We start from the raw sequence: 72,089 nt of genomic DNA, 5'->3' as shown, positions 1-72,089 counted from the left end.
GAAAGTATCTTCCCAGGCCCTATCAGAGTGTCCGATACATGTTAAGTTCTTATAAAGTCTTACACTAACCTCATTCTCAGTATTGAAATATAAGAACATATAACACTTTGGGGAAGGATGGTTTTTGTTCCTATTTAATGGTCTCTTCTGAGACAAGCTTTATCTCACCTATTTATCTAAAATAGTACTTTTTGTCCTTCACTATCCCCTCCCTAAATTACTCTGGTTCATTTTTTTGTCATAGCATCTTTATCATGATTTTAACACAAATTGTGTTATAGACCTAGTCATTTATTTATTTTCTTACTATTCCCAATAAAATATAAGGTGCATAGATTGGGAGTTTGTTTTGTTCACCTCTGCCTAATGTTAGGCAGTTAGGAGGTGTTAAATAAATATTTGTTGGATTAATGAAAAATTAATTCGTTGGGTTTCTTACATTGGCTTCTTTCAGAAGCAGACGCTATGCTAAGGATTGGGTTGCAGTAATTTCTTAAGGACATTGTTCCCATGAGGAGCAGGATAGGAAGGAGACAAGCGAGGATGGGATTTCAGCTGAAGTCCACACACCAGTGGTTCCCACAAAGAGCTCTGGAATGTAAATTTCAACTCCCAGCTTATTGACCTGGAAGCAAAGGAACTGGGCTCTTATCCTTCCCACCAGCCAGTCTAGTGGCTACTGGTAGCCCCAGGGGTGGGGTACGAAAACTCCTCTCCTGGTTTGTAGTCACAGATTTTACCTGTCTTGAATCACTTCCCTCTTTTAGATGGTGACAATTTATAAATTTGAACAAATAATTGTATAGCAAAATAAGGCTAGGGAGCCCTGTACTTTTCTATTGGATAAAATATATTTTTAAAGTGGCTTAATTTTCATGAAATGTCATTAGGTTTGTAAAGCATATCAATATGTAGTATTTATTATATCATTTGATCCTCAAAGCAACCCTTTAAGCTACAGGTAAAGGATAATCTCTCTCTCTCTCTCTCTCTCTCTCTCTCTCTCTCTCCTCATTTTGGGAAAATGAGGTACAGATAGGTTAAATTTTAGGAGTTGAGTCAAGCTTCAGAAAGGGGCTTGATTGCAGAAATTATTTATGTTCTTACTGCTGCATCAAGCTGTCACGTAAAGATATTATTCTGCCTGTATTTTCTTAAGCACTAAGAATCTAAAAATAAAAATTTTCAGGCCAAGGCAGTGGGGAAGAAGGAATCAAAACAGATTAAGGCGGGAAATGTTAATGACAGAAAGAGCTTAGAGGCTGTTGAGTCCAGCTGCCTTTTCCACCCGGGCCAGAGAACAGTGTGACGCTGCACCACCCCCACTCCACTTCCCTTCTGCTGAACCCCTTGTACTTGCCGTTAAAGTCTTTATTCAGCTGGAGCCCACTCTAGACTCTGCATTGTAAGATTTTTAAGGTTTCCTTGATGGAAAACAATTTAAAAATTACATTTGAAGAATGGTAGAGGGCTTTAATGGCCAATGATGAGTGAAGAGAAGTATGTGTTTGGAAAAAAACAGAACCAGAAAACAACTGATGACCTATATACCAGCTGGAATGACTTTGCCTTCAGGTTATAAAAGCACTTTGTGTCTGTTTGGATAGTGTGGAAATAAAACACTTCTATGCAATCAAAATCTGAGCTTCTAGAAAAAAGTTTTTTAACACCTAATTGTATTGCTACTTCATAATGTAAATATTGGTGTCTTTCTGAACTCCTCTTCCATATTTCAATATTAGAGGCCAGTGTAAAAATTTAACCTATTCCTTATGAATAAACCAAGCATGAAGACTTTGATATTTAACTTAGTTGTACATTTAAATGGCTTTGTACTAAATTTCACAAAATATAAGAAAATTAATTTGATTAGATAGTCAGAAAAGGAAAATGGTTATATTATTCCTTCAACAAAGGATATTATAAATAGTAATACTATATTGTTTATAAAGTAATTTGTAGCTTTTATTTAAAATGTTTTTCCTGCGCTGTTGCTATTTCTCTTCTGCACTAGATCCTAAACTTAGACTGGGCTCATTGATATAAGCCTGTATTAACTCCTTTAGCTTCTACTGTGGCAGGTGATATGTGTTACAAAATCCTCAACACACATTTGCTGACTGATTTGGTGAAGGGACAGATCTAATCCCTGTATGCCGGAAAACACAGTCCCCTTCATCATCTGGGGGTCATGAGAACAGAGTAGTTACATTGGGTTCACAAAGATTTAAATATCATGTATACTGCCAGAGGCCACAAGGATTTTCTCTGGAAACAAAGCAAAGCATACAGCAAGGGGAGCACACGTGCATAAAGGCAGGCACACGAGCCCACCTTGACTGATATTATCCCATTTGCTTTCTGGAAGAGGACACCTCCATCTCTCTAATCCCCATCTTCCTCTGACCTGACCCCATCAAGCCTACCCAATAGTAGTGTTTATGCCACTCTTTGTCTTTCCTTCATCTGGACCCCTTTAGCTTTTTAACCCTGGTTACTGCTCTATGCTCTTTTTCGGAGTTTAAATGTGTAACTGCTTCTACATTAAAGCTGTCTAGCACAGACCCATTTCCAGCCATTTATTTTTACTATGAGATTTCACCCTTGCAAGCATTATTCTTCCCACTGCTGAAACTACCTGTGACTGGAGTGTCACCCCTCTTTGTTCTAGCTTTTCAGCATGGTTTCAGCTCTTGGTAATGATTGCCTAAGATGATACTATGACAGCTACAGTTTAGCATATAGCTTCTTCACCTGGTGCGGATCGCGACCTCAGTCTGCCTTTAGCAGGCACTTGACATACTTTACATAATATTGTGAGAACAGAAATAACTTGGCACTGACTCTTAAGATAAAAAAGAATCATGCAGGTCAGAAACCCTGCATTTTTATTTGCATTTGTTACAATGTATTAAATTGTGAATATTCTGCCTCTCTCTACCTCTCTGGCACTCCCTGCATATTACTTAGGATCCAGCACAAGTCAGTAGCTGGCCACCAGAAGTGAGACTCCATAGGGAGAGCCCTAAAGGAGTAAAGTTGGGGATGGTTCGATGCATAAAATAATCATTCCAGTTCTCTCTTCGGCTAAATCTACCGTGAACCTCATTGCTTCCTGATCAGAGTGATTAAATTTTTCTCTCTCCAAAAGCTTTCTGGAAGAGGCAAGCACTGGAATAATGAGATATTTTCAGGCTTTCAAAGTTTTCTTGTATTCGTTTGATTTGTGTTTGTGTGTGCATGCATATGTATGTTTTTGAAAAGCTACCATTGTCTATAAGTCTCTTAAACCAACGTAATAATTTTTCATGATTTGACCCTTTTTTACTTCCTAAGTTTTTATCTTCCAATTTTTGCCCATCAGTTTTTGTTCTAGTGAATATAAAATTCCTATTGTTATCTGAATACATTGTGTTGTCTTCCTACTTAATACCCTGAAAACATATTTCACTTTCTTCTTCTGGAGAGTTCCTACAAGTCTGGCAAAGCTAAGGATAACCATCCTCTTCTTTAATTAGTGTTTCTCCAGCCTCGCAACTAGGCTAAATGTCTCTTTTCTATGCCCCCCTTGTCCTAGGAATATCAGTATGATGATGCTTATCACACCGTGTATAAATTATTTATATTTCACATGAATGTTTACCCCACAAGCAATGTCTCGATGAAAGGGCTTATATCTTATTTATCTTTGAATCTGCAGTGTTCTGAATAGTGCCTGGCATACAATACATGTCTGCTACATGGAATTTGAGCCTTTGAAATAGATATTATTATTACTCACATTTTTACTCACGGGAATTAGGTTTAGAACAATTGCTGAGATTTACTCACGCAGTAAGCAATGGAGCCAAAATATTTATCTAGACCTCTCCCCAAAGCTATTAGAGTTCTAACAGACCACAATGCCTCTAGAACGCAGGTTTGTTGTACCAGTCTGAAGCCTCCTACGTCTCTCAAGTCATGCAGAGACACAAAAAAATTATTTTTCCTATGCCACCTGCTTAGTCACCAGAAGAAGGAAGTCCTTTCCAATCACGTTTTATTCCATGCACAAAGACTAGTAAAATTTACCTAGATTGGTCAGATTCAAGGCCACTTTTTGGATTATGTTTTATAGATGGTGTTAATAAGTCTCTAGAAATCTAAACATATGGCAGCATCTTTTTGGACTTGGGAGTTGTGGTCCCTCAAATATTTGTCCCATTAAAGGGTAAACCCACAGACCAGAATTTGGCTCTAGGGATCAGAAAGCAGATCTCATACTTCTTTGATTGTAAATATCGCAATCAAACTTGTCTCTCTTTAAAATAAAATAGTCTTTCATATGCTTTAGCTTAGTTTCTTGAAATTTCACTTCAGAGTTTATGGCCAAAGCAAAGTATAAAATGCTTTTTTGTTATGTTTTGCTTATATGTACATATCCTTTGGGAATGCTGCAGAAAAGAATGACAGGCTGTAGATAAAGATTGGATTTTCACAAGTTTCTTGGACGAAATATTACTGTAATATTACCCCTCCATAGAGCCCCACTATTTTTATTATCCAGACAGTATTGTTCTTCTAGGGGATCCAGAGAGATCCACTTATCTATTGTGGAGGAGGGATGTACCAGTGGTTAATGATGACCTTGTCATGGAGCCTGCCTATTCCCTGAGTCACAGAGAAGGGGAGAGTAAAGCTTCCCCCATTTCTTATCAGGACTCCCAGGTCCAGCCAAAGAACAAGAGCAGCATGTGAGCATAGGTCTGACCTTGTAGAATCTACAGCTTAAGTGAAACAGAGCAACTTTGGCCAAAATTGGCTTTCTCTAAAAATACGCAGGAGTTCTTTTTTACTTTTGTGGACATTCAGGAAAATTTCTCATTGTTTAACCCACATTCAGATAGCTACTGACATAGCAAAGTGAAAAATGGAGCTGTTTTCCATCAAACGTGCAGCGTATGTTGCCCATGCCTTACTCTTAATTAGTTTTGGTCAATATGAATCAAGAGTTGGCAAGCCATTTTAAGCACTAAGTCGTTGCCTTGCCTGAGCATCCGTTTATCTGGAGACAACTCGGTTTGTTTCAAAAGCAACTAACACTAGGAAAAGACTCCAAGCAGGATTTAATGTATTAGCCTCAGGCACACAGTGAAAAGAATTCTGAGATCATCACAGACCCTTGGCTCAGCACTAACTCCTTGAAGACCTTCTTTGCAAGGAATTTGGCTGGGAATCTATTCTTGACACTTGCCTGAAGTCTAGTAAAAAAGTGAAAAATAAATCAACATTTCTATAAAAACTATTCATTTCCTCTTATATAGTTCAAACTAAAATCTCTCAAGAAAAAGAAAGAAAAGGAAAGAAAGAAAGAAAGAAAGAAAGAAAGGAAAAAAGAAAGGAAGAAAGAAAGGAAGAAGGAAAGAAAAAGAAAGGAAGAAAGAAAGGAAGAAAGAAAGTATAAAAGAAAGAAAGCAAAGAAAGTTGAAAAAAGAAAACCATTACAATAAAAGCATCAATGGTTACATACAGGAAACCATTTATCCAGCCTTTATTCTGTATAAACCTTATAGTCCTCCTTTTCTTACGTAGATAAGTTAGGTATGCTTCTTCTATATTCAACTAGTGGGATAAGATTTATGTCATTGGATTAAGGACATTTCAGATTTTGTTTAGACAATTTTTTAGACAGCTACCATTGCATGATTTCAAGTACATTTAAGAAAACCTTTTTATTTAGAGGTAACGTTAAAGTTATGAAAAGTTACAGGAATAGAATAACAAATAGTACCAGGTTCAACTATTATTAACATTTCCCCCATTTGCTTCCTCATTTGTTCTACCTCTCCCTTTCTCTCTGTATATGTATCCACATACACAGACACACGTATATTTTTGAGACTCATTAGAGAGGATATGCCCCTTTCCACTATTTATTAAATAAATAAATTCCTATTTTAACAAATAGGAATATCCCCGTTCATATTTATAATCATAATTAAAATTATAAAATACCCTAAATTTAAAATTGAAATAGCACTTTTAGCTAATCTACTACTCATACTCCCATTTTGCCAATTGACTCAATAATGCCCTGAATGGCAATCCCTCCCCGCTCCTCCCCACCTTCTGGTATAAGATCTAGTCTAGGCTCGAATACTATGTTTAGATGTCAGAGGTAGTCTCTTTAGTTCCCATTTATCTGGAACATTTCCAGTAGGTCTTTCCTTGTCTTTTGATATTGACATTTTGAGGAATACTTTTTAAAATATGAAAACATTCATTTTGGATTTGTTTGAGGTGTATTCATATTTGGTTCAGGTTATGCATTTCCAGACACAATACTATGTGATATTGTGTCCATCTTAGAAGGTATCCACATGCCTGCCCCTCACTGGTGATTTTAATTTGAATCATACTGTCAAATTGTTGTTAGTTTATCCACTAATAGTTAATTTATTTTTTTCCCTTGCAATTAGTAAATAGTCTGGTATTGACACTTTAAGGCAATACAAATATCCTGCTCCTCATTGAAACGCATAAACAATTGATTCTTGCTTGAATCAGTCCACTGTGATGGTTGTAAAATGCTGGGTTTTTTCCCCCTCCAAAACTCTCACCACATTCACCACTTGCCACTCTATTGTAAGCAAGAACCCTTTGTTCTCCCCCATTTATTTACCTATTTATTATCAGTATGGACATATGGAATTTTTTTCCCAATGGTTAATAATTCATCATAATACTTAATTATTTTAGTATTCGAATTGCTCTACAAGCTGGCTCTTGAATCCTTGTGACATGCTTATTAGTTTGGGGGGCACTTTCTTACTTTCTGGCATAGCAACATATTACAGGATCTTTTCGTACCTACTCTTTCCCAGCACTGGAATCAACTAGTTATTTATCTTAACAGTATTGGTTCCATTTAGTGGGCAATGGTGCTGGAGACTAAGGTCTGGGTTCTAGTTGTGTTCATTTAGATTTTTTCCCCAGGCTCTTTCAAGCATACACAGTAGACACATGCATATACACATACCTCAGCATTCATATATACGAGCATATATATACATACACACAAGTACATGTTTTAGAAATCGCAAGTTTATATCAATATCTCCAATTGCGTTATATCTCAACAGAGTTTTTTCTTGCCTTCCTCTTTTCCATATTTTTATGTCTCTCCTTCCATGTGAAAATTTCAAGCCCTAGCACTTGTCAATGCTATAAAACATCTAAAATATATTCATAATTGATTTGTCCATATTTCCTCTTCAAAAAACAAATCTACTAAAAGAGTTCTCTCCTACGTAGCCAAAGACTGAGAATGTACAAAGTCTGTGTTCATAAGTCACTTGGATTATTGCTTTATTTTTCTTCCCTGTCAATTTAATTATAACTTTAATTTGAAATACAATTAGCTATATTTGCTTCAGGTTGCTTTCCATTTTAGTTTCACTTCCCCTCTTCACATTCTCGTTGATTTAACTTTTCAACTACGTGGAGTATCTACATGCTTCCATTATGAAAGCTGTACAAAATGATGTACTCCGAGAAGTGTCACTCCTTCCTAAATCCCTTCCACCCCATTCACCTAAATCTCATCCAGGTAACTGTATATCAGATCAGAGAAGCAGAACCATTGTATTTTTAGGGATTGGAGCTTGTGTGATTGTAAGAGCTGGTTAAGCAGTCCATAACAGCCTATTTCTGAATGATGCTCCAGGTTGACATCCACAGGGTGGGCTGTAAGAAAGGCAAAATGGATATAAAGTGGGAAAAGCAAGGAAAAGGTAAAATCTGTGAGGCTGAGGTGGAATCCACATGGGTGGAATAGAACCTGCGTGAGTCTCCCACTGCCTCCAAGTCTCCAGCTTCAATGATGGGGATGTTCTGAGTTAGTGCCCTTCAGAACAGAGCTGAGCTCTGACTGGGCCAGAAGGTGGAGATGTTACAGCAGAAGATCTTCAGGAAGTGGAGGAGTTTGTTGGGCTAGTTATTGCTCCCAAGTCAATCTGGAGCAGCAGATAAGCGACAACATGCACGATGTGCAACAGGAGGTCCGAAACATAAAAAGAATATGGCTACTCCTTTACTTCTGCCTTCCCAGTCTGGTGGGGAAAATCTCTTACAATCCATGTGATTTCAGATTTAATTGTGTAAGGGAATTCTAAGAAATATAGTTCCAGCTTAGCTACACTGACACAATATAAATCACCATAATCCATCCCTTGTCAAGTTAGAATCCACATTTACCTCTTTGAACCATACTTACCTTCCAAAAAAAAAAAAGTGCTTCTGCCTACGTTAATGCTATTATCTCTTGTAACAGCAAAATTATTTTAGTCCTCTCTACAGAATAGGGTTTCTCCATGTTTGAGTTATTTCCATTTCTTTTTCAGATGAGACATTCTCCTTTGATATCCTGGGACTTTAATACTGAGATATAAGGTGAACTGCTTTTAATGTGTAGAATGTTAGATGGTAGGGGAAACGAAAGAAAAGAAATTAATGTATGCCCAAACACATTATATCAAAGTATGGAATAAATACTCATAATTATTACAGTCCTTTTCTGCTGCTGGTCAGGTGGTGGTAGCTGGTATTTATATCTATCTTTTCCCAGAACCCATTGCATGTTCTCTCTGTGCTCAGCAAGCTATTTTGTGGGTCACGGTTTTTGACAGCTGGCGTTAGCCAAATCTTCTTTCCTAAAAAATCTGGAGTGTTAGCAGTCCTATTGGTATTGGGTTGTTCTATTTTTCCACTAACTTTAATCACAGGATACAGAAATAGTAAATGACTGCAGGGTCATGTGCATTCCAGATATATACCTTCTTATCCCCGTGGGGTAAAATCAATCCAGCTTCCATTTAATATTCAGGCTCAACTCCTCTAGCCAGAATGAGCAACCCCCTTCTTTGCCTGTTCTTTAACTAGCATATGGACCCCAAAGTAGCCCTGTGGCAGTCTCAGATTCCAGTCTAACGGCACAATTGTTGGGTCCCCTGACAAAGCGTTTTTCCTTGGGAACCAAAACTTCAAGACTAACAGTTACCCAATGGGAAGCCAAACTTGCAACAGTGGATAAAGAGTGAGAAAAGACACACCAATTTCCACCCTTTGATTTTTCAGACCTTAAACCTTAGTTATGGAAAAAACAGCACAACATTTTGGTCACTGATTTAGAGATTCCCGGAGGACACAGTAAGGCACAGAACTGACCTCTCAAGTAGAAAAATGTGTTACCAAGAGGTGTTGTCACCTAGCCAGTGGGTGTTGCTGAAAGGCGTTGCCAGTACTATAAAGAGTCTTCAAGAGGCCATAATTCTATTTTTTGAGTAAGTACAATGTTAACATGTTTCAAAAATCAACAGAACACAAAAAATCCTACTCAAAGACACATCCCTTCCTCCCACTTCCTTTCTACCTCATCGCCCTCACTCCATCTATTGAAGTAACCCATTTTATTATTTACTGATATATTTTTTGCATTTCGTTTTGAAAAGATAAGTAGATACATATTGTTCTCCCTATATAAGAGGCAAAACATGAATTGTTTCCTTTGTACTTTGCTTTTGGCAGTTAATATCGCCTAGAAATCACTTCATATCAATGCATAGAGATTTTCCCCTTCTTTATTTTTCTTCCATTTTTTTTTAGCAGTAGCATAGTGTGACATTGTGTGTAGGTACAATGGTTTACTTAACCAATTTCTTACACTTAGACATTCAGGTAGTTTCCAATATTTTGCAGTTATGAAAACAAAAAGTGTTACAATGAATAACCTTAACACATATGAATTTTAATGTTGTTGGAGGTGTATTTTCAGGGTCAGTTCCTAGAAGCAGGGGTGCTGGGTTGAAGGGTAAATGCACATGTAACTTTCTTAGATATTGTCAAATTTCTTTCTATTGGGGTTGAATCATTTTGCATTTTCTAAATTCTCACTAGCATTGCATGTATAAGAGTGGCTGTTCCTCCACAGACTTGCCAAAATGTGTATTGTTAAGCTTTTGAATTTTTTCCAGATAGGTGAGAAATTGTAATTCTGTGTGATTTATTCTGCATTTTTCTCACTATGAGTGAAGGTGAACATCTTTCTATGTTAATCTTTTATGCTTAAACTTTACGTTAAGTAATCTGTGTGTGTGAATTGTTTATGTATTTTATTGATTTTTTTCTATAACATTGTTGGGATCTTCCCCTGGATTGTTAAAAGTTCTTTGTATCATAGGGATACTAGCTGTTTACCTATGATATATGACTTTCCTTATGTTATTTTATTTTTATGGTAAAAAAAGATAACATTTTTTAGATATCTGATCTAAAATATATCTGATATACTTGATATCTGATATATTTAGATATCTGATCTGCTTGGAGTTTAGTGTAAGGGATTGTTATCTTTTTCAAAATAGTCAAGCTGTTGAGCTAACATTATTTATTAAAAACAAACACACAAACCAAAAGCTTTACTCCGTTGATTCTTAATTCCACCTTTCTCATCTACCAGATTTCTTGAATAGTTTTGTCTCTTCCGGGGTTTCCAATCTGTTTCATTAGTTGCTCTCTCTTTTCATCTGCCTGTACACCCTCTTTTAATTATAACAGGTTTATAATTTCTTTTTGTTTTTTGTAGAACTCATTCCCATCTCTCCCTATAGCTTTTCTTTTCCACTGTTTTCTTGGCTATTATTGTAATGGCAGCTGTTCCACCTCCATAAAAAAAAGCTCCATGCTATATTAATTGGAATAGTTTCACATTTATACATTAACTTAGGGAGAGCTACGATCTTAACGATATTGAGATGTCCCAACCAAAACACAAAGGATGTCTTTCTATTTACTTAAATCTACTTTTACATCTTTCAGGAGTGTTTTAAAGTTTTCTTTATAAAAATTCATTTTTGTTAAGCTTATTCTGGAGGAGTTACCTTTTTTGTTGCTATTTCAAATAAATCTTTTAATTGAACAAATGATGGTTATCTAACTACCAGTGGGACATAAAGAAATTAGCTATATTCTTTTTTTTTTTTTTTACCCCAATTAGGTCTTTTTGTAAATAGAACAATATTGGTATGACACTAGGCTCAGTATGGAAAAAATAAAGGAATAGTTCTACTGCTTAGAAAATAAGTTTCCTCAAAAATCATAATGCATTAGATGTCTGGTAATATAGAGCATGATTGATACCATCTACATCTATAATGGGACTGAGCACTTTCTAAAACTCATTGTCCTCAGATGTAAAGTGGACAAAACAATATATTTCCAGGACATTTTAAGAGTTAGAGTTAGGGCTTCCCTGGTGGCGCAGTGGCTGAGAGTCCGCCTGCCGATGCAGGCGACGCGGGTTCGTCCCCCGGTCCGGGAAGATCCCACATGCCGCGGAGCGGCTGGACCCGTGAGCCATGGCCGCTGAGCCTGCGCGTCCGGAGCCTGTGCTCCGCAGCGGGAGAGGCCACAGCAGTGAGAGGCCCGCGTACCGCAAAAAAAAAAAAAAAAAAAAAAAAAAAAAAAAAAAAAAAAAAAAACGAGTTAGAGTTACTCTAAGCAAAGGACTAAACTGTGGGAGGCACTTAGGTAAATGTCTGTGATTCTGATTATTCAGGTGTGTATGTTTGATAGGAGAGAGAAAATTGCTTTCCAACAAATACCTATTTTACCTACGCATCAGGCAAAACCATACCTTCTTTAGAAAAGGGGTTATCTGTAGAGATATTGGAAGATGCATATCTGGTGTTTTTTTCTCCTGGCACCTCTTCCTTATGGGAGAGATAATGCAGCAAAGACAAAAAAGCTGACATAGAGTGAGGTAGCTCATATACCTCTTCTCTTGGGAGAGATTTCCTCACGTAAAAACCGTAATCTTGAGGTGACCAAGACAGCCCTAAAATTCCCCTCAGCTTCACTACATTTTAGACAGATTTCTTTTTGACTGTAGACCCCTGACATCTCTTTGCTTAGAGCAATTACTTTAGGCAACTTGCAATTGTAAATTTTTTTCTCTGCCCTTTTGAGATGTAAATATCTCAACCTCCTACCAGCTTTAATACACAAGAGTGTCTTTCTCAAGGACCAGGGAGCCATCCTTTTGAAATGTAATCAAGAAAGATAGCACCCCTATCTACCAGTCTTTGTGGGAAGATAGAAACCTAACTTTGATGAGTGCCTATTAGCAAACACAGAGGGCCTAATAACATTGACCAACCCCACCCCTAATGACTTCCATTAATTTTCCAACAGTTTACCTTGGTTTAGAAACTCTCCTGCCTTTTGTTTCCAAGGAGTTGGGTTTAATCTCTCCCCCCAACCATTGTAATAGTACTGAATAAAGCCTTTCTTCTCTATTTAATTCTGTCTAGCACAATTTTTCTTTGACAGAGATCTTTAAAAATAATCTTACAATGCAATTTACTATTTAACTCTATTGATTCTTGGATGAGGTATATAATCTCCTCTGAGAACAATAAGGCATCTATGAATAGCCCATGGGGTAGCTTAAATATGTGGGCATGAAGAAAGTATCCATTTTAAATTGATATGTAATAACTGATTTGGTGTCCATACCCATAAACACAACAGTCACTGACTATTTGGACATAAATATTCTTTTATTTTCTCTAATAAAAGAGAAGAGCTTGACAGAAATATTAATTTATACTTAGTAGGACTCTATCTTTCATTCATAACTTCATTTCTCAAGAATTTATTATAATTTGCTACTCAATTGTCATCCTAAATTTAAACAATTTGTTGAGTTGTACTAACACATCTTTGTGCCTAAGAAATAGCTCTTAGCTTGGCTTCTATATAAATTCCCCTTTCGGTTTTATCTTGGAAATTCTTCTTTGGTTTGTTTACTTAATCTGGCCAATTTTCATATTTACTACCAATGATTTTACTTTTCTTGTCAATGCCTAGTTTTTCATATGTTAATATCTTTCATTTATTTGCCAAATATTAAAGATATAAGGGTGTTAAAGACACAATTTCTGTCTTGAAATGTCAAAAAGTCTAGTGCGGAGAGAGGTAAGTAAACAGACAATAATAATGCATTATAGTAGGTTTAATAGAGTTGTTTTATACTGACTATAGAGAAGCATGCGATGGACAAATAATTCCAATCCAGACTTGATATTGATAATGAGAGAAGGAGTGGATGCATGTGGGTTTGTGGGAGAAAACGTGTCTCAAATAGGTTTCATATGACAAGAATGTGAACAATGAGGATGTTGGCAGAAGGTATTAGAGAGAGAGCTGGAAACATAAGCAAAAAGTATCATGTTAGAGAGTTTGAATTTTATTTTGAACGTGAAAGAGCTGTTGAGGCCTTTTGTAGTTGGAAACTACTAACATGTTCCTATTTGGGATCTAGAAGAAAAATCTGGTGTTAGTATGGAGAATGGTTTGGAGGTACGCTCAGCTTACCTCTTCAATAATCATAAAATAATTTTATTATTGAGCAAATTTATAACTGTGGCTACATAACACTAACATAACCAAACTAGAAAATGAATGTATTTGACCAAACTAATATTTATATTATTATCATCTTGTTATTTTTATATTATTACACTATTATTTTTAGGGACTATCCTCAAAATTATAATGATCTTTTAGCCAGCTCATTTTTATAGATGAAGTCATTCAGAGGTAAATATTTTAATGACATGCCCAAAGTTACACCGTATTTTATAATAAAAATGCTCCATATTTGTGTTGCTAGCGTAAATTTATCCTTCAAATTGAAAGTCAGGACTATTTCACTCACAAATCTTTTTCCAAGTGGGATTTTATTTTTTTAATGAAAATTCAGAAATATATTTTCATTCATATTATAACACAGAGAAAGTGAATGTTGATCAATAAGCTTGGGTCAAGGGGGGATGTGGATATGAGAACATAGCCCTCTGTATATTTTCAGCAACCTGGGGGAAAGTTTTGGAATTTTCAGGGTTTAGAACAAGCATTAGACTATTTCCTTTCTAATCTTAAGGACCAATACCCCAAACTAATAGCTGTCTTACACTGTATAGTACTTTTTAGTTTTACCCCTTTGAAGTAGTGAAACGTTGACCCTGACAACAATCCTGTTATATAGTTGAGGCAGTATTTTTGCTGCCTTATAAAATTAGTCTTTAACACTGGCAAAAAAAAAGATTTTTATTGAACTGTGGATCTGAATCCAAAATGTATATATTATTTTTCAGTCTAGTGCTTTAAACTATTGTCACATTGTATTTCTTGCCTCTTCCTTAAAAAATATTAGTTCCATTTGAGTGTACACACAGTTTAGATTCAGTAACATTTCTGGTTGTCTTCTGCTGCATTGAAAGTTCATCTATCTCTTCTAGGAGCTTATATAGAAATAAGCTCATAATCCACTTATGGATCACCCTGTTCCGACTCTCATCTGTGGTCTGTGAAGCTGATCCACAGGGTTTGCTTAATGGTGCCCTTGTCCTCTGGCTTCCTGTTGTCTCTCATCCATGGGAGACACCAGCAGATCAGAGAACAGGAGAAGAAGGAAGTCTGAATTTATATTCTCCCGGAACACTTTTTACTGAGGAACTATGAATGAGCCTCAACCCTCCGTGTAACTTCTCTAGGTTCTGGAAACTACTCTGCCCTTTGAGCGCTAGGTGGAGTTCGGCTCCCGGATGCTTCTAATCTAAGGGTATTACAGTTTTCCTTACTCATTTTCCTAAACTCTGTCCTTTGTTTAAGTCTTTTCAACGGATCCATTTTAATATGTCTTTTTTTTTTTTTTTTTTTTTTTTGAGGTACACGGGCCTCTCACTGTTGTGGCCTCTCCCGTTGCGAAGCACAGGCTCCAGACACGCAGGCTGCATGTGGGATCCTCCCGGACCGGGACACGAACCCGCGTCCCCTGCATTGGCAGGCGGACTCTCAACCACTGCACCACCAGGGAAGCCCTAACATGTCTTTTTTAAATTGTCATTTTATTGGAGGAACATGTAAAAAAACTGTTTTACTAATGTCAAGAATGTGTTAATAGCAGGCAGCATGAGTGGTGCCGAAAAGGACAGCCTCTGGGACCAGCAGCCTCATTTCTAGCTTGGCTCTACACTTCCTGCTGTGTGCGACATTGAGCACATTTTTTTTTTTTTTTTTTTTTTTTTTTATGCGTTACGCGGGCCTCTCACTGTTGTGGCCTCTCCCGTTGCGGAGGACAGGCTCCGGACGCGCAGGCTCAGCGGCCATGGCTCACGGGCCCAGCCGCTCCGCGGCATGTGGGATCCTCCCAGACCGGGGCACGAACCCGTGTCCCCTGCATCGGCAGGCGGACTCTCAACCACTGCGCCACCAGGGAAGCCCTGAGCACATTTTTAAAATACGTTTGTTCTTCAGGTTTTTTTTTTTATTCATAAGTGAAATATACATACTTATGTGTATATGTGTGTATGTATGTATGTATATACACATACAGATGCTTTAGAACATCACTGAACAATAGAAATATAATACACTGAGGACCATAAATGTGAGCCATGTGTACTTTACTACTGTTAGTAATCCCTTTAAAAAGAACAAAAGGAACAGGTAAAATTAAAGATATGATTACTTAACCCAATATATTAAAAATAGTATTTCAACATGTTTTCAGTATAAAAATAATGAGGTATTTTATATTTTTATGTACAAAATATACCAAAAAGTATAGTGTATATTTTACATTTACTGCACGTCTCAATTTGGACAAGCCACATTTGAAAAGCTCAAGGGCCAGACATTGGTGGTGGCTCCCTTATTGCACAGCACAGCATTAGGTGTTCTCTAACCTACACTTATTTAAACAACTTACTTGATGAACTACCATTCTCTATTCTTTTCTGTTAACTAAAATGTGCTTATAGGATGCTGAATGCCCGGCACATGCAGGCAATGTTCTTAGACATTCGTGAACATCTGCTTCCACCAACTGAATTAAATGTTTATGAAGAATTAATTGTATTTTTCCCAGACCAGTTCATATCAGTAAATTTTTTCATTATAATAATTATTTATTTGTTTATAAACCAATAAAACATTAATGTGAAAAGAAATAGAGTTGTTTCTATGAAAATTAGGTTAAATACTTTGAAAAGGATTCATAAAGGAGAGACACCAGAAGGATTTTTTTGAATTAGTTGTAGTCGAAACAACTGAAAGACTGAGGAAAAATTATCAAAAGCTAGAGGGGTTTTGTATGCAGGCTACATTGCAAGTGTTGGTAAGTTCCTGCTGTACTTAAAGAAAATGAACCTGGATCTCATAGAATGATCTTATGGTTGTAGTTAATGAAAAAAATAAAATGCAGAACTCCAATATAAGGATATATAATAAGAGAAAACATCTTAATATTGTATTCACTAATTGTTAAACTATGTTTTACTATGTATAAAGCATAAAATTAAAAAAATACTTAGATTTTTGTCTGCATCTCTTTAATCAGCCTTCGTTTCAACGACTATTTTTGATTAACTGGCCGTGGTCCTTCTACTGCAGGCCCCAAGAGGGCAGGTGTCATGTTTGTTTTGTTTGCCACTAGATTCTCAGGGCTAGAATGGCTCAAAGTAGATGCTCAACAAATATTTGTTGACAGATTGGCTGACTCATTCTTTCCATATGGCACCTCCTACCAGGCAAGCCTGTTGGTTTTTCAGTTTATGGTTTGCTGTCATATTTTTTTAAAACATGAAATTGTTTTATTTACAACAGACATAATTTTATGGTCCTTTTTTCCTAAGCGAAATGTTATTCTAGTCATCTAGCAGAAGAAAACTCATACAAAATTTAACTCAGTAAATTTACACTTGATGTTCCTCAGCAATGCTTTGCTGAGGAAAATGGGAGAGAGTAAATAAAATTAAGACTCTCTTATCCTGAGAAGGTCAAAAAAACTTTGTTTTCATATGTTTCTGGGGAGCTGTGAATAAATATCCAACGAGCCTCATCTGGATTCACAATCTGTTCATCAAAACACCTAAATTTATCTTCTTTCCAAGTATCCCTATTAACAGACATTGACTGTGGTTATACGCATACACAGTTAGAATTCCCTGAAATTTGGAAAATTCCCTGAAATTAGGCATACAAATGGTATGTCGATAGTTGTAGAGTGTACTTCCCCTACCCCAAGCTGAAGGTGAAGATTTAGTCACAGTGTAGCTAAACAGGCAGAAAATATTTAAGTTAGAACTGGGATCCTTCCTGAGGGACTTGCCAATATAATTATCTTTTTCATAGTTTCCAAAACATATCATTTTAATGGAAACTTTTAAAGTATTACATATATAAAAATGAATACACTGGAAGTGTATAGCTTGATAAATATTAACAAAGTGACACACTGTAAATAGCACTCAGATCAAGATAAATATTACCAGTAGCCTGGAAACCCTTCTTGTATTTTCTTCCAGTCATCACCCTCCCTAATAGTATTTAATATGCTGACTTGACCACTGTAGATTACTTTTACCAATATATAAACTTTATATAAACAAATCATTCAATATGTTCTGTGTTTTGCTTAGCTTCTTTGATTCAGTAAATGTTTTTTAGATTCATTCGTGTGTGTTGTTGTAGTTTGTTTATTTTCATTGACTTATGGTATTCCATTGTATAATTATACTACAAATTTTATTCCATTCTTCTATTGATGGGTATGGAGATTGTTCTCAGGTTTTGGCTCTTATGAATAGTGCTGGTCTGAACATTACAGTACATGTCTTTTGGTGAACATAGGAACATATATCTGCCAAGTATAAACCCAGGAGTGGAAATTCTGGATCATAAGGTGTGCTGATGTTAGGTTGTAATAGATACAACCATACAACATCTTCTGGATTGAGCTACTTTACAAAAAACAGAAAGCAAAGGAGATTTTGGTCTTAGAAACATCAACTGGTGGGTTATATTAGAAGATATTATATATATATGTATTTCTTAATCTCTAAGTAGATTTTTTTTTTGCGGTACGTGGGCCTCTCACTGTTGTGGCCTCTCCCGTTGTGGAGCACAGGCGCTGAACACGCAGGCTCAGCGGCCATGGCTCACAGGCCCAGCCGCTCCGCGGCATGTGGGATCTTCCCAGACCGGGGCACGAACCCGTGTCCCCTGCATCGGCAGGCAGACTCTCAACCACTGCGCCACCAGGGAAGCCCTAACTAGAATTTTTAGAATACATTTTCTCTTGAAATGGAAAAAAAAATCTGTTAGCTAATATACAGTTAACATCCATATGCGGGTTTTTTGTTTGTTTGTTTTTCTGTAGTTTTAATGTTATATACTTACCAGTAAAAATTCTGGTTAGTATTAGGAAAATATTATACTCATAAATGATTTATTTTTAACTGTATCAGGACTTACCATGCCTGTGGAAGTAAAATTAGAAATCACATTTTCATTTGCATATATGAAGTCAAAGGAACCATTTTGTAAAATTCATATTATACTGTTTAGAAATGAACTTTCTCATTTCAGAAAACCCTGCGAAATATTTTTTCAGCTTTGTTCTTTGCATACACAGTAATTTACTCTCAATAATGTTCAAAAATATATTGTATAGCTTGTTGTATAAATAGAAAAGGAGGGTACACTTCCAAACTCACTTTACCGGGTCAACATCACCCTAATACCAAACACAGACAAAGATACTACAAGAAAAGAAAATTTCCCTGATGAACATAGATGCAAAAATCCACAATGAAAATATTACCAAACTGAATTCAACAATATATTAAAAAGATTATACACCATGATCAAAGGAGATTTATTCCAGAAATGCAAGGATGGTTCAACATCCTCAAATCAAGCAATGTGATATACCACATTAACAAAATAAAAGATAAAAATCATATGGTCACTTTAACCTTTTTCTCACTCTTTTTGTTTTGCTGTGTCAACAACTATCATGTCCCCAAACCATATATCTAACTCACTCTTCTTTCCTCAGAAATGCATTTAGACCTCATTTTTCCAACTGCCTACATGTGTAATGGTCTGCATATCCCATTCTTGCTTCAAATTCAATTTAATGCCATATTTTTTGCTGCAAACTGGAATTTCATTTTTGTATTTCCTACTTTGGTTAATGGTACCCATGTTGCCTATGTTCAAAATTATAAATTGTCTTAAATATTTATTAATGCACTCTCCTTTATTTATTTACCTTTAATCAAACATCAAAATCATCGCAAACTATTTCCTTCCTTCTCCTTTTCCCCTTTTTATGGCTAATATATTGTACACACACAATGTTTTCTACGTACGGTTGTAATTATGTTTTTATTGCTCTAAGAGACTCCAATCTTCAATTTCTCAAATCCATCCTCTGTATGCCAGGCATTGTATGCATGCTTTCCTAAAAAGCATGTAGGACTGTGCACTTAACAAATATTAGTAATTGGAACATGCTGTTTTAGTCCTCAAGAAACTCACACTTACGGAAGAGACAAAGTTTTAAATAATTTCTGGAAAATCACAAGCTGATATAAGTACCATGGGGAGTTAAAAGGAGTTTTCATTCTCTCAACCAACTATTTATTGAGGAACTCTTTTGGGTATTGTACACTGAGGATAGAGAACTGAACTGGACAAAAAGACTTCTGATCTCGTGAATTGTATTTTCAATGACAGGGAATGGAGAGGTCAAGGAAGGCTTCATGAGGAGATGACACTGGGGTAAGTTTTAAAATCACTATTTCTGATGGTGAGGCTGAAGTATTTGTATTTTGATAAAAGATTCACAGATGACTGTGATGTGTATGGTTAGAAATCATTAACATTATTCCCTGCTGTTTAGATAAACTTCCAGTACAACAAAGAGTTTCACATCCATGCAGCGCATATGCTGATCCCAGTGAATGTAATGAGAGTCCCCATTCTAAAGTCGTTATCAAAACATTTCTAAATTCTCCTCAAATCACCTTCATTTGTTATTTCAATGAATCACTCAAGTCATCAACAAATATTTATTCCTTCCTATGACCTAGAACAGAAAATAAAGAAAGGCTTCTCTTAGAAAGTGGTATTTTAGGTTTTCAAGGATAAGTAGATATTACTTGGGTGAGAGGAAGTGGGAGTGGGGTGACTAGCACATCAGGGAGTGTGGCTTTAGGGAGATGGCTGCTTAAGGAATTGAAGCAAGGGCAGGAGTGGAGTGTAAACAACAGTCTGTATGCTCAACAGACTTAAGCTTTTTAAGTTCAGACTCCAGAGGTAAAATTATTTTCATTTATGTGGCCCCAGAACATGCCAGAATGCCTGATATAGAGTAGGATCTTAATGAATATTTGTGAAATAGACTAATATACATAATAACAAATTGAAATCTACCCCCTAAATGATAGTGGCTTGGGTTTATGATTTAATATATCAAATCATAGAGTTTCTCAAAAATATTTTGCCAAATTTTTTTTTCAGAGCCGCTAATAAGAAGTACATGCACTTGATAATGTTTAAACTTTATAAAAGCTGTAGCTGTAGCAAATGAACAACTATCTCCAGGAATCAATGGAAATAGATGGAACAGCTCTCTAGGTCTCTTTCTCAGCTATTCCCTCAAGCTACCTGGGTCTCTAAGGCACTCAGTTCTTCAGGGATTGATTATTGTGATGGCTATTTCATTTGAAAATATTTACACTGAGGCCCTCAACGCTAAATACAGACACGAACAGTAGGAATGTCAAGAACATGTTAGAGCCATCAAAGGAATATTTTGTGTTTCAGAAGTGACTGCCTTCCTGACCCTTACAATAAGGTCAACCATGCAAAGCCCACTACGTTTGCTCGTTCCTTGGGTTCTAGGGATTGAGTACCAAGTAGTAGAAGGGGAAAGGTATCTCTCAAACAGGTATGTTTTCAACTTTTTACTCAGCACTTAACATTAACTAACCTCTAGCAATTTACTTTATCTTTGTGGGCCTGAATCGGAATGCATGTAACCTTGTGGGAAATAAATCATATACCTATGTGAAATAATAGAAAATGTATATATGGGTCTCTGCCCTGGGTTCTTGGCACAAAGCTCCTAAAACCCTTGTAATTTCCTAAGTTATAAGAACACTACAGGCATCTCTTGTTTTAATATTTGTCTTTGACCCCATTCCTGACACAGGGTTAAATTCCTAAGTGCTAAGGGCATCGTGAGCCATGTTTTGTTCTACTGGGGCAACTCTGGGTGGGCTTCTGGATGGTTTCTGGATGGGGGCTAGTCACCAGAAAGACCAAGCCTGATTAGAAGCTTGGAAGTTTCAGCCCCACTCATCCTCTAGAGAGGGGAGGTAAGCTGAAAATGGATTTAATAACTGATCATGCCTACATGAGGAAGCCTCTATAAATTCCCAGTAGTAGGGGTTTAGGGAGCTTCCAGGTTGACAAACATACCCATCCTGGGAGGGTGATGGGGACAGAAGCTTCTGCACTCAGGAACCTCCCCCAGACCTTGCCCTACATATCTCTTCATCTGGCTGTTCACTGGTATCCTTTAGCATAGCCTTTAAAAAACTGTCAGAGATAAATAAGTGTTTTCCTGAGCTCTATGAGCTGCTCTAGCAAGTTAATTGAGCCCAAGGAGGGGGGTCATGGGGACCACCAGTCTACAGGGTGTTGGTCAGAAGCACAGGTGACAACCTGGGCTTGTGACGGGCATCTGAAGTGGGAAAGGGCAGTTTTGTGGACTAAGCCCTTCGCCTGTGGGATGTGAAGGTATCTCCAGGTAGATAAGTGTCAGAATTGAGTTAAATTGCAGGACACTGGGCTAGTGTCATTGAGAATTGCCTGTTGTGGGGAAAAACCTACACACATTTGGTGACTAGAAGTGTCAGAAATAAAGCATTCTGTGTGAATAATAAAGGAGACTCAGAAGGAAGAAACTCATGGGATGGAAGAACTGGGTTTTTCCCTACACAGAAGGAAAAAAACCTGCATTTTTCTAATTCAACCTTACATAAGCACTGTTCTTTGTACATATTACACACTCGGAAAGTCATTTCCATTCCCTCACTCTAATTTTCCTATTGTGTGCTTATTTTTGGACTTATAACATTGTAATTCTAGGGAGTAGTGGAAAACTAATATTCTTAAAATTCATATCATGCTTATTTGATTTCACAATATCAAATAAACAATATCTTTACTTGGGATCTTTAAAGGATCATAAGAAAAATAACCTCACATTTGTTGAGAAGCTTCATTTTTTTGTCTCCCAGCTGTCACTTAAGATCTCTGTGTTTGTTCATTTTGACCATAGATTGAAGGTTATAGTGAAAATTCACCCTGTTTGTACTTATTTTTCTCTCAGGAAAAATAAGGGACTCTAAAAATAATATTCACACAAGGTGATCAGGCAACAGACTAGAATTTTCTTTTCTGAAAATTATAGTGTAAGTTATATCCCATTATATTGCTATTTTGATAGAAATAGCTCTCAACGGTGCCTGGTATTCCCCACTTTGTCCTACATGTTTTAACTATCCATCTCTCATGACATTTCCTGTGGATCTCCTTGTAGAAACTGCTTTGCTTCCCTTTTATTAGCTCCTATAGGACCCTTTGGTATCTGACTGTCCTGAAAATATAGCTCTATTTCTTCAAAGTAGCAATTAAATAATTAACATGTTTTCTAGAGCCTGCCTCTTGCTAAATATATCCATTTCCTCAATTTATGAATAATGACTTGGTTTGACCATGCCTTTCCCACATTGTAGTTTGTTTGTTTAATTACATTGGAGTTCTTGAAACCTGAACTGTTAATGATTCTGCCAAATACATTGCTTGAAATTTATTAATCTTGTTTTTCAGATGGCTCCCATCTTTCTTCTTGAAGGACATGTGCCTGGTTGCTAAGGCAAACATGTTCTAGAAGCCACTGTTTGATATCAACTCTAAAGTATTTCATTACCAGTGCAGTTGTGTCACAGTTATGCTTTTTTCCTACTTTTTTTTTGTATTTAGGAATATTTTCTTTAGGCAGAAGTAATCCTCATCTTTGCTTCTCTTTTATAGCTTTTAATGTATCTACTTAGTTATCAATAATTCATTCAAGATTTTATAAAAGGAAGATCTTTCTTCCTTCTTTAACAGATACAAAGTTGCGTTTATCTCTTAACCATTTCAAATGTACAGAACAAATGTTAATTCAAGTGAAATCTCACTACTTTTTAAGTTAAAGTGATTCAATTGGTAACTTTATCAGTATGAATATCTATTCTATAGATAGTAAAAGCCATTCTATCATTGCTATAATTATATTAATAATTTGTTGCAAGTTATTTATAGAATTACTATATTAGGTCAATCAAATAAATGTTAGATGTTTATATATTTTCAAGAGTGGGAAGTAAAATAATACCTCTGCTGAACTGTGATAAAATTGCAGCTGTCACTAGTATGCATTATTTTCCAGTGAATTAATGGAAAAAGTATTTTTTTTTACTATATAGATTATACCTTATCATTGAAACCTTCCCCCTTTTCCAAAAAGAAATATAACACATACACACAAAAGTGCATGAAACATAAATATAGAACTCAATGATCTATTACAAAATAGAAACCCAAGTAAACACCACCAGGTCCAGAGAGAGAACATTACCAGCATATCAAAAGCCATGCTCATTCTTCTCACAATCACTATCCACTTCTTTTCTTAAGGTGACTACTATCCTGGCTGAAAACAATATGGTACAGTTTTTGCTTGTCTTTGTTCTTTATATAAATGTAACAACTTTCTAAGTGCCCTTATACATCTTACTTTTTACCTCAGGGCTGTTTCATAGATCCTATAGCAGCATTTATTGTCATGTACCAGCAATTTATTGTAATTGCCTTGTAGAACTTTATTATATAAATACAGCATAATGTATTTACCTTGTCTGTGGTTGATGGTCATTTTGATTGTTTCCAATATTGGCAATTGCAGACAAAGCTGCCGTGAACATTCCTGTGCATATCCTTGGGTACAAAACAGAACAGCATTTATAAGTAGTGATGATATTATCGGTCCAGAACTATAAATTTGATAGATAATTCCAAAGACTTTTCTAGAGTGATTATCCAATTTAAACTCTGACCAACGGGGTTTGAGAGTTCCTGTCACCCTACATCATTGCCAACAATGTTAGCCATGTAAGCCAATCTGTGGATTGCTCTTTGAACTCTTATTTAATCAATAAAACCTGATTTTAATATAATCCAATTTATTGATATTTTCCTTTAAGATGATTACTTTTTGAATATATTCTATTTAAGAAATCATACAGGCATTTTTATATTTTATAAATCAAAAATTCCCAAAAGAGAAGTCAAATAGAAAGAGAGATGCCCTGTTCATATACATGTACACATGTACAAACTAAGGAGCAGCAGAAATCAGAATCTGTATTTTGGATTTAGCTTTAATTCTCATTTGTTCAAAGTAATTTGACATTGGCCTACTTACCGCCTAGTAAAAGTCTTTGAAATTTACCTATTTTAAACAATTACATTTCAGTTTACTGAAAACAGACTGGGTAGCTGTAGGGAATTTTTCAATCTGAGAAGTTAATAATGATTCTATGCTGAAAATGTTCTATGGATTGAAACTCATGAGAAGAAATAAAAGTAGGATTCAGTCCTAAGAAACAGGAGTACAAAACTTAGGTGACAGTACTGGACTGGATGACAATTTCAGTAGGCGATAGTATAGTTGAAAAATTAATTAAGGAAATTATTAAAATAATCTCTGATAAACCTACATATGAGGTTAAAAAGATACATTTCCATCTCTACTATCAATGAGGTCTTGAAGTGCTAATAGGGAAGTTCATTTTCTCCTTGGCTATGTGTTTCATACGAAAAAAAGTGAAATGTGACTCTATTCGCTTTATTAAAACCAGATACAGTACTTTCCACAGTCATATTTAGTCTCGTTACTCCTGGATAAAAGCCCTAAAAGCCATGTAATGTTCCTTTTTTATTGAGAGTTTCAACATTATTTCTTAAATATGCCTTTCTGTCATATATCTGTGAGGATTCCAATCACTATCTTAATTATTGTTGTGGTATAATAGGATATAATGTCTAATCAATCTCCACCTTTACTTCTACCTAAACAATCCTCCATTCATATACAAAAGGGAAGAAATAATTGACCCAATTTGCATAATGCTTTAATGTAGTCATGCTGAGAAACATGATTCACAGATAATCAACTTTGTTAAAGATAATGCTGTACCAAATTTATAATAGAGTGCTGTTATATTGTTTGAGGGAAGGGGAGGGAGGGAAGAAAAGCAGATGTTTCCAGGGAATTTAGAGTGGTTTAAGCAACAAAACAATAAGAGGTAGTAATTATTAAAGCAGTGTTCAAAAACAATTTCAAATGAAATACTTCTTCAAACTAAATGTAACATAGAGGTCCTTTATGGAATATCAGTAAAGTATCCTGGACCTGCCTGTCTACCCTCTGAAACTTATCCATTTTCGACTGCCCCTGAACTCTCTCTAAGAGTCCCTAGTGCTATGTGGAATGCACTTTGATAACCACTAAATTACAGTATAAAAATGATGTTCTTGCGTCAGAAGACTAGAAGTAGTTATAGCCTTTGCTTAGCAAAAAGATGCTCTGAGACTATCAGAGAGAAACAGAGCAGGCGGATAAGGTGTGCGAAAGTGGCAAGAGCCTGGTCTCTTTAGCAGGCTCTTATATGATCCTGGACAAGTGTGTGAAGCTCTCTGGACCCCAGTCTTTAACATACACAGTTAAGAATATAACATCTACCTCAAGGGGTGTTATGAGAGAAATTGAGTTAAATATGTTAAAAATGCTGTGTTTAAAAAAAAAATTTAAGCCAATTATTCTAAAGTATTAGAAAACTATTTGTTTAATATGCTATTCCTGATCCTATAGCCTCTATTAACAACTACTAGGCCAGAGGTCAGAAAACTTTCTGTAAAGGACCAGATAGTAAATATTTTAGATTTTGACAGCCCTCTCTTCTGTAAGTCACAGCTACTCAACTCATGTTGTAGCTCAAAAACAGCCATATGCAACATATAAGTAAATGAGTGTGGCTATGTTTCAATAAAACTTTACAAAAAACAGGCAGCTGGCTAAATCTGCCCAGTGAACCATAGTTTGCAAACTCCTGCACTAGAAATTTTCAACTCCAAGTGTGGTTCACAGCCCACCGGCAGCAGCATTCCCTGGGAGCAAGCTACATGATGGTAAGGCCCAAAGCAAAATAAAAGTGTGGGGCCCTTTGCTAATAAATTACTAAGAAACTTAAAATGCTGACAGCAGAGCATTAAATTAAGTGTGAAGCCTTTGTGTAACTGCACAGGTCACAAATCTGAGAATCCAGCCCAGCCCAGGAGCTGGTTAAAAATGCAGAACAGTGGTTGAGAGTCCGCCTGGTGGCACAGTGGTTGAGAGTCCGCCTGCCGGCCGATGCAGGGGGCACAGGTTCGTGCCCCGGTCCGAGAAGGTCCCACATGCCGCAGAGCGGCTGGGCCCGTGAGCCATGGCCGCTGAGCCTGCGCGTCCGGAGCCTGTGCTCCGCAATGGGAGAGGCCACAACAGTGAGACACCCGCGTACAGCAAAAAAAAAAAAAAAAAAGCAGAACCTCAGCCCCTACCCCTGACCTACTGAATGATAATCTGATAATCAATAAGATCCCGAGATGATTCATTTGTATATGGGTTTTGAGAAGCACTGATAGACTAAAATGATCTTAAGATAGTATCTCTGGCTAGAAACTCTCTAACAAGGCCTAAGTAATTACTTCTGTCTATGAGAAACCTACTTTGAAATTCATACAAAACTGTTTATAAAACAATTGAAACTAAACAGACATTTCTCCAAAGAAGATATACAGACTGCCAACAAAAACATGAAAGAATGCTCAACATCACTAATCATTAGAGAAATGCAAATCAAAACTACAATGGGATATCATCTCACACCAGTCAGAATGGCCATCATCAAAAAATCTAGAAACAATAAATGCTGGAGAGGGTGTGGAGAAAAGGGAACCCTCTTGCACTGTCAGTGGTAATGTAAATTGATACAGCCACTATGGAGAACAGTATGGAGATTCCTTAAAAAACTAAAAATAGAACTACCATATGACCCAGGAATCCCACTACTGGGCATATACCCTGAGAAAACCATAATTCAAAAAGAGTCATGTACCAAAATGTTCCTTGCAGCTCTATTTACAATAGCCCAGAGATGGAAACAACCTAAGTGTCCATCATCGGATGAATGGATAAAGAAGATGTGGCACATATATACAATGGAATATTACTCAGCCATAAAAAGAAACGAAATTGAGCTATTTGTAATGAGGTGGATAGACCTAGAGTCTGTCATACAGAGTGAAGGAAGTCAGAAAGAGAGAGACAAATACCGTATGCTAACACATATATATGGAATTTAAGAAAAAAAAAATGTCATGAAGAACCTAGGGGTAAAACAGGAAAAAAGACACAGACCTACTAGAGAATGGACTTGAGGATATGGGGAGGGGGAAGCGTAAGCTGTGACAAAGCGGGAGAGAGGCATGGACATATATACACTACCAAACTTAAGGTCGATAGCTAGTGGGAAGCAGCCGCATAGCACAGGGAGATCAGCTCGGTGCTTTGTGACCGCCTGGAGGGGTGGGATAGGGAGGGTGGGAGGGAGGGAGACGCAAGAGGGAAGAGATGTGGGAACATATGTGTATATATGACTGATTCATTTTGTTGTAAAGCAGAAACTAACACACCATTGTAAAGCAATTATACTCCAATAAAAAATAAATAAAAAAATAATTGAAAAATTAACATAGTCAAACAATATTCTCCTGTATTCTTTAATCTCCCAATTAAACGGATTTGCAATTTATCCTCAGTATTTCTTCTGCTTCTCTCACTGCATCTAATTGGTTGCTGAGCACTGATCATTCCCACTCAGAGAATTTTCTCTCTTCTTCTGCAGCACCTCTCAGAAGAGTGTAGTGGTTAAGAATGTTGATTCTGGAGCTGGACTGCCTGAGTTTGTATGCCTCACGGGCCCAGCCGCTCCGCGGCATGTGGGATCCTCCCGGACCGGGGCACGAACCCGCGTCCCCTGCATCGGCAGGCGGACTCCCAACCACTGCGCCACCAGGGAAGCCCACTCCTAGTGTTTTGATCAGTCTGAGTGGATTCTGTTGATCGTGGGGAGATATAGAGTAGTTGACAGAAAGCTTGCTGATTAATCCCATGACTAGTATACCACAATTATCACTCCCCAAAATCCAATCATGTAAACTTATTTTGACACTGCCATACTATAATATAAAAAGTTTTTGAAAAGGCATGTAAATTCTTCTTTGGAAAGTCATAGAAATTCAGCATCCCAGAGGTACCATTGCATATGCTTTGAATATGGAAATATCTAGTTCCGAATCCAGCTTTTGCAGATGTTTTCCCTATAACCTGAAAATACTTCCCTTGCCCTTCTCCATATAGCAGATTGCAATTCATTCTGCAAAAAGCCAGTTCAAATACCATCTGTTCTGGAAATCCTTTCACTAGTCTTGCAGGCATAATTAGTTATATTTTTCACTGTAAGTGGAGAAGATCATGTTATAACCCGGGGGTTAGTGGACACATGAAGCAGAAATCCAACATAGCAGCAGGGCTTTGTCTAGGTGTGATGTCTTCCACATGGAAAAAGCCAAACAGAGACTCCTCCCAGCGTTGGTAGGAACAAAAAGTAGAAACCCACCACTCTTGGGCTGATGATCCCAAGAGTAACACTGTAATAGGATAAGCTCGTATAGTAGCTGTTCTTCCCTGAGTGGAAATGTTCAACAAGCAAGTACCTTCCAAAATGCGTTAACAGATGAAGCCACCTGGCATTCTTTGCAGTGGTTTTGTGAGTGAGTAGATAGTGCCCTCTCAGAATAATATGGAGAAATGCCACTCTGTGAAATAGACATTTAGCAAGAAAGAGGAAGGTGAAAGAATTAAATAATTTTTCTATCACAGTAAAACATATGGAAGGGGTTCAAAGGTTTCTGTCCTCCATGATCACCATTAAGGCCATCATTCCACTCTTGTGAATGGGGATTCAGATCAAGGGCAGACTTCTGGGTCATGGCCCTGGATGATGTAATCTTCACGGGAAAAAGCAAAATGGTGACTTTTTTCTCACATGGAGAACACATGTCATAATCTGTGGTTGTTTCTGTTTTGCTCCAGCTCTTTAGTTAATTTTGCCTTATTTTCTCTTGGATCTTATTCTGTTGTGTCGTAACAGGAAGGAGATTCTTTCTTTTTCTAATTGGAAAGAGGTTTCTATTTGTTTGGAAGAATTGTTTCCCATTCCTCCAAGGCCTTTCTCCACATGTTAAAGCCAAAATAAATCCAGGATGGAGACCCAGGAAATAATGAGCATGGAAGAGAGATCTTAAGGGTTTTTTTCTAGTAAGTAAGAAAGGACTTATCACAGATAACATGAGTAATAGGGAATTTTTCCAGCTGGGAGATGACAGATTTGAGTTCAAAATAAGCAGGACTCATTTGCCTGGAATGACCCTTCTAGCTGTTACCTTATAAGCCTAAAGCAGCAATTAATATTTGATGGAAAATTAGAGTTCATATATTTTAACACTGAACTTAGATCACTATGGCTAACAGAGTGTTTGGAAAATAAAATAGACAAGACAGACAGAAAGGATATACTTATGAAACTATACAGACCACATCTCTGAATTTTCAGTACAACCAGTTAATAAGAAAATTATAAAACAACATAACTACTAGAGATTTTTAAACATTATTCCTGATAAATGGACCAATGAGGAAATCAAAATAAAAATACACATGCCTTAGAAAGAAGAGATGGCCTGAAAACTGTATGAGAACATATTTTAAACTTGTCTGAAAATATAATAATTGCAAGTCCATAGCTTTACAGACGTATACTTGTGTTTGCACATCCATATCCACATGGACACACACATATGACAATGAATGAATGAGAAAAACATCCAAATCAAAAAGTACACACAAACAAATAAATATGGAACCAAAAGTAAATGTGAACAAAAAGATGCCTCCACAAAAGCCATTGTGTGCCAATGATTTTACAAGTGATTTCTTTAAAATTCCCCCATGATATACCTATCCCCTTCTAGGGGAATATTTTAAGGATAAGGGATATCTCCAAGGGATATAGACAATTATGCACAAGGCATCCACTGAGGTGTAATTTATTATAGATAATTTGGAAATCTTATTGTGTATTACAAGCCACATAAGGGCTAGGGATCAGCCTTAACTCTTTCTCTCATACCTGACATATAATCTACCGGGAAATCATACTGATTTTACCTTCAAAGTACATCCCAAATGATCAAACCATCTACATCTTACCACCTAAACCACTACCACTCTGCTTTGAGCCACACTCCTCTCTTGCCTGAACCCTGCAATAGCCTCTAACTGTTCTCCCTGCTTACACTTTTGATTCCTCCACCTCAGAGAGTGTCTATAAAGCAACCAGAGAAATCCTGTTAAAATATATACCTAGGGCTTCCCTGGTGGCGCAGTGGTTGAGAGTCTGCCTGCCGATGCAGGGGACACGGGTTCGTGCCCCGGTCTGGGAGGATCCCACATGCCGCGGAGCGGCTGGGCCCGTGAGCCACGGCCGCTGAGCCTGCGTGTCCGGAGCCTGTGCTCCACAACGGGAGAGGCCACAATAGTGAGAGGCCTGCGTACCGCAAAAAAAAAAAAAAAAAAAAAAAAAAAAAAAAATATATATATATATATATATATATAATCATAACATTTTTATGATCAAAATAATTCAATTACTCCCCTATAAACACAAAGTAAAATTCAGAAACCACCGTGGCTAATAAGATCTGGGCCCCTGATGCCTCCTCCTTGATCTGATCCCTAATGATCGTTTCCTTATTCACTGGATTCCTCAAGCCGTCCTGTCTCCTTGGTGCCTCTTGAGGTGCCCAGCACTTGCATCAGGACTTTACTTTGCATTTGCTGTTCCATCTGCCTGGAACTCTCTTCCCTCAAATAACCAGATGGTTTTACCCCTCGCTTCATTCCACCCTTGCCCGAAACATTATCACCTCATCAAAAAGCATCCCTGACCAAACTTACTAAAATATAGAATTATCCATCATTCTCTTTCATTTTACCCCACTTTATTTCTTCTCAGTGATTATATTAGGTTATATATTTATTGATCTTTTATCTATTTCCTGCCACTAGAAAACAAGTACCATGAGAGCAGGGATAGCAGGGATTTTTTTGTTTTTGCCCTGTGTCCAATGTCTGGAAAAGTACATGGAATATAAGAGAAGCTCAATAAATATTTTTTAATTAAAGAATGGATGAAATTAATAATATCACAGGAAATGTGAAGTAAATTGTGGATTTACCCATATGATTGCATTTTATTTAGTCATTAATATAGATTTCAAGAGCATGGAATGCTTAATATTTGTATTTAAACATGAAATTCAATCTACAAATGTGCACACAGAATATTCTGACAACAATCTACAAATTTTACATGCATAGAAAAAGTATAAAGAAATAAACCAAATCCCTTTTAAGACCTTCTCAGAGGGGTAAACGTAACCATATTTGTTATATTATCAATTATATTTTCTTTCATCTTTAAATTTTCAGTGTTTTTTTTTTTTTTTTTCTTTGCGGTACGCGGGCCTCTCACTGCCGCGGCCTCTCCCGTTGCGGAGCACAGGCTCCGGACGCGCAGGCCCAGCGGCCATGGCTCACGGGCCCAGAGGCCCCGCAGCATGTGGGATCCTTCCAGACCGTGGCACGAACCCGTGTCCCCTGCATCGGCAGGCAGACTCTCAACCACTGCGGCACCAGGGAAGCCCTTCAGTGTATTTTTTTAATTAGAAAAAAAAAAAATTAAGAATTGAGCACCTCCTGTATGCATCCCACGGGGCTGGGACTGGTGGTTATGAAGTTAATAGATGTTCTAATTTTAACTGGGATAAGACATGAATAAACCAATAACTGTAATCTCGGTAAAAATTATGACAGAGATCACATGAGCAATATGCGTGTTCCTCAATTTTGTAAAGCCTTATATTTCTCACTTGTAAAATAGGGATAATATACATCTTCACAATTCTGTGGTGATATTACGTGAGTTAATGTGAAAGTCTTAACACAACAACTTGCTAATAGTAAACAATTAGTCATTTTTATTGTTATTTTTATCAGTATAGTACAGAGCTAGGAGTGACTATTTTTTGAGAAACATCAGGGAAGTCACCATGAAGCAGTAGGTACTGGATTGAGCTAAAAAGGTAATGGTATTTGACTGTAGAGCCAACAGTATGGCTAAAATATGCTATGGTACCAAAAACTTCCCCAAACCTCAGTGGCTCAAGACAATGAAACAGGGCTTCCCTGGTGGCGCAGTGGTTGAGAGTCTGCCTGCCGATGCAGGGAACACGGGTTCGTGCCCTGGTCCGGGAAGATCCCACATGCCGCGGAGCGGCTGGGCCCGTGAGCCATGGCCGCTGAGCCTGCGCGTCCGGACCCTGTGCTCCGCAGCGGGAGAGGCCGCAACAGTGAGAGGCCCACATACTGCACACACACACACAAAAAGACAATGAAACAATAACTTATACAGCCTGCACTTCTAATGCAGGTCCACATGGGGAGGGACTGTCCCTGGTCATCATAATCCCTCAGGGACCCATCCAGAAAAAGGCTTTATCTTGACCTGTACTCGACCTGAGGAGCAGGAGTGGGATGTGCAGAATCACTCACTGTCTCTGAAATTTTCTGGGCAGAAGTTACACATTTCACTTTCACTCACATTTCAATGGCCAAATAAAGCTACGTGGCAAACTCTAACTTCAAACTGACGGCAGGCAATCCAACCCTGTACATGAAAGTTAAAGAACTGGAAATACTTGGTGAAAGCACTAACGATCACACAGATAGACTGACAAGGAGAATTGGTGGATTCATTTATCATTAGGATAATTTGGACAGTGATACAGGGCTAGGCCCTGACAAAAACAAGATGAGACTATATCATATCTAGCAATATGTCAGAAGAGATACGCAAAACATCCTACTCCAAAAATGCCAGAAAATGTTGAATATATTTTTTAAAGAAGAGTTTAAAATGCATGTCTGAGCTAGCAATAAAATCAGAGTAATCCTTAGAGGCAGAAAGCAAATAGAAAGCATAAATCCACAGTAATAAGTGAAGTCAAGTCCATGGCTTCCCTGGGAAAAGGTGTACATCCCTTAATATAGAGCTTTGATTTTAATAACACTTGTTTGCCCAGAGCCCGCACAAAGTGAAAGATCAAATCAGGGATCACACATAAAGCTGGGAGTGAACCTGGAAAAATAAGTAAAGCAGAAAAGTAGTCATTTGCGAAGATAGAATGATTGAAGCTTATCTATCTCAGCTTTGGATTTCAGAATTCTTAACCACAAGTTGGTGCTCATGTGGTTTTGTGGTTCAAATTCATATTACCTATGTGGGCTGACAACCCCAGGAGAATAAGGTTTAAAGTATCCCATGAGGCGATCATGTGTTGCCACTGTTGCAGGGACAAATGCAAATGCCCTCTGAAGAAACTAAACTTCAGTCTTGGTCACAAGGATTTCCCACAAATACAGTGAATTCCCAATAAAAGTAATCACAAAGCAAATGAGGCAATAAAGCAATATAAATGATAGTTAATATAATATGCAGCCAGATCAAATAAAAGTGCCTTAGATATTGGAATTATCATCTATAGAATGGAAAATATGGGTATTTAATGCATTAAAAATAAAAGAGGGAATCTAAAATATGGAAAGGAAAAAGAGCATAAAAATCGATTATTCACAGTTTAAAATGTCCAAATATTAACCTCAGAAATGAAAATAATATAATAATTAAAATGTAAAGCTCTAAGGCTTTTATGTTTGTATATGTGTGTGTAATAAAATGCACTTAACATAAACTTTACCATTTCAACCAATTTAAAGTACCACCTGATGACATTAAGTACATTTACAATGTTGTACCACCATCACCAATAGGTTGTTCCAGATATCTTGTTTGTCATCCCCAAAGGAAACCCTGTATCCATTAATCAGGGAAGTGTTCCTTCCTCTTTTATTTAACTTTTTAAAAGAATTTGAGAAGTGTTTATTCTTCTTTAGATGTTCAGTAGAATTGGCTATCACAGGTCATCTGGTCGTGGATTTTCTTTTGTTAAAAGGTGTTTGATTACTGGTTCAGTGTCTTTACTTGTTAAGAGTTCTATTCAGATTTTTTATTCCTTCTTGAGCCAGCTTTATGAGTTTGTGTACTTCTAAAAATTTGGCACTTTATCGAGGTTATCCTATGTATTGGCATCCCGGTGTTCATAGTATTCTCTTATAATACTTAATATTTTGTAAGGTTTGTAGCAATGTCTCAACTTTCATTTCTAATTAAGTAATTTTATATATATATTTTTTTTTTTTTTTTTTTGCGGTACGCAGGCCTCTCACTGTTGTGGCCTCTCCCGTTGTGGAGCACAGGCTCCGGACGCGCAGGCTCAGCCGCCATGGCTCACGGGCCCAGCCGCTCCGCGGCACGCGGGATCCTCCGGGACCAGGGCATGAACCCGTGTGCCCCGCATCGGTAGGCGGACTCTCAACCATTGCGCCACCAGGGAAGCCCTGATTAAGTAATTTTAGTCTGCTTTCTCTTTTTCTTAATCTGGAAAATAATTTTCAATTTTGGTAATCTTTTCAAAGAACCCATTTTTGCTTTCATTGATTTTTCTCCATAATTTTTCTATTCTCTTAATTCATTTATCTTCACACTAATTTCATTATTTTCTTCCTTCGAAAGCTTTGCATTTAGCTTGAACTTCTTTTTTATTTGCTTCATGTTATTTTCTAATTTCCCTTGAAGTTTATTTTTACCTCTTGGTTGTTTAAGAGATTTTGTTTAATTTCCACATATTTGGGGACTGTCCAATTTTCCTCAGCTATTAATTTCTAGTTTCATTCCACTGCAATAAGAAAAGATATTTTGCATAGTTTGTCTTCTTTACTGAGACTTACTTTGTGGCCTAACATGTGGCCTATCCTGGAGAATGTTCCATGTGCACTTAGGAAAAATGTGTATTCTGCTGTTGTCAGGTGGAATGTTCTGTATATGTCCATTAGTGTTGTCATACAGTGTTGTTCCTTAGTGATTTTTGGTCTGCTTGTTCTATTACTGAAAGTGGGGAATTGTCTCATTATTATTGTGCTGCTGTCTACTTCTTTCTCTATTCTATAAATATTTGCTCTATATATTAGGTAGGTCTGATGATATATATGTATATATATTTCTGTTGAATTGACCCTGTCATCATTATATAATGTTTTCTTTGTCTCTTGTGATGATTTTTATCTTAAAATCTATTTTTTTCTGTTATTAAGTATGGCCACCTCTGCTTTCTTTCAGTTGCTATTTTCATGGAAAATCTTTTGCCATCTTTTCACTTTCGATTTATGTGCCTTCGGATCTAAAGTGAGTGTCTTGTAAACAGCATATGGTTGAAGCATTTTTTAAAATACATTTTGCTAATATCTGCTCTTAAATTGGAGAGTTTAACCAATTTACCCCCCAAACAATTACTGATTTAGAATAAATTACTTCTGTCATCTTGCTATATGTTTTCTCTGTCTGATATCTCTTTTGTTCTCAAATCTCCCATTACAGATTTATTATTTCATTTATTTTTTGTAATATGTGCCATTTTAATTCCCTTCTCATTTCCTTTTATGGGTATATTTTATTTATTTTATTAGTAGCTATCCTGGAGATTACATTTAACATCTTAAGCTCATAACAATATTTTGAATTAATAACAACTTAATTTCAATGGTATACAAAAACTGCTCCTATACTGGTCTTTCCCTCCTACTTTAAGTTGTTATTTTTGTTATACATCATGTACCCATTAATGTAAATGTATAATTACACTTTTATGCATTTGTCATTTAAAACATATAGGGAAAAAAGAGGATACAAAACAAAAATATAAAAATACTGGATTTTATATTTATCTATGTAGTCACCTTGACTAGAATTATTTGTTTCATTATATAGCTTCAAGTTACTCTCTAGTATCATTTTATTTCAGCGTGAAAGACTAACATTTGTTGTAGCACAGATCTACTATTGACAGTATCCCTCAGCTTTTGTTTATCTGGGAATATCTTAATTTCTCCTCATTCTTATGAATGGTTCTTCCAAATATAGAATTCTCAGTTGACATCTTTTGTTTCTTTCAGCACTTTAAATATGTCATTCCCTTCCTTCTAGTCTCCATGGTTTCTGATGACAAATCAGCTTTGAGGTGTACAACATGTTGATCTGATACATTTATATACTGCAATATGATTGCCATTGTAGTGTTACTAACACCTCTATTATGTTACATAATTATCATTATTTTGTTTGTGTTTGTGCTGGGACTAATTAAGATTTAATCTCTTAGCAAGTTAGATGTTTATAATACAGTATTGTTGTCTACAATCACTATACTGTGCATTAGATCTCCAGGGCTTATTTATTATTTACTTATTACTTGCATGCTTGTACACTTAACCATCGTCTTCCTTACTCCCCCCACCCTCTAGTCCCTGGTAACCCCCATATTACTCTGTTTTTATGAATTCAGCTTTTTTAGATTCCACATATAAGTGATGCCATCAAGTATTTGTCTTTCTCTGTCTGATGTCTCACTTAACATAATGTCCTCAAGTCCCATCCATGTTGCTCCAAATGGCAGGATATCCGTTTTTCTCATGGCTGAATAATATTCCTAGGTATGTGTGTGTATGTGTATATATATATATATATACACATACACACACATACCATATTTTCTTTATTCATTCATTCACTGATTGACTGGTACATAGGTTGTTTCCATATCTTGGTTACTGTGAATAATGCTGCACTAAACATGGGAGTGCATATAATTTTTCAATATCTTGTTTTCATTTCCTTTGGGTATATAACCAGAAATGGCATTGCTGGATCATATAATAGTTCTATTTTTTTATTTTTTGAGGAACCTACATACTGTTTCACATAGTGGCAGAACCAATCTACAGTCCCACCAACAATGTACAAGGGTTCCCTTTTCTACACATTTTTGCTAATACTTGTTATCTCTTGTCTTCTTGATGACAGCTGTTCTAGCAAATGTGAAGTGATGTCTCATTATAGTTTTGATTTGCATTTCCCTGATGATTAGTGATGTTGAACATTCTTTTATGTACCTGTTGGACGTTTGGATGACATGATCTTATAGGTGGAAAAACAAAACTGTTAGAACTAATAAACAAATTCAGTAAAGTAGCAGGACACAAAATCAACGTGCAAAAATCAATTGCATTTTATAAACTAACAATGAACAATCTGAAAAGCAAATTACAAAAACAATTCCATAATAATGCATTAAAAAGAATAAAATACTTAGCAATGAAATTAACCAGGGGGGAAAAGACTTGCACACTGAAAACTACAAAACATTGCTAAAAGAAACTTTAAAAGACACACAAAAAAATGGAAAGATAACTCATGTTCTTGAATTGGAAGACTATATTTTTAAGGTGTCAGTACTACTCAAAGCAATCTACAGATTCAATGCAATCCCTATAAAAAGCCTAATGGCATTTTTCCATAAATAGGAAAACCTATCCTAAAATTATATAGAATTTCAAGAGACCCTGAATAGCCAGAACAATCATGAAAAAGAAGAATAAGTTGGAGAACTCACTTGTCCTGATTTCATAACATACTCCAAAGCTACAGTAATCAAAACAGTGTGGTACTGTCATAAAGACAGACATATAGACCAATGGAACGGAATGGAGAGCCCAGAAATAAACCTTCTCTATGGTCAAATAATTTTCAAAAACATACCAACAACACTCAATGGAGAAAGGACTATCTCTTTAACAAATGATGCTGGGAAAACTGTAATATTTTTTAAAGGAATAAAGTTAGAATGTTATCTTCCACCCAAATCAAAATTTAAATCAAAATTAATTAGAGACAAATATTAGACCTAAAATTATAAAACTCCTAGAAGAAAACATAAGGAGTTGACTATGAGTTTTTGGTTATAACACCAAAAGCACAGGCAACAAAAGCAAAAATAGACAAATGGGACTACACAATTTTAAACTTCTGTACATCAAAGGGCCAAAATCAACAGACTAAAAAGGCAATCTATGGAATGGGAGAAAATATTTGAAAATCACATATTGGATAGGAGATTAATATCCAGAATATACAAAGAACTTCTAAAACTCAACTACAAAATAAATAATGCAATTTAAAAATGGACAAAGGACTTGAATAATGATTTCTCCAAAGGTGATACATAAATGGCTCACAGCATATAAAAATATGGTCATATCACTAGTCATTTGAGACATGCAAACCAAAGCCACAGTGAACTATCACTTCACACCCATCAAGATGGCTATTATAAAAAATAAATAAATAATAAGTAAGCACTGGAAAAATTTTCACTCCTGTGCACTGTAAAATGGTGTAGCTGCCATGGAAAACAGTATAATCATTCTTCAAATAATTAAAACTAGGGTTAACAAATGATTCAGGATTCAGCAATTCCACTTCTGGGTATATTTATGAAAGAATTGAAAGCAGGATTTCAGAGAGATATTTGCATACTCATGTTCATAGCAGTATTATTCACAATATACAAAAGGTAGAAGCAACCAAATATCAACACACAGATAAAGAAAATGTGATATATACATACAATGGAATATTATTCAACCTTAAAAAAAGAAGGAAGTTCTGACATATGCTACAACATAATCTTTAGGACAGTTTGGTAAGTGAAATAAGCCAGTCCCAAAATACAAATGCTGTATGATTACACTTATATGAGGTATTAAAGTATTCCGTTTTATAGAAACAATGCAGAATGGTGGTTACCAGTGGCTTGGAGGTAGAAGAAATGGTGAGTTGTTGTTTAATGGGCATGGAGTTTCAGTTTTCCAAGAATAGTGTTCTGAAGACTGGTGGCACAACACTGAATGCGCTTAACTATATTGAAGTACACTCTTAAAAATGGTAAAGACAGTTTAAAAAAAGTCAGCCAGAGATTAATGATTAGCATTTTCTGAGCATGTGTCCTGCATTTGGCCTGAATGTAAACCTATACTTCTCAGCATGCATGGGAGCTTTTCAAAACTCTTATTCTCTAAAGTATCACACTCCCCAGCTTTTCTTCCCAGACTTTCAGTATGTTTATTGTGTGACTCAACCATTATCTTTTGCCCAAGGTGGCAATGCCTTATTCCTTTGCCTTTCAATGTTTTCATGGAATGTCCTCAGAATTGCTGATTTTCCACCCTGATTGATTCAGAGTTAGTGAAAATAAAGGCAATAGTTTTGAGTTAGTCCTCTGGGCTAGCCAAAAAAAGACAACCAGAACTTCTTGAGGACAAAGTCAGCTCTGTTACTTCTACAACCAGGAACCCGCAGACCACCAATGAACCGGGGAGGGTAGATAAGACAAGGGTAAGTTAAAATGCCACACATCTCTCCTATGTGTTTCAGTTGCCTTTTTGTTGATTGAGAGTTCACTTGGTTGCTGTCAACCTTTGAGTTCTAATAAAACTGATTGTGACCATTTTTGCCAGGTTTTCCTTGTTTCTGTGGAGGAATAGACCCTTAGAGTTCCCTACTCTGCCATTTCCAAGAATTCTATGGGTATTTTAAAAAGAAGTTTGGAAATAGCTGAGGGGAAAACTTAATAAAATGAAAAGCAGATATGAAGAAATTTCAGTACAGGGGAACAAAGAGATGGAAAATACAAAAGAAGGGTAAGATTCATGGGGGATGGAATGAGAACATCTATCATATATGCAAACTAAGTTTCAGAAAGAAACAGAGAAGTTGTAAGATGAGGGCAATATTTATAGATGCAATGGCTGGTGTTTTTTCCAGAACTTATAAGAGATATAAAGCTTCATAATTGGGAAACCCAATTATCATAAATAAATTCATGCCTGAAAAACAGGGAAACCTACTAATATAAAAGATGATTAGAAAATATTTTAAATTAACTAATATTTTTTAAATTTCAGAGCATTACATATATGTATATTAGAGATCCATTGCCTGTCTTTCATGTTTTCTCTCATCCATTTTTTAGATCTCTTCTCAATTTCTGTTGATTTCCCCCGTATTTTTCTCTTATCTGTTGTCTATTTCTCATAATGCACTTTTTTTTTTTTTTTTTTTGCGTTACACGGGCCTCTCACTGCTGTGGCCTCTCCCGTTGCGGAGCACAGGCTCCAGACATGCAGGCTCAGCAGCCATGGCTCAAGAGCCCAGCCGCTCCATGGCACGTGGGATCCTCCCGGACCAGGGCACGAACCTGCGTCCCCTGCATCAGCAGGCGGACTTTCAACCACTGCACCACCAGGGAAGCCCTTAATGCACTTTTGATCATATACAATCTCTTCTATACATCTCATAATTATGTGTTCATTTATGAAAAGATTGTTGTCATTTTTTCCAATTTATTTTCTGCCTTTCCATTTCACATCTTCTTGTTTCATATCCTCTTTTCTCAGTTTCTGCACTTCTTTTTCATGGTGCTAATAGCAGTTATTTATTGCAACAATTGTACAGTATAGCAAACCATTCCAAAGCTTAGCAGTTTAAAACAAATCTATGGGCCAATAGTTCAGTTCTACTTTTTGGGCCAGGTTGAGATCATCTTAACTAGGTTCACATTTTTGTCTTTGTCATGCTGGCAGGTAGACTGGGGTTAGCAGGTCTGTTATGGCTCAGCTAAGATGTCTTAATATCTGCTTATGTGGTTTCTCATTATTCAGTAGGCTATCACGAGCTTGTTCTCATAGCAAGGGCAAAAGGATAACGAGCAATCAGAAGGGCACAAGAGTTTTGTCAAGCCTCTGCTGACACCATATTTTTAATATCTCATTGGTTAAAGCAAGTCACATGACAAGGCTTAGAGCCAGAATAGGAGGGGACATTATTTAGGGCCATTAATGCAATGTATATACACCACACTGAATAACACTGTTTTGTTATATTTCTTCTGCTTTGAGGTAATATTTTTCTGAAGTTATTTTGTCTGCCAAATGTTTCATTTCTCATTTTTAGGCTGTTTTCCTTATATAATTGTGTTCACAAGCCTGTGGTTTTATTACTCAAGTTCATATTTAAATATCCTGAGTTTCTTCTAACCAGCTATTAACATAAGGATCCTAGGGGGGTGGTTGTTTGGGTGGCTTTTTCAATTTCTTAATTTCTGCTACTTTTGATACAATGAAAAGCAGGTTTTGAAATATAAACCCCTCAAATATAGAATATAGAAAGTGACTTCCATTTTCCTGACCAAATTTGGATAGAACAACTTTGATGTTTATAAAGGCTGAAATATGAAGACAAACAAATCATGAGATAATCTTGCTATGAAATACTATTTCACAATGAATAAAACACAGTGAAAGGCAATAACTTGAAAAAAATCTTAAAGATATAATTTTGAATGAAAGAAGCAAGACACAGCCATACGTGAGTTCAAAAATAGTAATATTAGATTATATTGTTTAGATAATCATAATTTAAAAAACAAAGGTGTGAATGCCATTAAAGTCAGAGTATTATTTACTCCTGGAGAAGGGAGAGATTAACGATTGGGAATACTTGTCAGACACGTGGGAGGCTTTTGGAGTGCTCATCATGGTCTATGTTATTGTCCTGGTTTGAGGTTATATGAGAGTTCATTTTACAAGACTGCTATGTTTGAGATGCCTGTTATATATCAAAGCAGAAATATTGAAAGTATATTTGGATATATGAGTATGGAATTCAGAGAAGTCTAGCCTAGGGTATAAATTAGAGAGTCTTTAGTGCATAGACACAATGTAAATTATAAATCTAGATGAGCTGTCTAAAATATGTGTTCAAGAAATCATTTCTCTTGGGTTGAATTATGTCCCCTCAAAACATTTATATGTTGAAATACCTAAGATTGTGATGTTATTTGGAAATATGGTCAGTGCAGATGTAATTAATTAAGGTGGGGTCATACTAGAGTAGGGTGGGCGCCAATCCAATATGACCTGTGTCCCTATAAAAAGGAGACATTTGGACATAAACATGACACAGGAAGAATGCCATACGAAGATGAAAGCAGAGATGAGGTGATAGGTCCACAAACCAAGGAACGCCAGATTGCCAGCAAACCATCAGAAGCTAGGACAGAGACATAGGACAGATTCTCCTTCATAGCCCTTGGAAGGAACCAACGCACTGGCAACCTGATCTCAAACCTCCAAAACTGTTAGGAAATATATTTCTTGTTTAAGCCACCCAGTTCCTGGTGCTTCGTTACAGCTGCCCTACTAAACTCATACACCGTCCAAGGCCAAGACCCAATATTAAGAGGTTGAAAAGATGAGAAGGAACCAAAAAAGGAGGTGAGTGTGATTGAATGAAAACCTACAGAAGATGAAGCCTTAGAATCCAAGTGATGAGTTGTGGAAGTGAGGACTTAGTCAAGTGTATTGAAATTGTAGGGGGATTGAGAATTAATCCTTGGATTTAACAAATTTAAGGCATCAGGGTCATGACAACATACGTTTTGATGGCATGGCTGCAGGCAAGGACTCCTTAAAGGACATTTAAGATAGAATAAAAAGAGAGGACCAGAAGATAGCTAGCATTGCCAGTTCTCATGAGGAGTTTACAGAGGAGCAGAGAAATGGTACAGTAACTTCAGACTGAATCGGGATTGGAAATGTTTTCTGAACATGGAAGAAAAAAAGAGCATGTTTGTACAGTCTTATGAATGATCCAACAGAGAAAGATACATTGCAATTTTAGGGAGTTACTGGGCTCCAGCCATTAAAAGGGCCAAAAGAGATAGTATCTAGTACAGAAATTGGGGAGGCTTCCCTTAGGGATATGGACAATCAATTTCATAAATGGAAAAGGGACAGCAGAAAGCAGGTATTCAAAGCATATGAGTGTAGATATGGTGCAAGTTGATGGAAATTATTTTTAGATTTAGAAAAACATTTTACACTAAATAGGATCTGAGCTTTCTAGAATGAATGAGATGGTGTCAAAATTTCAAGAGAGAGGGAAAGGTGTGAAAAGCCAACGAAGAGAGTAAATAGCTTAGAGAAATGTAAAGTGAAAGTTCAGCAACGTCAGGGGCCCATTTGAGATTAGTGGTCATCAATGTATCGTGAGGACATTTAGCATAATTATTAGTTTTCTCACCAGCCATAATCAGTTGGTTTATTCAGTTGGCCTTTACATGAGGGCCAGGTGGAGGGAAAAAGAGACCAAAGTGGCAGTCATTTGCATCTTGTAGTGGCTGTGGTGATGTGAACAGCTGGGAAACCAATTTAGAATACATTTTCAGAAACCTCCTATTTGCCAGCAGTGGTATTAGTAGAATTCCTTTAATGCTAAATAAATTTAGCAGAAAGAATGTTAAATAAATCTTCTTTATTTTCCCAGAAAGAATGCTAAATAAATCTTCTTTATTTTTCTTTTAATTATGGCAGATTTATCGTGAAGAAATCACCACATCTGTTTAAATAATGATTAAAATGTTAGAAAGATATTATAAATCCACATTATAGTAGTAACAAAAACAGTAACTATCAATTGTACTGCAAATTACTGTTAACAATGAGATTTGCTCATATTTTATTTCATTTATTTCTTATACATTTTATGAGGTGTTATTATCTTCATGTTACTTATCAGAAAACTGAGTTTCAGAAAATTATTTTGAATGATTTGGGACAATCTCTTCATATCTCTTAATAGCTGCCTGACCATTAAAATTTTAGCGTTTACAGCAGTTGCTCAAAAATAGTTTGTTTCTTACTTGATTACAGTACTTGCCTTAGTAACATTTTATTTAATCCCAGAAAATCCCAAATGTGGAGTTAGCTAGTTTTTTATATATATATATATATATATATATATATATATATATATATATAAAGAAATTATATATATATAGCAAATTATATATATATATAAAAGAAAAAAGTTATTTGGAGACATCTTCCTTGAGGGAATGATCATAAAGAATAACAAAAATGTGTATACATGATACACTTGGAGGGATGAGGTCAGAACCAAATATCACAATTATTAGGTTAAACTTTACTCTTTTTTCTCTTTCTTCATTAAAATTGATTAAAGTTCACTTTTTATTTCCATTTTGCTATATTACGTAAGTCAGAGTTTAGTCAGGAATGTAGATATTTTGGTAGACAGGACTTAATATAGGGAATTCGATTCTTAACAAAACTATTGAAAGGGCTGGGTGACTAAAGGTCAGAAGGAACCACTGCTGGCTTTGGGGAAACCAGAAAGTGCGAACTGTCTATGAACTCTTCTGTCTGCTGAACTGAGGAAAACGATTTGAAGATGGTCAGGATCCCTCTGAAGGTTACACTTACTGCCTAGGTACATACATATTAGCCTCTACTGGAAGAGAAAAGTGACTTCTGCTTTCTACCTACCCAATTTCACACAAACGCTTATTATTAAAATCTAAGCTGGAATTCTGCTGACAAGAACCTGGAAAGTGTAGTTTGTGGATTCTAAAGCCTTTAGAATAATGGGAGTAGTGTTAAATATCAACAACCATATGTGATTCAGTCCTCCCCCTTGGATTCCTGGTATCTAACAAATACTTCTATTGACATTTAAACTCTTAAAAATAATATAAAAGCAAAAAAATAATAATATAAAAGCAACAGCATGTATCCCTCTAACATGATGATGGATGTTTTGCTATATTCTTTCTTCCCTGGTCTAACAGTCTTATACAAATGAGGTTGTTTGTCCCTACACCTCACCCTGGGGTGGGTGGGGGGAGGGAGAGGAGAGACACAAATTCCCATGAGTTATTGTATCTATCTCTGTGTAATGATTGTTGTACTTCCTATTCAGGTACAAACTATCTTTACATTCTATAACTTAAAAGAAAAAATAGAAATATAAATAAAAACACTATACACATACCACATATAAAGTAATGTGGGAAGACAAGAAGAATAAAAGGTAAAATTAGTTACTATGTACAAATATAATAGCAATCCAGCAGTTGGTGCTCAGAGTGAAAACGTTTGTTTGTGGAAGAGGCCATTGTTTTGATTCAAATGACTAGTGACTGCATATTGCATCCCGATTGGCAATAGACACTTTGAGCATCTTTGCATCTTCTGCTTCACAAGGTCTAATTGGCTGAGCATCTTGTTCTCAAGTCTCTGCTGCCTGCAGAGCATTTGCTTCCTCTCATCCTCACTCAAATCCTGTGGCTTTGGGCTACCTGGTAAATGGTTGGGGGCAGCATGCTCAAATGTGGTATCTGTTTGCAGAATCCCAAGAGAACAAAAAAATCTTGTCTCTTTTTAGTGGTATGGGGAGTAAAGCAGAGCAATTTTTCTTTGATTTTGGAGGGCACTTTGGCAAGGCTTTGAAATTTAAAAACTTTGTCAAAGTGGCATGGCTCTGCATTCAGAATTTTTGTGAGGCCAAGCTTGATTTTTATCAAGTCTGTTATGGTATTTGCTACTTCTCCTTCCCACTCTGATATGGTGGACCAGAGACACGTTCTGTTTATCAACATCCCTGCATTTTATTATGTTTCTTCTTCCCTGGTATGCACCCTCAAAATCCATTCCTACAAGTACTCTCCAATTTTCTTTTGCTATAAATTGACAAAACAACTAGAATTATTTTGGTTTATATGTTCCCTCCTTCCAGGGTAAGCTGGAAGGAAACCATTTCTTTAGAATGAACTGGGATTTAACCTTTGTTGTCAGTATGTAGGCACTGAAATTTGGTGGGGATAGGTCTTGAAGAGAATTAGCAACCCTTTGAAATAAGCAAATTGCCTCATTATAGGGTCTTCCAATATGAGGAGACTGATCTCAGGCAGATGAGAAGGAAATGGTTCTGTTGCCAAGGAAGACACAGTGAAGTTCTGAGGTTCAGACTATTCACAGTCACCAGAATTTACTAAATATCATCATTCTAAATTATTGTGTCACATTTTTTCTTTCATTCAGTGCTTTGAGTTTCATATAAGGGACCTACAGAGTTTATGAATGACTCTGTGAATATCCATGAACTGTAATTTTGGACCCTGAAAGGTTTACTTTGGTCTTATTTTTAACATTGACCCTGAGGTTCTAGGGGATTAGAGAGCTTTTTTTTTTTTTTTAACATCTGTATTGGAGTATACTTGCTTTACAATGGTGTGTTAGTTTCTGCTTTATAACAAAGTGAATCAGCTATACATATATCCCCATATCTCCTCCCTCTTGAGTATCCCTCCCACCCTCCCTATCTCACCCCTCTAGGTGGTCACAAAGCACAGAGCTGATCTTCCTGTGCTGCGCGGCTGCTTCCCACTAGCTATTTTACATTTGGTAGTATATATAAGTCCATGCCGCTCTCTCACTTCATCCCAGCTTACCCTTCCCCCTCCCCGTGTCCTCAAGTCATTCTATATGTCTACCTCTGCATCTTTATTCCTTTCCTGTCCCTACGTTCTTCAGAACCATTTTTTTTTTTTAGATTCCATATATATGTGTTAGCATATGGTATTTATTTTTCTCTTTCTGAATTACTTCACTCTGTATGACAGTCTCTAGGTCCATCCACCTCACTAGATTAGTTTTTAAAAGCAGTAATATTGATAGAATCTTGTTTTTAATTTTGTTTGTTTTTGGTCTTGACTTAAGCCAAAAATTTAAAGCCCTGAATTTGTAAATTGTTTTGTAAGCTAACCACACAGTCAGAAGTAGCCATCTCAAAGTACTTAGAGGCTTTATTTCCTCTATTAGGTTCTACTGCAATAATCACTGTGGTCTCTCAAAGCCATACACTGAAGAAACATTTCCTTTCAGGCAACTACAGGCATGCTGGGGCCTACTAATATTTCATTTATTTTAGTAATTATTTCATTATTGTTTTCAAATAAGACTGAGTCAGTTAACCAATTCAAGTTTCCCATCACTGAGCCATTTATTTTACAAAATTCTTAATCAGTTAAGGGTTTGATTAGGGAAAAAACAGAAATGACTCTAACTCAGAGGGCACAGAGGGAATTAGATGCTTACATCTGAAGAGCTAGCAGAACTTGGACCAGGGAGAAGCATTGCTGTATTTAATGCAAGTAGGAAGTGCAAGTGTTGCAGGAAATCACTGTTGATGATTTCAGACTCCTGGAGCACTGAAGATCCAGAATCAAAGGAATTTTCCAGGAAACCAATGAGAGCTTCATATATATAGTCTGTTCACCCACTTCCTTGAAGCCTCTAAAGGAAGGAAAATATATTCCCTTCTGATTTTTGAATCTCAAAACTTTACTTTCCTGTTGCAGTATAAAATAAGACCCTGCTGGCAAAGGATTCTGGGGAATACAGTTTTTAGGTTTCCATACTCTGTGACAAGAGGGATAGTTTGGTGGCTCAGAACATCAATGCATATATAAAACCTACAAAACTAGTATTCTTAACAAAACTTTGCATCACTGTCACTTACATCAGTATTTTTCACATATCATCTGACAACTTCTCCATGAGTTTGACATGACAATCCTGTCAAATAATCCTGAAGTATCTCTTATAGTGACCCACTTTTCTCCATCCCACTCAGTGATTCTAAATCTGTCCATCACCATCTTTCTTTTGGTTTGCTACATGAGCCTCTTAATTGTTCTCCCTACTTCAAGCATTATTTGCCCCCAATCTAGTCTCTCTGAAGTCAGAACAATATTTCAAATCAAGAATCGGACTATGACATTTTGTTGCCCCAAATGTTCAATTTCTCCCTGACGTTCTTAGGTTAAAGTAAAAACTTATAAACACAGTCTATTAAATTTCATTATTTGGACTTTGCTACTTTTTCCAGCCCCGTCATTGCCACACTTTGAATAATGCTCTTCATACTTCATAATTTTCCATTCACAGCTACGTGTAGAATTCAAGTTTCTTGATCAACTTTCCTCTTCTCTAATATCATCCCTAATTTACTCTGCATTTCCCTCCCCCTGATTACTTTTCAATGTCTGACCAACCCTTTAAACATGCATAAATTCTCATCCAAATAATTTTTAACATTTGGACTCCACCACAGTCTGACTCTTCCTGTGCCTGCCAGTTTCTCCTGCAGGGACATGCTTCATTCATTTCCACTCCATTTAGTCATAGACGGAATCTGCACTTCCTTAACTCTCATTGCTACTTCCCAAGCAATGCTGTTTGGCTCATGCAAAAACTTTCCTATCTTTGAAGCTTCACCTTTATTTATCATCCTTTGATATTGTCATCCGTTGAGGCCCTTGGGCACACGGCTCACAGTATTTCTTTTCTATTTCAAACCATCACAGCCTCTATAATAACTTCAAAGTGTATGTGGCTAGACCACTAGACACCTTATTCTTATGGATGTTTGACATCCTGGATCCCAGTTCTCTCAACTTCCACCTTCCCTTAGACAACCATTCCCCTGGCCTCAGTTAGAGTTTATCGTCACTTATATTTTTATTACCTCCAATATAATAAATTTCAAAATACTAATCTCTGATCGGAGCCTCCATTTATTTCAGCCTCTCACTTCATTACTTTCACTATATATATATATATATTTTTTTTTAGCAGTATGCGGGCCTGTCACTGTTGTGGCCTCTCCCGTTGCGGAGCACAGGCTCCGGAGGTGCAGGCTCAGCGGCCACGGCTCACAGGCCCAGCTGCTCCGTGGTACGTGGGATCCTCCTGGACCAGGGCACGAACCCGTGTGCCCTGCATTGGCAGGCGGACTCCCAACCACTGCGCCACCAGGGAAGCCCACTATACAGTATTTATCTTCATCAAGTCTTTGGATTTTCAACTCCTCCCTCATTTTTCTCCCATTCCTATTGCTTCAGTTTATTTCCTATAAATCCCAGGCTCAGTGCTGAGTCATATCAACACTTTACTTGACGTTTGCAAAGTGTTTGAATTGGTTGTTTGGATTGCTTTTCTGGCTTATATGATTTTTTGACATAAGCGCCATAAAAATTTTTGTAAGTTGCTCAATAAAGCCACCTACCTCCTCTCCTCAGGATGCTGAGACTTGCTAGAGGAAGTCATACATCGATATAGATTGATGCTTCTACACACTTTTTTTCATACTCACTGGACACTCAGTTCTATTAGCAATCGTTTTACTTGTTCACCTGGTTGTCGTTTCTCATAATACCTCTTCCAAATAGTCATTTTCATACTCAAACATCTTAGCTAATCCCTTGCCATTTCTCAGTTATCAAAATATCTTGCCTCCTTTTCTACAGAGAACTTTTAGGCTACGAGGTGTGAAAACACTTGGGCGCCTCACATCCTGTCCCCAATAAATCTAATGGTTTCAGTGTATATCTATAGTCATTTTTAACCCTTTATGAGTGGAAGAGATGTTTCCTTTGACTCTAAAGGTTAATTCCCCAACCTGGTTCTAAATACCATTTTATTCATCTTTCCTAAATAATTTGCTCCCCAAAGGATCTCTTTCTCATCTCTTACCACACTGCCTACTTTCACTTTGCCAGTCATGCCCTGGGAATTATATGCTCTTTGTGTGACTGGGGGATTCTGCACATGTAGAGTCATATGTCTAGACCTTGCGTTTTTATCTCTCATAGCACACTTTATTATAATCATCTATTTATTTGCATGTTTTTCCATCAAATTGTAAAACTTTTAACACTATTTTTTAAACTATTTTTTCGAACATTTTTCACTGTGATTAGAACACAGTATTCCAACAATACAAATTTATTGAATAAATGAATTTAATGAAAAATTAAATGAACAAACCCAAGATACAAGATTTTACTCTAGTCTTATTAACAAGAGCCCCCTCCAGTCTTTGTTTTTTTGGTAACATGTTGCTACCTCTATTGAAACCCTCATATCACAGTGGAATATCTTTCTATAGGACCATGTTTTATTTTCGGCATGCATTTAGTTACACCAAAAGGTAAACTGAATGTTCAATACCATAAGTGAGTTCCACTGTATTAACTTGCACATATTACATAATTTATTATCTTTGATATAGACGAATTAATAAAACTGAATTATTCATAGGGTGCCAGCTGACCCTATGCTCAACTTACAATGTATAATTAGGTGGTAGTGAGTTTTCTGAAGGAAGTGGGAATTTACCAGTTTATATGATATTGCCTGCTCACAGTAAGATTAAAGGTGGTTACACAAAAAAATCTTTTCATTAAGTGAAAAAGAGGATATAGCAGAAATAGAAAGTGTTTCCTATGCTTCCCATCCTCTTTTGTCTGCTGATTTATGGATGACCAGGAATCATGACATATTTCCTCTCAATGGCTCTGGATCTGTATCCTAGAAGATTTACTATGGTTTAAGATGCTGCTTGCTTAAAATTTCTATTTCACTATAGCATCCAATTAATTATATTGACTTAATTTGAATTATTTGAGAATCTATCACTCCGTCCCTGTGACATAACAAATATCATGTACCCACTTGCTTTTGTGGCGGTTACAGATTTACTTTTCCAAATGTTAATGCACATGAGCTGTTCTATGTCAGTTTTTATGCCATAAATCAAATTTATGTGAGTGTTTGTTTATAAGATTTCATATTTGATTACATTTTATTAAGTATTTTAGAGAAAATTACCATAAAAAGAGAAGGAAGGCTGAAGAACACTGCAAAAACTCAGCTGCTCCATTGTCTCTTCCCAAGAACCGCAGATAAGTTTAATCTTGGAAACTATAAAATACGCTCACTGATAGCGTGCCATTTATCACACTTAAACAAAAGTCCTGGGTCCCACCATTTAACCGAATCTCATTTTACTAACACAACACAGAGATGTTTTCTCCCTTAGTACACACACCAAATTTGTTATTGATTTTTTTTCTTGCTGATTCTATGGGCACTGTTCCCACTTGTATCTCCTTTTGTTTCTCTAGCCTTCTACAAACCACATGGGTGATGTATTCACAATAGAGATTAGGTCAATCTCTTGTTAAGTTATTCTTTCTTTTGGTCACTAGAATATTTTTGCACTTTATAAATTCAGCAGCTTTTAATGTTTATCCCAAATAACCAGAAACCCTATCTTCCTTACTTGCCTCAGTGTCAAACCCATATGGTACCAACTATGTTTCCATTCCAGGTGCTTCTGCTTATGTAGAGAACTTTTACTAAGAGTGTTTTCATTGTTTTTAGCTTACTTACTTAGATAAATTTAATAATTCTCATTTTACATTTTTATTAAATAGATAGGAAAACTGTTTTAATAACATAGGGACTCAAAAGAGACTTCATTCATAAGGTTCCTAAAGATGTCTTTTTATATCAACTTAATCATGTAGTTTTCCAATTTATGATTAAAAAACTGTCATGATAAGGGGACAGAAAACTCCTAATATAGCTTTTTTTTTTTTTTCCAGTACGCAGGCCTATCAGTGTTGTGGTCTCTCCCATTGCGGAGCACAGGCTCCGGACGCATAGGCTCAGTGGCCATGGCACACGGGCCCAGCCGCTCCGTGGCATGTGGGATCTTCCCAGACCGGGGCATGAACCCGTGTCCCCTGCATCGGCAGGCGAACTCTCAACCACTGCGCCACCAGGGAAGCCCTAATATAGCTTTTATTTTCCATCTTCAGACATCGGTAACTGTGGAACAACCCTTTTTTATAGTCAGTTGAATTCTTCCCTTCTCATAGCTGGGAAGTATGCAGCTCTAAAAGTCTGCAATAGTTTGGGTCAATTTTCAGCACTGAGATTATGTTTATGTCAAAGTTTTATACAATTCTGACAGCTGGGGTCTCAAATACATGAGACATTATAGAAGGCCCTGTGAATAAGAGTTTGCATTTACCTCTTCATTAAAATGGACAAGACCTAGCAGTGCCAGCAGTGAAAGAAAACACAATTGCAAGACCAGGAGGACTGAAAATCCCATATCTAGCACAGCTCCATTTCTGGGGTAACTTGACTTCACACTACAAGCAGGAAGGTCAGGATTTATAGGCAAACACTTTGAAGAAAAATATATAATAGGTGGAGGTGGGAGAAGGCACTGTGGAAAGCATTTCAATTGCATTTTCTTTTTTCCCACCGTAGGATTTCTCAGACTGAATGACGTATGATCCGGAAAGTTCTACCATAGTCCCTTCACTTCTTGAGTGATTATTACTGATTCTGTTTGCACTTATCAGGGACCCCTAAAGTTGCTTCTCGAAAAGTGTTGAAGCTCCTCCTCCAGCACTTCACCCTTTGCTCCAATTTGTACACTCAGACAGGCTAACATTGCAATTGTCTAAGAGAGAGAGAGACCTAGACAACTGTGGTGTAGAAGTGACCCGAATATCATACAGGCAGAATCTACAGTCTTTGTATTATTAGATAGAGTTGCCACTGTCAGCACAAAAATGAATAAAATATAATGCCAATCCGAGATGCATTCAAAAACCCCAAGCTGTGCCATTTGAGGAGAGGTCACTCCAGGTCTAGTCTGAGTGTATTTTGCATAAAACACAGCACGGACAAAGAATGAAGCCACTGTCACCTTTAATAGCTTTTAGTGTCATATAGTTATCCGGACATATACTTTCGCAGTTTATTCTCTGCTCTCTTGAATTTACATTTCTGTCAATCACTCTTTTTCATTTTCTTCGTGTTCATTTTCTGAGAAAGACTGTCACATGCATTATGCCCATTAAATCTTAGTGCTAGCAAATTTCAGGTAAGAATAATTTTCTTAGAAAATTGAAGAAAGTGCAGGCACAATAGACTAAATTCCTTGAAAAATTCTCTTGCATTTTTCTGAGTTATATATTTCATACTTTGAAACAGTTCTTTCTAAGACCCCCAACTTAAAATTTTAGCTAAAGAAACAGATATTCTTCCTGAAAAAAACATTTTAAACACTAGACAGTGTTGTCAGGTCAGTAGTAAGGCACCAGACCGTATAAGACTTTGATGGCTATGTTAAAGATTTCTGTCAAAGAAGATATTTGAAACTACTGATGGGGTTTAATGGGAGAAATGTCTTTGTCACATTTATGTTTTGAAATAATCATCATCATTATAGAGTGGATACTAAATTGCAGCATGGAAAAAGTGAAAGAAGGGAAATCCATTTTGAGGCTATTTCTTTCCAGATAGGAAAAAAGCTTGATCTAGGGTCATGTGATATGAGATGGAGATAAGTGGATACATTTGAGAATTAGAAAGTAAAATCTTGTAGGATATTGTAATGGAGTGAAAGAGAGGCTTGGAAGGTAGGGTGACTTCTAGGTTTCTGACATGCAAAATGGGTGTATAAAGATGCCATTTACTGAAGCAGGGGACGCTGACAATCACTTATTGCATGGTACCAAGAGTTAAGAACTGAAGTCATAAATTTGGAGTTATTGCCACATTAATGATAACGGAAGCCCTGGGAAAGGGTAATATTTCCTAGAAAAAGACTGTATTGAAACAACAATAACAACAACAACAAATCCTGGTGTAAGACATTAATGTAGTCCTATACTTATTATTGTTTGTTGTAAGACAGGAGACTTGAGTATATTTAAATGTTAATGTGAAGAATGGAGTTAAGAGAGAAGTTTTATGTGGAAGAAACAAAAAATGATTAACAAAGTCCTTCAGAAGGTGGAAGGAGCTAGGATAAAAAGCACAGAGGACCAATAAGTATTATTTCTGCCAATGTATAAACATAGTAATTTGTCTGAAGTGTAAAAAAGGTGGTATTTTCCCCACCTTTTAGTTTTGTGACATTTGGCCAATTACTTAAATTTGCCTTGTAACTTTTTTCCATGGTGATGGTATAAGGATTAAATGAGTTAGTGCATGAAGAATGCTCGGAACAGTCCCAGGCACAAGGTGAGAAACCAATAAATATCTGTTGTTTTTATAGCACTTTTAACATTGTATGGAAATGTTCTGCATAATCGTTCTGTCTAGGGTACAGATGGCTCTAGGAGAAAAGACAAATTTACTCATGTACCTGTGGAGATGAACTCAGTGCTTGGAAGAGTGTCCTTGATTTATGTCTGGTGATCGGAATTTAAATGAATTTTGCAATTGGCAGGTAAGAAGTTTGTTTTTCAGACACTAGTGAAGGGACGTATATGACAAATGTACAACCATTTCTAGGCAGTGGGTTATTATACTTTAAAATAAAGGAGGAAAATTTGCCCAATTAAGAGCTGTGGAGGATATAATCAAACATCTTTTTTTAAATTGGTTTTCAATACTGAAAATAGAAGGATAAGAGTATCATCATGTATTCAACAGAATTATGTGCATTTGTTCCCAACTGATGTATGCAAAACTGCTAACCCAACAAAGAGGAGGTTTTCTGTAGTCATTTTAATCACTGTTAGGATTGAATCATATTGGAAACAGGGCTTCAGCTGACTAATTGATAAGAGACCACAAAAGTTGCAAACAGTCTCCATCTAAGGGAAGGTCTTACTGGTACAATAGAGATATGATTATGTTTGATTAAATTAGATTAAATTGTCACCTTGTTTTTCTAAGATTGTCTCATATGGACTTGCTTGCTTGTGACAGAGGATTATTTATTAAATTCCTTCTTTCCTCTCTGGGCTCCTAGGATATTCCATGGAAGCTATTCATAGAAAGCAGTCAACCATATTATCAGAAAGTAGACATGTTTCCACATGGGACAATCTTACTCAGATATTTTGACTTATTTTTAATAGCATCAATTAACCTTAATGTTATGGTCACTGAGATTTTTCACTTCAGTCGTCTGTTGTTTAAGGAACAAGCTTGTAGAGACTCTTGTCTAAACAAAATGAAAAGACAACCCTCAGAACGGGAGAAAATATTTGCAAAGGATTAATCTCCAAACTATACAAACAGCTCATGGAGCTCAACATCAAGAAAACAAACAACCCAATTTAAAAATAGACAGAACACCGAAATAGACATTTCACCAAAGAAGACACATAGATGGCCAAGAGGCACATGAAAAGATGCTCAACACCATTAATTATTAGAGAAATGCAAATTAAAACTACAATGAGGTATCACCTCACACCAGTCATAATGGTCATCATCAAAAAATCTGGAAACAATAAATGCTGGAGAGGGTGCGGAGAAGAGGGAACCCTCCTGTACTGTTGGTGGAAATGTAAACTGATACAGCCACTATGGAGAACAGTATGGAGGTTCCTTTAAAAACTAAAAATAGAACTACCATATGACCCAGCAATCCCACTACTGGGCATACACCCTGAGAAAACCATAATTCAAAAGGACTCATGTACCCCAGTGTTCATTGCAGCACTATTTACAATAGCCAGGACATGGAAACAACCTAAATGTCCAACAACAGATGAATGGATAAAGAAGATGTGGTACATATATACAATGGAATATTACTCAACCATAAAAAGGAATGAAATTGGGTCATTTGTAGAGATGTGGATGGACCTAGAGTCTGTCATGCAGAGTGAAGTAAGCCAGAAAGAGAAAAACAAATATCGTATATTAACACATATTTGTAGAATCTAGAAAAATGGTACAGATGAACCTATTTGCAGAGCAGGAATAGAGATGTAGACGTAGAGAACGGACATGTGGACACAGTAGGGACGGGGAGGGTGGAACGAATTGGGAGATTAGGTTTGACATAAATACACTACCATGTGTAAAATAGATAGCTAGTGGGAACCTGCTGTATAGCACGTGGAGCTCAGCTCGGTGCTCTGTGACCACCTACATGGGTAGGATGAGGGGAGTGGGAGGGAGGTCCAAGAGGGAGGGGATATATGTATACATATAGCTGATTCACTTCATTGTAGAGCAGAAACTAACACAACACTGTAAAGTAATTATACTCCAATTAAATAAAAAAAATAAAGTGATATGAACAAGTAAAAACAAAATCCCCATTTTCCCAGAATTACCAAGGAAATGGAAAAATATACAGAAGCAGCAATCTCCTAGGAGTCCTACTGTACATGATAGATAGTAAAAGCCTGGATGGATTAATATATATATGTACATATATATATATTAATTGTACATATGTATATATTAAAACATACATATACATATGTATATATACACATATATATCTTCATCAGCAGGTCCATTTATGCATAATAGCTGAAAGCAATGATGTTAGGATAAATACAGTATTTACAAGCTTTTCCCTACAAATGAGAGTTCTCTGAAATCTACCAAGGACTATAGTTTTGTGTTAAATTGGATGAGTTCTACCTATAATTATACTGTTATAAAACAAGATTTTTCAGAAGAGTTTAGAGGTCAAATTAGGGTTTTTTACTCTTGAAGTTTGCTACTGTTTCTGTCCAGCTGCATCTAAATGCGAAAAGTTAATGTAAAAGTGAGGTTATGGGGCTTCCCTGGTGGCGCGGTGGTTGAGAGTCCGCCTGCCGACTCGGGGAACGCCGGTTCGTGCCCCGGTCCGGGAGGATCCCGCGTGCTGCGGAGTGTCTGGGCCCGTGAGTCATGGCCACTGAGCCTGCGCGTCCGGAGCCTGTGCTCCGCAACGGGAGAGGCCACAGCGGTGAGAGGCCCACGTACCGCAGGGAAAAAAAAAAAAAAAAAAAAGTGAGGTTATGCTGCCACTCACAGGGCAATTCATTGGTTTCTCTTTGGGGGATATCAGGTCATACTATAAGAGTGAATAAACAAAAGGAGTGTTAACTAACACATTCCTCAGAAAATTGGAATAACTGATTTTATACTTGAGATTGTTCAGAATCAATGAAAGCATAGATAGTGGAAGCATAGATAAATTCTCTTTAATTAGTTAATTCTTAGTCTTCTTATAATCTCAATTTAGACATTACTTCCTCAAGGAATCCAATTTCCAAGATTTGGTCAAATCTATCTGATATAAGTATTCAGAATACTTGTTCATTTGCCTTATTCTACACATCCCATATATAACTAAATGATTTTTTTGTAATTAGTTGTTATATGCTTGGATTCTTTACTAGATTGTGAGACTATAAGGCAATCCATAAATTTGGGACTCCATGCATACCTATCACATATAGTAATAGACATGCAGAATAAATGTCAAGGCATATTTTACTTAAAGACAAATTTTTTATTATATATGCCCTAGAAAATTAATAAATTGCACTAATTTAATAAAAGAATATATATTGCTGCATTTTTGATACAAAATTTCTGCTATAATAATTTACAGATTATAAATTATGTGGGTAGCACAGTGTCCCTCAAAACTCACATCCACCTAGAACCTCAGAATGTGACCTTATTTGGAAATAGAGTCTTTGCAGATGTGTTAGTAAGAACATCGAGATGATATGCTTAATTTAGAGTAGGCAATAAATCTAATGACTAGTGTTTTAATAAGAAAAGGAGAGCACACAGAGGCAAAGAAGAGTCACGGACTGGAGTTAAGCTACCATGAGCCAAGGAATGCTTGAGGCCACCAGAAGCTAGAAGAAGCAAATAAAGATTCCTCTGTAGAGCTGACACCTTGATTTCAGACTTCTAACATCCAGAAGTGTGAGAGAATAAACATATTGTTTAAAGAAAAATTTAAAGAAATAAAACCCATTTGTTTTCCTGTTCCAAAATCAATATGCATTTGAAAAATAAATGGCAAAAAAGTAGATATTTGTCATTAAGCAAATTAATTATTGCTCTTGTCTTCCTGTATCAAAACGTGCTTCCTATTTCCATAGTAGTATGTTGTACCAATTGAGAACTTGGGTTTAAAGGTCAGAATATAATAGAGGTTCAAATCCTGACTTTGAGAACAGTTTTCATTAAACATATATTTTAATATATGTTTAATATATGCTTCATGAAACATATACTTCATTAAAATGTTTCAAAAGTGTTTAATGCAATTATTTTTATATGACATTTTTTCAATAAATAAGAACTATTATGGTTCTAATAATACTGTAAATTTCTTGAGGCAAAAGTTTTGCTTTACTTATATCTATATCCCTAGTTCTGTAGTGACACATAGTAAGTGTTCAATAAATGTTTATTAAATGAGTCAATGATTAAAAAATAGAGTCTGTCAAAGAGAATAATATCTAATTGTTTAATACATTTGGACACTGTAAACAAGTGATCCAGATACTTCCATGTAAGAAGAATATGGAAATAGCTACTACTTCGTGTGCATTTATTATATTCTATGGACTGTTAAAAGTTTTGAACACATCCTAAGAAATCTATGAAATATGTGAGGTATGTTTTTCTATTTTAAAGAATAAGTAAGCTTGAGAGAGTTCAAATGGTTTTCTTGCAATTAAACAGCTAAGTATGGCAGAAATGGTATCTCAAGTCAAGACAATGTGATGGAAATATCATACCTTTCCTCATACACTATATTAATAAAAACTACTTAAATGTTCTACGTATTCTGCTCAGTTGTAACCAAAATTTTGGGGGGAAAAATAATTGGCCTAATAAGATGGATGTATGTGAAAGAATACTGGTATCTCCCTCCCCCATATAGAGAATATTGGTTTTCCAAAAATCCAACAAAAACAAAGGAAACAAAACAAATACAAAATTTTTTAAAAGATACATTTTTGAAAGATAGGAAATATTGACTGATTCTTGTTCCTGTGCTAGTACCAGTCTTTTGTTTGGCCTTGTGCTAATCTTACTTGAGATATTTAATTATTGTTCAAAATAATAATGGTTATCATTTGAAATTCCTCTTGGAATAAGTTCATGATTATTCTAAATTGAAGATGGGCTTGCTCTTAAAAACTATTGATCATCTAGAATAATCTTACAGTCAAGAATATTTGAAATACTATGCCAAAATAGAAGTCTCTGAATGTATTTAAGCTAGAGTAATTAGCTTTGTATTTGGTTAAGAATTAAATGTCCCATAGTGGTAAAATATTGTTTCCCAAAACAGGTTTTGCCTCTCAGAAAACCTGAGAACATTCATGCCTCATGTTTATATTACTGTCAAATCAACAATTTTATGGATGTTTTACTCTTAGATGGCATTAATGATTCACAGACACATTTAATTACATAGAAAAACGTTGCAAAAATCATTGCTGGTTAAATGATGTAGAAAAACAGAACAAATATTTTGCAGTCCAGTGATTTCATTGAAAAAGCATTTTGATGCATCAAGGTATATGTGTTGACTTAATAAAATACAGCAAGAGACTACAATAAATAATATTAATATGACCTTATTTGGGGATTTCATAAAGGTTTTTAAAGAAAGTGTGAGTTCAAGAGCCTTTATCTCAGGTCTAGTACAAACAAGAAAAAAAGTAAGCAACATTATTCAAAAGTTCATTCCTTTGGCACTATTAATATAACTATCACCTACACAGAACTAAAATGTAAATATCTATATAGAATACTTTGCCAGGGATGATATTAAATTTTAATGAAAAAATCAATTTCTAAACTTATACTTGTTATTCTGAAAGAGAAAAAAAAGTGGTGGAGTGTTTCAGTCTTTTCTAGGATTACACAGCTCCTGAAGGTTCAAACTCACCTGGATCTCTCTGCGACGATGGTAATATAAAAAAGTGTTTAAAATATTTTTGTAGGATGTATAAGTGCAGAGAAAATAATTACACATATTATATAATATATAATATAAGGGGGTCTTGATTGGGTCCTGTATCAAACACCTATTGACGTCATATCATCAGCTATGTGATATCTTTGCACTTCAGAGTTGTCAGATGCCAAATAAGGATGCTAATAAACTATGCTTCACAGGGGTAGTGGGAGGATCAAAAGACACAAACAACAGAGACTTTTAATGAACTGTGAATGCTGTATACATGCTGATGGTTTGTGGGGTTACAATCCAATATCCATTGCTAAGAGTTTTGCTTTCTCTTCTGTTTGTCTGTTTGCTTCTTTTATAACAGAGTACCGTGATGAGAAAGAAAGGTAGAAGACTTACCCCACGATCTGAAATTTGGCCACTGATTGAACAACTGAATATGAAAAAACATTCTGTATCTTAGTTAGGAAGGAAGAGTAATGACCAAGCTATGTTCCTAGTGGTTGTATGCAACTTTCAGGACCTCTCAAGAGCAAGACAGGAGATGTCTGAGGCACACACCGGTGGAGGCTGCACCCACCATTTGTGCAGCCCAGTGCTCTTCCTGCAGGCTACCAGGAGTATTGCAAATAATGTTGCTGGTCTGTGGACTAAAAATGCAATTTAAAGTCGTTTAAATCCGTCTTTCTTTAGAAAAGCCACTTTCATTAAGCTTTACCGATATTAAATATACGTTTTACTTGGAATGAAAGGAGTCAAGGTGTTTTATGTACTAAAATATAAAGATTACAGAAAGGAAAAACCGCTTTTCATCTCTGAGCAAATTTGCCACATGGTGTTTTCTGGAATCTCACAGTTCTACATAATATCACTTGGTCCATTACTTTCATAAAATTTTCCTTAGAACAGCTACAATTGTGCTCTTTAGATCTAATGCTTTCCCTTTGCACATCTCCCTTATGAGGCTGTTCTGACCTTGACAGCTTCTATCCCATTACTGAAATATTACAGCAATAATTGAGAAACACCATGGTTAATATAAAGTATATAAAGTGACATTTAGATGCCTAGAGATTTGAATGTTGGGACATTCTACATTACCTTTCTTTATGGTTTTTCAATGAATCTCAATTCTGAAATCAATTGGATTCAAATTTTAAAACAAAAAATTTTGTTTGATTTTTCCTGGAAGAGAGCAGGCTCTTTGTTTCTGTGGAGTCAGTGTGTGTAGTGTGAACACAAAACAGAAAACCATACTTGGCTTCAATTTAAATTGACTCAATAAAATAAAAATAAGGTTATATCCATAGTAAACCCACATGGCATTTACTGGGACTGTTCTGAGCCAACGTTCTTCCTTTTTTGTTTTTGTTTTTTCCTGAGATAGGGAAAGGTATAAAAAGCTACAGATCCAAGTCTAGGTTAAGATCCTAAGTCTTCTGACAATGCCTGTTTTAGTAGATGATGGACTAACAAGGTCTGGCTGTTTTTACAGGCCTCAACCATTAAACTACTTTTAGTATTTATATTATGCTTGTACAGTGCAAACAAGTTTATAGGTGCTACTCAACTCACAATAATCTCTCTCTTTATGAATGTCTAACTCAATCTTACTCCTAGGATGGGTTTCAGATTTTTCATGACTCTGTGTTATCTCTAGAAAATGAAATTGGTCCTTAAGTACTCCTCGGTACTATTTAATGACACCTAACAGAAGCCTAATAAAACTCATACTCAGATTTATGGTAATTTAATTACACTCTTACTTCTGTTTCTCCTGCCCATTCTCTTCCTTCCTTCTTTGTCTCAATCTTTTATTCTAAAAGACCATCTCCCTCAACTATACCACCATTAGAATGTAGAACCTATGAGGCAGGTAGTTTTGTCTAGCTTTCTCATTGCAGTGTTCCCTGTGGGTGCCACCTAATAGTAGCAAGTACACAATAAATATTTGCAAAATGTAAGAATAAGCCTTTCCACATATCAATGGGGGAAGGTATTTTGCACACTTTTTTTCTCCTGCACAGTGCCTGACACATAACAGACACTAAATAGGTGTTTACTGAATAATATACATGTGTTTACTGAAAAATACAAATGGATATAAGCAGTGGATTTTATACCCTGTCTTAACTCTGAGTACTATAGGTGTTCCATCACACTCTACCCAATTATTCTCATATTGCTTTATTGACTCATGCAAGTTCCTTTGCCTAAATCTTACTCTCTACGTGTTTCTATGCTCTAAGTGTGTCCTGACCACTTTCTCTTCTCATCAATCAACAATCCTGGTATGCCTTTTTTTCTCATATGATACTTAGGGATGAACGTGTCCATAAAGTGGGATTATACTTTACACTTTTCTCCTCATTGCACTCATTAAGCAATCAGTTATTTACTTATTTTATTTATCCATCTCTATTCAAAAAAGCAATAATCTCTTTTTACATTTACCTATCCATTCATTCATTTTAATAATGTTATTAAGTGCTTATACCATTTATTAGCAATGTACTTGATTTAAAATGTAGATTATTTATTACCATTATAAATCAATTTTCAAAGTGCATTATTTCTTAAATCTTTAGAAATCTTGTCAATATTCTTATCCTGTTGGATGCTTATCTTGTTTCACCAGCAGAATTTGCAAAAGTCACACTTTCCTTTTCATTCTAGCCTGGATTATCAGTTCATTGTAATGTAGAAAGAAACAAACAGCCATCATTCTCAAATATACCAGAATTATCACTGGAATTATTTCAGATAGCAATTTTAAACATGTAAATTAATGTATACTCTCAATTCACATCATCCTACATTTGTCCATAAGCAGCACAAAAATTTCAAGAAATTTAATTTAAAAAAATTGTATGATTGAGTCATGTCAGGCCCTCTTACCTATTCATTTTCCTACCCCTAGTACATAACATGATGCTGGGAGACAGTCAGTACTTAGTAATTGTTGCTTTAAGGAGTAAATACATGGATCAATGTATGAATATATTGGCTAAGTGGACCAGAATTATTTGTGTCTTATATAGTCACATCTACACAGTCTTGTTTATTTGAAGGGTATAAGGTATATACCATTGTATGAAGAGGGAATGAAGAAAGAAATTTCTATTATATATTTATAAATATATGATATATAATCGTTCTATATTATGTATATATGATCCTTCTGTATTATAGATTTATATAATTATATTATTGAATTATTTATTGTTACATTATGTATATTATGTATGTTACATGTAATACATTGTTATATATTGCTACATTATACATAATGATATTATATAATAATAACAACGTAAGTGTCCATCAATAGATGAATGGATAAAGAAATTGTGGTGTGTTTATACAATGGAATATTATTCTGTCATAAAAATAGAATGAGCTCTTGCCATTTGTGACATGGATGGACCTTGAGGGCATTATGCTAAGTGAAATAAGTCAGACAGAGAAAGATAAATACCATATGATCTGTCTTATATGTGGAATCTAAAAATTATATGCAGTAGTTCCCCCTGATCTGCAGTTTCACTTTCCATGGTTTCTGTTACCCACAGGCAACATTCATCCAAAAATATTAAATGGAAAATTCCACAAATAAACAATTCAGAAGTTTTAAATTTCCTGCTGTCATTCTAAGAAGCATGATGAAATCTCATGCTATCCCGCTCCATCCTACCTGAGATCCCCTCATCATCAACATCATCCGCTCTTGATACCCAGCCATCAACAAGTCATGGCTGGATGATCCAGGATCACCCCAAGCAGATGATCCTCCTTCTGAGGTATGGTCAGATAACAATGTCTCTGTAATTCACCTTGTTTCATCTCATCACATAGGCATTTTTTTTTTTTTTTTTTTTGGCGGTACGCGGGCCTCTCACTTTTGTGGCCTCTCTCGTTGCTGAGCACAGGCTCCGGACACGCAGGCTCAGCGGCCATGGCTCACGGGCCCAGCCGCTCCGCGGCATGTGGGATCCTCCCGGATCGCGGCACGAACCCGTGTCCCCTGCATCGACGGGCGGACTCTCAACCACTGCGCCACTAGGGAAGCCCCACATAGGCATTTTTATCATTTGACATTGTCGCAGGAAGAAGGAGGTGAGTACAGTATGATAGATATTTTGAGAGAGGTCATATTCACGTAACTTTTATTACAGTATATTGTTATAATTGTTCTATTTTGTTATTTTTTACTGTTGTTAATCTTTTACTGTGCCTAAATTATAAATTAAACTTTATCATAGGTCTGTATGTATACTGAAATGCTTAGTACATATAGAGTCCAGTGCTATCCACGGTTTCAAGCATCTACTGGGGTTCTTGGAACATATTCCCTCTAAATAAGGGGGGAACTACTACTGTATATTTTTTTAACAATCTCATAGATGCAGAGGGCTGATTGGTGGTTGGTAGAGGCAGGGGATGGGGGATGAGAGAAATGGGTAAATTGCCTTTTTGGTTTTCTTTTTTTTTTTAATTTAAATAAATTAATAATAATATAAATCTGTATGATACATATTGTTCTATAAAATCCTATCTAGTCAAAATTAAAGAAAGAAACCATTTCTCCACTGTGGATATTATAGGTAACTGTTCTTTATGAAAACTCATAAACCGAGAAGATTTTGTGTTATAATATGGAAACCAACAAACCAAATCAGAACAATAAAACCTTTTATTATGAAGATTCCATAAGCATTATGATAGAGAAATTGCAATGTACTTAGGCAAAATTAAATGGAAGCAGAATTTGTTCCCAATAATCTTTACGTAAAGTGTAATCTGGAATAGAATTGCTTACATCATTACATTTTTCCCATATACATAAATGGGGACAGCTACATAGAGGTCTTTCCCCCTTTTCAACTGGAGAAGAGTTTGTGGAGGGAGTTATCATCACGAACATCAGGGAAACTCCTCATACTAGTAATATTTTGGTCCCCATATTGTTGATGGGATGAATAAATTCCAACTATTGTTTATTCCTTCCTCCTCAGTTTGAGAGTGTGAGTCTGATTGGTCTAACCTAGGTCTCTTACCTTCCCCTAGGTCAGGGAACATAATTAACAATCCCATCAGACTACATCTAATAGAAAATGGGTAATTTCCCAAAAGGTAATTGAAATGTGATGAAAGTTTATGGAGTCTCTGTGGTCAAAAATCAACAAATGTCCATTATATTGGCTAAATGGAAAGGTAAAAAAAAAATCAAGAGTACTTTGTATCATGTCATATTTACTTCATAACCGACATTTTTTTGCAGAAAGTACAGATTTAAGTTGACATTTATGACTTTGTGGGTAGCAATCATAGATTTCTAATTTATGCTAATGTTGTAAGAAAGCCTGGGTGATAGAGCATATACAAATTAATGTAAGTCCAGGCACTATTGAAGAGCCCCGATTGCCTGCCTTAATGAAGAGGAGTTATCAGTGTCACATTATATATCAAGAATGACACTGGGTCGGCGGGAAGATGGCGGAAGAGTAAGACGTGGAGATCGCCTTCCTCCTCACGGATACACCAGAAATACATCTACACGTGGAACAACTCCTACAGAACACCTACTGAAGGCTGGCAGAAGACCTCAGAGCTCCCAAAAGGCAAGAAACTCCCCACGTACCTGGGTAGGGCAAAAGAAAAAACAGAGACAAAAGAATAAGGACGGCACCTGCACCAGTGGGAGGGAGCTGTGAAGGAGGAAAAGTTTCCACACACTAGGAAGCCCCTCCGCGGGCGGAGACTGCGGGAGGCGGAGGGGGGAGTTTCGGGACCGCGGAGTAGTGCACAGCGACGGGTGCGGAGGGCAAAACGGGGAGATTCCTGCACAGACGATCGGTGCCGACCAGCACTCACCAACCCGAGAGGCTTGCTGCTCACCCACCGGGGCGGGCGGGGCTGCGAGCTGAGGCTCGGGTTTCGGTTTTGGACGGAGCGCAGGGAGAGGACTGGAGTTGGCGGCTTGAGCATAGCCTGAAGGGGTTGGTGCGCCACGACTAGCCGGGAGGGAGTTCGGGGAAAAGCCTGCACCGGCCGAAGAGGCAAGAGACTTTTTCTTCCCTCTTTGTTTCCTGGTGCGCGAGGAGAGGGGTTTAAGAGCGCTGCTTAAAGGAACTCCAGAGACGGGCGCGAGCCGCGGCTAAAAGCGCGAACCCCAGAGACGGGCGCGAGCCGCGGCTGAGGGCGCGAGCCCCCGAGACGGGCGCGAGCCGCGGCGGGAAGCGCGAGCCCCAGAGACGGGCGTGAGCCGCGGCTGAAACCGCGGAGCCCAGAGACGGGCGGGAGACGCTGGGGCTGCTGCTGCCGCCACCAGGGGGGCTGTGTGCGAGCACAGGTCACTCTCCGCGCCCCTCTTCCGCGGAGCCTGTGCAGGCCGCTACTGCCAGGTTCCCGGGATCCAGGGACAACTTCCCCGGGAGTACGCACGGCGGGTCTCAGGCCGGTGCTGCGTCACGCCGGCCTCTGCCGCAGCGTCACGCCACCTCTGCCGCCGCAGGCCGGCCCCGCACGCAGTGTCCCTCCTTCTCCCATCCCCCAACCCCCGGCCTGAGTGAGCCGGAGCTCCCGAATCAGCGGCTCCTTTAACCCCGTCCTGTCTGAGCAAAAAAACAGACGCCCTCCAGCGATCTGCGCGCAGGGGCAGGGCCGGGTACAAAGCTGAGCTCCTGTGAGCTGTGAGAGCAGGGAGGAGAGGGGGAGGTCTCTCCCGGCAGCCGCGGAGGTGGCGGATTGAAGCTCCACAATCAACTTGATGTGCCCTGCATTGTGGAATACCTGAATAGACAGGGAGTGATCCCAAATTGAAGAGGGGGAACTTAGGAGCGAGATCTGTGATTTTTTTCCCTTTTCCTCTTTTTGTGAATGTGTGCGTGTATGCTTCTGTGTGAGATCTTGTCTGTATACTCTTGCTTCCACCATTTGTCCTAGGGCTCTATCCGTCCATGGTTTTTTTTTTTTTTTTTAAAAAAAAAAAAAAATTTTTTTTAATAATTAATTTTAATTGTAATAACTTTATTGAACTTTACCTTCGTTCTTTCTTTCTTTCTTTCCTTCCCTCCTTCCCTCCTTTAGACAACGAATCACCCCAGGTTGAGGGGGTGGTCTCTGGGAGCAGGATTTATGATTTTTCCCCCTTTGCCTCTCTTTGTGAAGGTGTATGTGTATGCTTCTGTGTAAGATTTTCTCTGTATAGCTTTGCTTCCAACAGTTGTCCTAGGGCTCTATCCGTCCATGGTTTTTTAAAAAAAAAATTTTTTTTTTCTTAATAATTAATTTTAATTGTAATAACTTTATTGTACTTTACCTTCGTTCTTTCTTTCTTTCTTTCCTTCCTTCCTTCCCTCCTTTAGACAACAAATCACCCCAAATTGAGGAGGTGGTCTCTGGGAGCAGGATTTATGATTTTTCCCCCTTTGCCTCTCTTTGTGAACGTGTATGTGTATGCTTCTGTGTAAGATTTTCTCTGTATAGCTTTGCTTCCAACATTTGTCCTAGGGCTCTATCCGTCCATGGTTTTTTAAAAAAAAAAATTTTTTTTTTCTTAATAATTAATTTTAATTGTAATAACTTTATTGTACTTTACCTTCGTTCTTTCTTTCTTTCCTTCCTTCCTTCCCTCCTTTAGACAGCGAATCACCCCAGGTTGAGGAGGTGGTCTCTGGGAGCAGGATTTATGATTTTTCCCCCTTTGCCTCTCTTTGTGAACACGTATGTGTATGCTTCTGTGTAAGATTTTCTCTGTATAGCTTTGTTTCCAACATTTGTCCTAGGGTTCTATCTGTTCTTTTTTTTTTTTCTTTCTAAATATTTTTTAGTACAATAACTATATTATACTTTATTTTATTTTTACTGTATCTTCTTTCTTTCTGTCTTTTTTCCTTCTTTCCCTCCTTCCTTCCTCCCTTCCTCCCTCCCTCCCTCCCTCCTTTCTTTCCTTCTTTGCTTCTTTCTTCCTTCCTTCCTTTCCTCCTTTCCTCCTTTCCTTCTTTCTTTCCTCAAACTTCTACTAATTCTCTCTACATTTTCTCCTTCTTTCCCTCCTTCCTTCCTTCCTTCCTCCCTCCCTCCCTCCTTTCTTTCCTTCTTTGCTTCTTTCTTCCTTCCTTCCTTTCCTCCTTTCCTTCTTTCTTTCCTCATACTTCTACTAATTCTCTCTACATTTTCTCCTTCTTTCCCTCCTACCTTCCTTCCTTCCTCCCTCCCTCCCTCCCTCCTTTCTTTCCCTCTTCGCTTCTTTCTTCCTTCCTTCCTTTCCTCCTTTCCTTCTTTCTTTCCTCATACTTCTACTAATTCTCTCTACATTTTCTCCTTCTTTCCCTCCTACCTTCCTTCCTTCCTCCCTCCCTCCCTCCTTTCTTTCCCTCTTCGCTTCTTTCTTCCTTCCTTCCTTTCCTCCTTTCCCTCTTTCTTTCCTCATACTTCTACTAATTCTCTCTACATTTTCTCCTTCTTTCCCTCCTTCCTTCCTTCCTTCCTCCCTCCCTCCCTCCTTTCTTTCCTTCTTTGCTTCTTTCTTCCTTCCTTCCTTTCCTCCTTTCCTTCTTTCTTTCCTCATACTTCTAATAATTCTCTCTACTTTTCCTCCCTTTTATTCTGAGCCGTGTGGATGAAAGGCTCTTGGTGCTCCAGCCCAGGAGGCAGGGCTCTGCCTCTGAGGTAGGAGAGCCAACTTCAGGACACTGATCAACAAGAGACCTCCCAGCTCCACATAATATTAAACGGTGGAAATCTCCCAGAGACCTCCATCTTAACACCAGCACCCAGCTTCACTCAACGACCAGCAAGCCACAGTGCTGGACAACCTATGCCAAACAACTAGCAAAACAGGAACACAACCCCACCCATTAGCAGAGAGGCTGCCGAAAATCATAACAAGGCCACAGACACCCCAAAACACACCACCAGACGTGAACCTGCCCACTAGAGAGACAAGATCCAGCCTCATCCAGCACAACACAGGCACTAGTCCCCTCCACCAGGAAGCCTACACAACCCGCTGAAACAACCTTAGCCACTGGAGACAGACATCAAAAACAACGGGAACTACGAACGTGCAGCCTGCAAAAAGGAGACCCCAAACACAGTAAGATAAGCAAAATGAGAAGACAGAAAAACACACAGCAGATGAAGGAGCAAGATAAAAACCCACCAGACCTAACAAATGAAGAGGAAATAGGCAATCTACCTGAAAAAGAATTCAGAATAATGATAGTAAGGATGATCCGAAATCTTGGAAGTAGAATGGACAAAATGCAAGAAACAGTTAACAAGGACCTACAAGAACTAAAGATGAAACAAGCAACGATGAACAACGCAATAAATGAAATTAAAAGTACTCTAGATAGGGGCTCCCCTGGTGGCGCAGTGGTTGAGAGTCCGCCTGCCGATGCAGGGGACGCGGGTTCGTGCCCCGGTCCGGAAAGATCCCACATGCCGCGGAGCGGCTGAGACCCGTGAGCCATGGCCGCTGAGCCTGCGCGTCCGGAGCCTGTGCTCCGCAATGGGAGAGGCCACGACAGTGAGAGGCCCGCATACCGCACAAAATAAATAAATAAATTAATTAAATAAAATATATTATGAGCACATTTAAAAAAAAAAAAAAAAAAAAAAGTACTCTAGATAGGATCAATAGCAGAAAAACTGAGGCAGAAGAACGGATAAGTGACCTGGAACATAAAGTAGTGGAAATAACTACTGCAGAGCAGAATAAAGAAAAAAGAATGAAAAGAACTGAGGACAGTCTCAGAGAGCTCTGGGACAACATTAAACGCACCAACATTCGAATTATAGGGGTTCCAGAAGAAGAAGAAAAAAAGAAAAGGGACTGAGAAAATATTTGAAGAGATTATAGTTGAAAACTTCCCTAATATGGGAAAGGAAATAGTTAATCAAGTCCAGGAAGCACAGAGAGTCCCATACAGGATAAATACAAGGAGAAATACGCCAAGACACATATTAATCAAACTATCAAAAATTAAATACAAAGAAAGCATATTAAAAGCAGCAAGGGAAAAACAACAAATAACACACAAGGGAATCCCCATAAGGTTAACAGCTGATCTCTCAGCAGAAACCCTACAAGCCAGAAGGGAGTGGCAGGACATACTGAAAGTGATGAAGGAGAAAAACCTGCAACCAAGACTACTCTACCCAGCAAGGATCTCATTCAGATTTGATGGAGAAATTAAAACCTTTACAGACAAGCAAAAGCTGAGAGAGTTCAGCACCACCAAACCAGCTTTACAACAAATGCTAAAGGAACTTCTCTAGATAAGAAATGCAAAAGAAGGAAACAACCTATAATAACGAACCCAAAACAATATAGAAAATGGGAATAGGAACATACATATCGATAATTACCTTAAATGTAAATGGACTAAATGCTCCCACCAAAAGACACAGATTGGCTGAATGGATACAAAAACAAGACCCTTATATATGCTGTCTACAAGAGACCCACCTCAGACCTACAGACACATACAGACTGAAAGTAAGGGGATGGAAAAAGATATTCCATGCAAATGGAAACCAAAAGAAAGCTGGAGTAGCAATTCTCATATCAGACAAAATAGACTTTAAAATAAGGACTATTAAAAGGGATAAAGAAGGACACTACATAATGATCAAGGGATCGATCCAAGAAGAAGATATAACAATTGTAAATATTTATGCACCCAACATAGGAGCACCTCAATACGTAAGGCAAATACTAACAGCCATAAAAGGGGAAATTGACAGTAACACATTCATAGTAGGGGACTTTAACACCCCACTTTCACCCATGGACAGATCATCCAAAATGAAAATAAATAAGGAAACACAAGCTTTAAATGATACATTAAACAAGATGGACTTAATTGATATTTATAGGACACTCCATCCAGAAACAACAGAATACACATTTTTCTCAAGTGCTCATGGAACATTCTCCAGGATAGATCATATCTTGGGTCACAAATCAAGCCTTGGTAAATTTAAGAAAATTGAAATTGTATCAAGTATCTTTTCTGACCACAACGCCATGAGACTAGATATCAATTACAGGAAAAGATCTGTAAAATATACAAACACATGGAGGCTAAACAATACACTACTTAATAATGAAGTGATCACTGAAGAAATCAAAGAGGAAATAAAAAAATACCTAGAAACAAATGACAATGGAGACACAACGACCCAAAACCTATGGGATGCAGCAAAAGCAGTTCTAAGGGGGAAGTTTATAGCAATACAAGCCCACCTTAAGAAGCAGGAAACATCTCGAATAAACAACCTAACCTTGCACCTCAAGCAATTAGAGAAAGAAGAACAGAAAAGCCCCAAAGCTAGCAGAAGGAAAGAAATCATAAAAATCAGATCAGAAATAAATGAAAAAGAAATGAAGGAAACGATAGCAAAGATCAATAAAACTAAAAGCTGGTTCTTTGAGAAGATAAACAAAATAGATAAACCACTAGCCAGACTCATCAAGAAAAAAAGGGAGAAGACTCAAATCAATAGAATTAGAAATGAGAAAGGAGAAATAACAACTGACACTGCAGAAATAAAAAAAATCATGAGAGATTACTACAAGCAACTCTATGCCAATAAAATGGACAATCTGGAAGAAATGGACAAATTCTTAGAAATGCACAACCTGCCAAGACTGAATCAGGAAGAAATAGAAAATATGAACAGACCAATCACAAGCACTGAAATTGAAACTGTGATTAAAAATCTTCCAACAAACAAAAGCCCAGGACCAGATGGCTTCACAGGTGAATTCTATCAAACGTTTAGAGAAGAGCTAACACCTATCCTTCTCAAACTCTTCCAAAATATAGCAGAGGGAGGAGCACTCCCAAATTCCTTCTACGAAGCCACCATCACCTTGATACCAAAACCAGACAAGGATGTCACAAAGAAAGAAAACTACAGGCCAATATCACTGATGAACATAGATGCAAAAATCCTCAACAAAATACTAGCAAACAGAATCCAACAGCACATTAAAAGGATCATACACCATGATCAAGTGGGGTTTATTCCAGGAATGCAAGGATTCTTCAATATACGCAAATCTATCAGTGTGATAAACCATATTAACAAATTGAAGGAGAAAAACCATATGATCATCTCAATAGATGCAGAGAAAGCTTTCGACAAAATTCAACACCCATTTATGATATAAAACCCTCCAGAAAGTAGGCATAGAGGGAACTTTCCTCAACATAATAAAGGCCATATATGACAAGCCCACAGCAAACATCATCCTCAATGGTGAAACACTGAAAGCATTTCCACTAAGATCAGGAACAAGACAAGGTTGCCCACTCTCACCACTCTTATTCAACATAGTTTTGGAAGTTTTAGCCACAGCAATCAGAGAAGAAAAGGAAATAAAAGGAATCCACATCGGAAAAGAAGAGG

Source organism: Phocoena sinus, chromosome 14 (assembly GCF_008692025.1).
Source record: "Phocoena sinus isolate mPhoSin1 chromosome 14, mPhoSin1.pri, whole genome shotgun sequence".
NCBI classification, from domain to species: Eukaryota; Metazoa; Chordata; class Mammalia; order Artiodactyla; family Phocoenidae; genus Phocoena; species Phocoena sinus.
The sequence above is the reverse complement of the archived record's forward strand: the minus strand, read 5'-3'. Positions refer to the sequence as shown.